The following is a 67,220-nucleotide window of genomic DNA, read 5'->3' on the forward strand; positions in this document are numbered from 1 at the left end:
GGGGATTCTCCAGGCAAGAATAGTAGAGTGGGTTGTCATGCCCTCCTCCAGGGGATCTTCCCAAGCCAGGGATTGATCCCAGGTCTCCCACATTGCAGGCGGATTCTTTACCATCTGAGCCACCATGTGGTATTTATCTTTCTCTAACTTACCTCACTAACCTTAACCCTTGCATGATAACCCTCTAGATTCATCCGTATTGCTGCAAGTAGCATCATTTTGTTCTTTTTTTGATGGCTGAGTAATATTTTATACTACATCTTCTTTGTCCATTCATCTGTCGATGGACACTTGGGTTGCTTCCATGCCCTGGCTATTGTAAACAGTGCTGCTATGTACATAGGGGTGCATGCATCTTTGCAAATTGGAGTTTTCTCCAGATAGATGCCTAGGAGTGGGATTGCAGAATCATATAACTCTATTTTTGCTGTTCTCCATAGTGGCTGGCTGCTGTAATTATTAACATATTTATTGTATTTGCCAAAATATTTTAAAATGATTTCAAGTTTCCATGACAGTTTACCCCTAAATACTTTAGGAAGTTTTCTTAGCACAATATGATAATCACCCCTTACAAAATTAATAATAATTCCATGTATCATCTAATACCCAGCCATATTCAGTTTTCCCTAATTGTCCCCCCAAAATGCTTTTTGGTTTGTTCCAACTAGGATCTGAAAAAGGTCTACATAACCAAATGCATGTTGCATTTGGTTATGTCTCTTCCATCTCATTTAAATCTAGAATAATCTTTTTCCCCCTTATGCCATTGAGTTGTTGAATTGCTAAAGCATGTCAGGTAAATTACAGACATCACGTCCCACCGTCTAGACTTCTCTGATTGCTTCCTTGAGGTGGTGTTTACCCTGTATGTCCTGTAAACTGGAAATTAGACTTACAGGCTCCATTAGATTCAGGTTGACTATATGGGCCATGAGCACTACGTCGCAGTGTCCTCGGTGCCTGAGCTCTGCTCCTAGTGACAGAATGCTGCTGATGGGTAGGACTCACTGGGGACAGCCCATCTCTCTGGGAGAAGTTGCATTTTCTTCCTTTAAAGCCAGCAAGTAATCTGTGGGACAACACTTTAGAATGATTGTGCTTTTAATAAATGAAGTAGATCAGCGTGGCTGAACAGATCTGAAGTAGATCTGGTTCTGAACAGGAACCAGAATTCAAAGGGCTTAAGGCCTTGATAAGAAATTTGGACCTTATCCTGTAGGATGGGGAATTGCGGACCACTTTCAAGCAAAGGAAATCACAGATCAGCAGGAGGGATGGGGAGGCATGAAGGGAACAGGGAACTAGTATTTCCTGAATGCTCAGCTTGAACTGCCCCTATGCTAGGTGCATACTTGATCTAAGTGAAAACTTTCATGTGTGCTGAGTCATTTAGTCATGTCTGACTCTTTGTGACCCTATGGACTATAGCCCGCCAGGCTCCTCTGTGCATGGGATTCTCCAGGCAAGAATACTGGAGTGGATTGCCATGCCCTCCTCCAGGGGGATCTTCCCGAGGCAGGGATGGAACCTGTATCTCCAGCACTGTAGTCAGATTCTTTACCATCTGAGCCACTAGGGAAGCCCCTAAGTGAAACCTGCCCTGTGTTTAAAAGAAAAAGTCTATTTTACAGATGGAACAAAATGGAGGACTCATTTAGTCACTCACCCAAGGTCACAGTAAGTGCTAGTAAAGACCAATAGGAAGGCAGTAACCATGAGCATGGATAGGTATTGAAAGAGAATCAGCAGCACTGGTAACCAGTTGGCTGTAGGGAAGAGACTGGGAGCCCCAGCTCTAAGCTGGAATGCAGGAGGGGATGGAGCAGGTTGGAGGGGGAAGATGAGGAGCCCAGGCTCCAGCTGCCCAGATGTCTCCAAGCCGCTCTCTTGAGAACTGGTGTTTATAATGTGACAATGTCTGTAATTTGGCTTCTGGCACGACTTGATAATTAGCTTAACTTATGCCTCACTGGTGTTTCATTCAAAGCAAGGACACTCTTCCATTCCTTCTGCCAAGGCCTGTTTTCCCTGAGTGTTACAGGGTGAGTGTGAACACAGAGCTGGGCTGTCTCTTTTGCTCAGCCCAAATGGGCCAGAGACTGATGTCAAGGGTGTGTGGACTGTCTGCTCTCTCTCGGCTAGAGTCTATCTGTCTCTCTCGGCTAGAGTCTATCTGTCTCCAGAGCCTTGGGGTGTGGACTCCTCCTCGGATGGATAGCTGCCTGAGGGTGGGGTCCTGGAACCTGCAGGGCAGGACCGTGGTCCCCAGGCGGCTTCCAGGAACCATGGGGAGGGTACAGTGACGAGTAAGATGGTCTGAGAGGCAGGTGGGGAGGCAGCTGCTAAGGTTGGCTACAGGAAGGTGCTGATCTGAAAAAGGGCTGTGTTGAGGGGAAACAGGGAAACTTTTCAATTTAAGAGGTGTAGACAAGGTAGATTTTATGGGACTTGGGACTGACTCAGAGAAAAAGGAAGAGAAACATTTGAAAAGGACCTTCGGGGTTTTGTCTCAGGAGAGAAGGTCGAGGCTGTTGACTAAGAGGGGACCTACAAGAAGAAGGGTGAGTGAAGGGATGGGGAGAGGTCAAATTCAGTTTGGGTCTGAACCAGGAGCCAAATCTAAGTGGGTATGGTCTAAAGAGACCTGGAAAAGGCCAGGGGGTGCTGGAGGGCTGTCAGAACTGTCACAGGCCCACAGGCCAAGGGAGAAACTCCTGGCAGGAGTGAGCATTTCCAGGGGAGAGTCCTGTGGATCCAGAAGAGGACCCCCCACCCCACCTCAGGACGGGAAAGGGAAAGAACCCCTGCAAAGGTGGCTGAGAAACTCAAAAGAGTGAGACATGCAGGGCAGTCATGGGGAGCAACTGTCATGGAGAGGTTTCACAGGACAGTAAGGGAAGAGCTACTGGCCTTTGTGACTCTGAGATGACTCAATCAGGGGTCTGGGAAACTGACTTCAGCTTCTTAGCAAAAACAGAGAAGTGGAAGGGGTCACCTGGAGGTGGAGCCTGAGAAGCAAAAAGCAGAGCTGTCACTCCGTGGGAATGGACACAGGACATGTCACCCACTGGGCACCAGGAGCAAAGCCATCAAGCCAGGAGCAAGCCACCTCCTGCCCCCCAGCAGCCTTTGTCCTGGTCACTCGCTCCTCAGAGTGGAGCATGAAGGCCCCAGACTGGCAGGGCTGGATAACGTGCTTGCATCTCAGTGTCCAAGACAGAGGCTCAGCATCCCTTCCTTCAGTTCCTGCAGTAAACATTGTGCCAGACACAGCTCTAGGCCCCTGGAAACAGCAACGAAATCCACAAAGATCCTTGTCTTCATGGCATGGAGCTCAGAGAAGAAAGACTGACAACAAACAACGGATATAAATATGTGAGTAACATAGGAGATTAAGGACAAAAAAAAAGGGGTAAGGAAGATTGGGAGAGGTGGGGAAGGGTACAGATGGCAGTTTAAATAAGGTGGGCATGGAGAGTCAAATTGAGGAGGCAGGATGTATCTGGTGTGCACAGGACACAACAAGGAAGTGGTGTGGCCACAGCACGAGCACGCAGGGAAGAGTGGAGGTGAGGCCAGAGGTGAGGCCAGAGGTAAGGCCAGAGATGGGGCCAGAGCGACGGGGCAGCAGACCGTTTAGAACGCTGTCAGCCCTGTGAGGACTTGGCCCTCTGAGCACAGTGGGAACTCCTGGAGAACCTGGAGCCCAGGAGTGACCCAGTGCACAGTTTAAAGGGATCACTCTGGCCACTGTGTAGGGACTAGATGGTGGGGGCAAGGATGGAGGCAGGGAGACTGGTTAGGAAGCTACCAGGATAGTCCCGGGGAAATAATAACAGTGAGCAGGGTGAGAAGTCATCGAATTCCGTGTATATTGTGAAGGCAGAGCAGCAAGATCTGCTGACAGAGTGGACGTGGGAGAGGAACCAGCACTGATCCCAGGCTGCGGGCTTGAACTACTGTAAAAGTCAAGTGGTCATCAATTGAGATGGAGAAGGCTGGCAGTAAAGCAGTTGGCCTGGGTGGGGTACACGGAGAGATCTAGGGTCGTCCCCTGAAATAGACAGAGGGACACTGGGCAGCCACAACCTCCAGAAAATATCCAAGACTGATGGTAACTGGTGACCTTTGGCAGAGCAACTTCGGCAGGGGAGAGGGGGAGCCAGAGAGTCACTGTAAGTTGTGTGCATGGAGATGAAGTTCTTGGTCGAGCTTTCTGATTTACAAAGCAGAGCGCGGATGGGAGACAGAAGGGACAGACAGACAAGGTGAAGGGGGTGGCCTTTTGGACGGAGGTGGCCTGAGCTCATTTGGAGGCTAAGGGGAAATAGGCAGGTGAAGGAGAGCTTGCAGGTAGGGATAAAGAATCTCCACAAGAGGGCAAGCAAAGGGATTTCCCTGGTGGTCCAGTGGCTAAGACTCCATTCTCCCAGTGCAGGGGGCTGGGGTTTGATCTCTGTTCATGGAAGTAGATCCCAGTGTGATCTACTTCATACCGTGAAGACCCAGCATGATGCAACTGAGACCCAGAGCAGTCAAATAAATACATGGATAACTTTTTTTAAAAAAAGAGGGCGAGCAGAGGTTCAACCTCAAGGGGCTAAGAGCCTGGACCAGAGTCAGGAAACGGGTCCATTGAAGAGGTGGTCGGCCAAGAGCTGGTGAGGCGATGACAGGCATGACTCTGGGATTTTGAATCCCAACTCCCACCATCCTATCTTGAGTCCAGGAGACAGGATTCATCTTCACCCCAGCCCAGTCCCCAGGCCTTACCCTACCCCTGCTATGACGAAGGTCTGCTGCTCCCCAGAATCCTAGTACCCTGAGCACAGCCTCATATCTGAACCCAAATCCACGTGGCTGCTTTCCCCGATTCTGCCACAACTAGGGGACACTGCCCACTTGCTGTCTCCCAACCCTTCCATCCCCCCACCCCAAGGGGCTCCTCTTCTGCTCTCTACCTGAGCCCCCAGCTCAGCAATGGCTTTGTTTCCTGCTTCAGAAAGAAAATGCAGAGTTGATTAAGAGAAGCTGAACACAGAAGAATCTAAGATTCCACTTTAATGAAGTTCTAGAGCCAGCAAGCGCTTCCTAGGTGTCTCAGTGGTAAAGAATCCGCCTACCCATGCAGAAGATGCAGAAGACACAGGTTCCATCCCTGGGTCGGGAAGATCCCCTGGAGTAGGAAATGGCAACCGACTCCAGTATTCTTGCCTGGAAAATTCCATGGACAGAGGAGCCTGGAGGGCTACAGTCCATGGGGTCTCAAAGAGTTGGCCACCACACTGAGCACGCTTGTACGAAGAGCCAGCAAAATGAATCTACCAAAATCTATTAGTGACAGAAATTGGATTCGTGTTGCCTGGAGCTGGGGGGATGACTGCTGTGGGATATGAAGGAACTTTCTGGGGAGATGGAAATGTTCTATATTTTTATGGGGGTGATGGTTACATGACTCTGTACATTTGCCAAAGGTCATCACTTATACACATAAAATGTGTGCATTTTACTATATGTAAATTATACCATAAAAGTTGATTAAAAATAGAAAACTAAAAAAAATTTTCAGGAAAAAATACATGCTGTCAAGCAGAAACAGCCTACACACACATAAGCACAGACACACACTCATCTGTCCCCATCCTTCATGTCCTCCCTTCCCTGGGAGAAGCAACATGTCCACTCTGGTCCACCTGAGCCCCTGTACTAGAGACTGTCCAGGAGACAGCAGGCCACACCTCCCTGACCTCGTGTCCTCCTCCCCGCTGTCCTCTCTTCCTATCTCTCCCATCCCAGCCCCTAGGAAGGATGTCTACACTCACACTCTCTCTCCCTTCGCACCCAATCTTCTGACACCTCTCCCCTGACGCTGGACCAGTTGCCCCCTCTCTGAGACCCCTGCCCTGTGGGCCACTCCCTCCCTCTTGTCTCCTCCCTGGTTTCCATGACACCACTCTTTCTGGAGGTCCCTCTCCATCTCTGGAGTTTCCTTCTCATGCTCCTTGAGGTTCCTTGCCCACCCTCACCCCCTTTTAAATGCCAGCATTCCCTGAGCTTCTGGCCTTGGCTTTCTGCTCTCTGCACCTGCACAGCTTTCCAGCTTGATCTTACCCTCGCCAGGACTTCAGTTACTATCCACTGCTGACAATGCTCAAAGATATCTCTGAATATTTTTCAGAGTATCAGGGATATGGCAGAAGAGGTAGGCAAAATATTACATATGCTTCAAAAGCATTTTATAATTTTTAAAGTGATACACAAATCCAATCCACTTTTGGGATGGTCCACTAAACCTCCAATGCAGCAATCCCAACCTGAATCCATCAACTCTCTCCCAGTTCTGCGCCTCCTCCCTTCTTCAGGAGTCCAGTTGTTTGAGACAGAAACCTGGGTGTCACCCTCCCACTCCATGACTGCCAACTGTCAACAATCAGCTTCTCTCAGTTTCACCCCCTACACATTCCCTCTCTCCATCCCCACCAACACTCCAGTCCAGGACCTCTTCCTCACTCCCAGAAACATTTAAGCACTCATCCATTTACCCATTCATTCATTCATCAAGTATTAACTGAGCACCCACTACGTGCCCAACACTGATCCAGGTGTTTCAGTTACATTAGTAAACACAGCAGGTAAAAATCATTGCCCTATAGAACGAAATAGACATTTCTCCAAAGAAGACACACAGATGTGCCAACAGGAATGTGACAGAGTGCTCAGCACTGCTAATTGTTAGAGAAATGCAAATCAAAACCACAATGAGGGGCTTCTCTGGTGGCTCAGGAGTAAAGAATTCACCTGCCAATGCAATAGACATGGGTTCAATACCTGATCTGAGAAGATCCCATATTCCATGGAGCAACTAAGCCTGTGCACCATACCTATTAAGCCCGTGCTCTGGAGCCCAGGAGCCAGAACTACTGAAGCCCATGCGCCTGGAGTTCGTGATCCAGAACAAGAGAAGCCACCTCGATGATAAGCTCCTGTACTGCAACAGAGTAGCCCCTGCTTGCTGCAACTAGAGAAAAGCCCATGCAGCAATAAAATAATAAATAAAAACAGCCAAAAATAAACAAATAAAGATAATTTTTTCATTATTAAAAAAATAAAGACCACAATGAGTTATCATCTCACACCTGTCAGAAAGATTATCATCGAAAAGTCTACAAATAATAAATGCTGGAGAGGGTGTGGATTCTGTCCACGGGATTCTCCAGGCAAGAATACTGGAGTGGGTTGCCATGCCCTCCTCCAGGGGAATCTTCCCAACCCAGGGATTGAACCCATGTCTCTTACATTTCCTGCACTGGCAGGTGGGTTCTTTACCACTAGCGCCACCTGGGAAGACAAATATTATGATATCACTTATAAGTGGAGTATAAAAATGACTCATAGGAACTTATTGACAAAACAGACACAGACTCACAAACACAGAAAACAAACTTATAATTACCAAATGGGAAAGGAGTGGGGAGGGGCAAATTAGGAGCATGGGATTAACAGATACAAACTACTATACATAAAATATGTAATCAACAGGGCTTTACTGTATAACACAGGTAACTATATTCATTATCTTGTAATAAGGGACAAAATAATATGAAAAAAAAACATTTATCACTTTGCTGTATACCTGAAAGTAACACAATGTTGGAAATCAATTTACTTCAACAGAAGAAAATCACTGCACTGTGGAACTTACATTCTAGAACTTGCAATAATTTCAGAAGTCACTCTGTTTTCCACCTTTACCCCTCTGACTACCAACTGTGTTGTGGCTACTGAACTTTGCAACATGTACATCTGCTCAGCATCTTCCATGGGACCTCATGTTCCTGGGGTCAAATCTGAACCACAGGTAAAGTGTCTTGACCCCTTCCCTCCCACCCCCCTTTCCTGAAACACTTGTACCCCTTGGACACAGCAGGATATGTACATTCGCTCATCCTTGGTCTGTGATGTTCTCCCTCCCCTGGCTATCCAGAAAACTTCTGGTCACCTTCAAGTCATAGCTCAGCCTGGCTCCTCCAAGGAGCCTTGCCTGACTTCCCCAGACAGAAACTGGAACTTCTTCTCCTGGGTTCCCTCTGTAAAAGGTCCATTCCCCATCATAACACATATCGCACTGCATGGTGATGTTTGCCTGCCTACCAGCCAGCCTTTCCCCTCCACCCCGGGCACCTGCAGAGCTGTAACCTGCCTTACCCTTTCTGCATCACCAGTGCCTGGTCCATTACCTGGTACATAGTGAAAGTGAAAAGAAAGTGAAGTCGCTCAGTCGTGTCCGACTCTTTGCGACCCCATGAACTGTAGCCTACCAGGCTCCTCTGTCCATGGGATTTTCCAGGCAATAGTACTGGAGTAGATTGCCATTAGGGGTCAACAAATGGTAGTGGATTAAAGAAATAATTTAGTAGGAGGTGACAGACAGGGAGAGGCTTGGGGAGAAGGGGCTAGCTAGTCCCCAGAGCAGCCCCCTTATTGATAATTTGAACCAAACTCATGGTTAAAGGCAGTGTTCAAATTCTGCTTCTGCACCTTCTGGCTGTGCACTCTGAGCTTGTTTCCTTCCGTATAAAATGAGAACAGGAATGAGATCTATCTCAGTGTCGTTGCAAGATTGTCAGATGCTTACCTTAGCACAGTGCCTGGCACATTGGCTCTCGTCAAAAGTGAGCTGCTGCTGTTATCATGGCTATTGTCGTCATCACCATCACTACCACCACAGCTGTCCACTCTTGCCTCCTGCCCCGTCCCTCCCCCTAGCACTGTTATCCACTATTTCCTCCTTCTCACCCCTCAATCTATGTTTGATCCACTGCGGTCAGCCTCCACCCCCGCTAGTGCCTGGAATTTTCCAGGCAGAAGTCATCAAGGAGGCACCCCCTCCTCTCCTCCCCAAAGAATCCTTTCCTCCCTTGACCTCTCAGTGGCATGTGACCTGGCATCACTTCCTCTTTCTTAAAGTTCCTCTCTGACTTCCATGACGTGAACTCCCTGCTTCTCAGGATAGCCTTCTGGCCCTCTCACTCTGGGTCTCTGCAACCCAGACTGCAGATTCAAACCCAAACAATAGACTGCCTGCTAAGCATCACCACCCTACGTATCACAGACACCTGATGTCAGCAGGCCCAGAACAGTTCCTTGTCAGCTCCACCACCCCAATGCCACTCCTGAATTCTACAGTGAGTGCAGAGAGCTCCAACCAGCAAGTCCTCTCCATCAGGCCTCTGGGAAGTCATCCTCCTGGTCTTGCCTTGCCAAACAGTTCCTGTCGCAGTCTTAACATTCCACTTCTTTACATCCTCATCTGCTGCCCTTTGCTCATCCCCTCTGCTTCTGCTGGAGTCAAATCCTCATCTCTCAACTGGATCTTTTGAAGTCTCCTACCAGTTGCTATTCAACTGTGCTCTCTGGAGTAGCACCACCTGGGAGTTTGCTAAAAATATTGGGTCTCAACCCCCACCTCAGACCTACTGAGTCATACTCTGCATTTTAACAAGACCCCCAGGGGAATCACGTGCACTCAAGGTTGAGAATTGCTGTCCTAATCCATCTAACCTCCCCACAACCCTAACCAATCCCAGACTTGACAATCAGTGTGCAAGTAAGGCTAAGCACCTTTTACTTAAAAGCCCTTACTGGCTCCCCACTGCTCTCAGGATTAAATCCAAACTCCTTAGCAAAATGACCTGGGTCCCCTTAATCTGGTTTTTGGCCATCCCGCTACCCCTCCCTCCTGTTCTCCTACACATACCACCATGGGGTGTCCACAATGTATAACTCCAATGTGCTGGTTCTCACCTTTGCTGCTTTCCACCTCTGAGCCTTTAAACATGCTGTTCCCCCTGCCTGGAAAGTTCTTCTGTCCCTTATCTGCCTGCAAACCCTCCCTCCCTCCCTCACTTGGTCCTAGCTCAGGCTTTCCCTAACCCCATAAATAGTTACTTCCTTCCTCCCAGTGTTAACATTGTTCTTAGCACTATCACAGCCATTATCATCTTGAACTGAAGTTGTTTGTCTATATCTGTCATTCCCACCATCCCAGGTACTATCTGTGTATCTCCTATGGGCTGCCCATGATGATTCAATGAAGAGTTTGCTGAAAGACAGAATAATACAACTTTTTCCACTTCTGTCCTGATGGCAACTATAACAGGAGGAATGATTAGATTTCAGGAGGAACTGGTGAAAAAGAACACAGGAGGGCAAATGTGCTATTAATTTGTCACCCCTCAGCCTGGAAATTTCCCCAAGAGCAAAATCATCAACCACAGAATGTTAATTCCAAGGGGATTTTCAAGATCCAGCCACCCAACCAAATGATAGAGAGGGCAACTGCTTTGCCCAAGGTCACCTAGCTGGTTAGGGGCAGGGCTGGACTAGATTCCAAGTACCTCTGGAAAGTTTGGGCAGATGGCTACCTTATTCCATGAACCTCTTCCCTTCCTACCCATTTTAACTCCCTAAAGCAAGTCCCCTGTGCCCTAACATGACCAAAGGAACTTCCTGGGCTCAAAGCTCTTAAAACACCTGTTGGGACCTTGGCTGGCTGGAGTTGTCAAAGCCCTGCAGTTTGGAGGAGGGGATCCAATTATCCCCATTTTCCAGATTGGCAAATAGAGGCAGTGACAATCTGTGTTACACTGCTAGCTAATGGCAGAGGTAGGATTTGACACTAAGCACTGTGCTCTTCCCGTAGAAAGAGCTGAAAAGCCAAAAATTCCACCAGGGTAGAGTCACTATTTATTACAATAATCATGACGACTGGCCGCCTAATGCTTGGCGGGGAATCCCCTCACTCCCACCAGTTCCTCTTTAAATCGAGCCTCTATTCCTCTCGCACAGGATGTCTGACTTAGGAAAGAACCTGTTCACCCACTCTCGCACCCCAATCAAGCTTACTGTAGAGACTGCGGCAGTCATAACCCTTGACGGGGAAATCACCCTTCCCTATGCCAGGCATTGACAGTGTCACTGCTCATACCAACACTGAACTTGGTACTGTGTCCCCATTCTGAGACGGGGAAATTGAGGGTCCCAGATAAGCCATTACTAATCTATGGTCAAAGTCAGTAAACGACTAACCTGGGTACCAAACCAAGGTCTTTCTGACTTTAGGGTCCCATCTTTCTATTTGGCCATGCCAGGCTCTCCCAGACCACAGGAAAACCACCTGAAGCCTCTTATTGTCTGGGTTATCTCGGAAAAGTAACCTAACCTCTCTGAACGTCCCCAAGGTCAGAAGCTTTGCTTTCGGGGGATAAAATGATAAGCAAACGGGACGCAAATAAAATGCAAACCCGCGGGCGCCAGCGCAATCCTTTCCCGGAGCCTGGGGCTTTCTAGTGCGGAGGGCGCGCCCCCGGGACCTGCGAAACCAAGCGCCCGGCCAGCTAGGAGAAGAGAAACCTCAACACTCTTCAGCCTCCCCCGCTAGGTTCCGGGAACGAGCGAACAAGGCTTCGTGGAAATGAGATCGGCGGCAGCCGCCTCAGATCCCAGGACCACCCCGACCACAACCCGCAGTCCCGGGCCGGGAGGTGCGGGGGCCGGCGCGGTCGGGCCCGAGCAGCAGCGCGATGCGCGCTTCCGCCCCGCTCCGCTCCGGCAGCGGCCGCGGCAGCCCCACAATCCCCTTCTGGCTCCGGGGACGGGCGGGGCGGGGCGGGGCGGGGCGGGCCGAGCGGGCGGAAATAATTTTCTGTTTGGTCCTCTCTGCCCCAGTCCCTCAGCCGCGGGACGCGCTAGGCGGGCGAGCGTGCCGGAGGCGGGAAGCCAGAGCGGGAACGCGCTGCCCTGGAACCCTTAGAGGGGTGGAGAGGGGAAGAGCAGGGATTGAGCGCCTACTGTGTGCCCTAGCGCTTTACAAAAGGATTTTCGTTAGATCTTCACTGCAGCCCTTGCCAGAGGGGGTTAACGCCCCTTTTAAGAGGGATAAGTTGAGCCTCTGAAAGGTGAAGTCACACGCCAAAAACTGCACAGCCAGGATCAGCCTGACATCCCAGATCAGTGCTCTGTGAAGCCAAGGAGAGCGCAATGAACTTGAACCACTTGTTGGCCGAGTACTGTTCTTGCTCGCTTTTTTCCCGTGAATCGGCACATAGTAGGTCGTCTGGAAGATGTTGGAAGATGGAGAAGGAGCTTGACAGCTCAGCCCTGGGATTACCCCCTGCGAATCCCGCCCAGCCCGCAGGGCACCGGGTTTCCCCAGACCTCAGACGGGAACAGTTATGATGGGCGGACATCCCAGTTCGACACTGGCATTCGGTGAACACATGGTGGTGGAGCCCCAGCTCTAGCGGAGAACAGACTAGGTTCAAATCCCCGCTCTGCCGCTGTCAGAAAACGTGACTTTGGGCAAGTCACTTCATTTTTTACGAACCTTAGTTACTCCATCAATAAAATGGAGGGTATTAACACCCCAAAGGGTTGTGGGTGACTTAAACGAAACCATGTTGCTAGTATTCTAAACCAAACGTACAACCCGTCCATCCCGCAAGCTTCGGGCGGTGCACCCGCAAGCGGTAAAGACCCGAACAAAGGTTCCTTGTCCCCAGTCCCCAAGTCGACCATCCCTAGACGCAGAGACCGACGGTTCTTCTAGTGACCCTCGTCCAGCGAAACCCGAAACTACGGTCGGCCACCTCGGCCAAAATCGGTTCCGAAAGCAATTACTCAAAATATTCCAAAAACTGGCGCATGGCTTGGGCTGATATTTTTGCATTTAATTTCCTTGATGTTTTACTCTTGTCAGAAAAGGCAATTCGTCAGAAACTCCTAAGTGAGACTTGTCGTCTGTGTCTTGTTTTAACTTTTCGTATGAGCGAAGTTTACAAGGCAGATGAAGATACCGGCGCATAGCAGTCCTCGCGGGGATCCCGACCCTCCGACCGGTCCCCAACAATACCCTGATTCTTGTCCCCCTCCCACAGACACGGAAGCGGCAGAGACAGGCCTCCCCCAACCCCTCTCCCCGCCCATTTAGACAGAGCCTCAACGTCCTGGCAGCCCTCCGGATTCCCGTGTCCCTGCTGGAGCAAGGGGAGGTGGAGACTGAAGCCTAGAACTCAGCTTCCCCGACCTCTCCAAACTCCAGCCTCGTCGGGATTAAGGGACTAAATCCCTGACGCCACAGACCAGGTCAAGGACAAGTTCTCCCCCGCCCTACTCCCCACTCCTGGGCGAGGATTCACCCCCCTTCCCGGATGAAAAGTACTAAATAGACGCGAAGGGAGGGGTGATGGCGGGCCCCGGCCCCTTGATGTTCCGGTTGAACAGGTGCTGGTGAAAAGGAGGCGGTCCCGGCGGAAGAGTCGGGCAGGGGGGCCTGCGCTGAAGCGGGGGCAGCCTCCTCCACCCTTAGTCCTTCTGCCGATTTCCCCCTCTCCTCTCCGTCTGCCCCTCCCCCGCAGGAAGCGTTCTCGGCCCCGACGTCTTTGAAGTGTCGCTGAAGCCACCAGGACTGCCTTCTCCCCTCCGCCACCCCATCTCACGCTGCGGGAGTGTGACCTTTGGTCCCTGCGGGCGTCCACCCCCTCCCTTTAGGAAGTAGGGGGGGGCAAGTTTCCTCCCCGTTGCCCACAGCGGTCTTGGGGATGAAGCCTTCGGACTGACTCCCCCTCACTTCTTTCCCAGACCCAATTTCTGGGACTTTAATCCTTTGGGGGCGTTGTGTGTGAATTTATGTTGTGTGTTTGGTACATGCATCGAGTTCAAGTGTAACTGGGTTGTTCGCGAGCACTTCCGCAGCAGTGGCTCCCTAACTCGCTTGGGTCTCTAAGCGCGCCTGAGGGGCTGGACCTGGGGTCTGTGCCCCTCTGGAAAGGTAGGGTAGTGTGATTGTATGAGGCTGAGTGAGTGCGTGAATTTGTGGGTGCCTCGCTGTGCTTCCGAGGGCTCTGAGTCCCTGTGCGAGCGTATATATCTGTGGGCTGAACCGGAAGCTCCCCGAGGGCAGGCATACCCATTTGTTCATTGCTCTATCCCCAACGACTGCACATAGTAGGTATTCAATAAATATTTGTAGAATGAAATGAACAAATGTCTGCGTGTGTCTGCTCTCCAGACAGGCTTCCGAGAAAACAGCCATTGAACGACCATCCCAAAAGCACCCCCACCCCGGACACCAAGGGGTGAGGAGCCCACGTCGCTCGCGCTCCTTCTAGCGCCCCTTCCCCGATCTCCATCTCCAAGTTTCATTGGGGTTGAACAGTCTTAGAGAGGAAGACCTGGGCAGAAGGAGACCCGGGGCCGAGACCGAAGGGCAGGCAGATGGAGGGCTCAGGAGCGCCTACCGAGAGCCAGAGGAAGAAGAAGAAAGAGGGAAAATGAGCGCGGAGCAAGCGAGCGAAAAGCTCCCTACCAAGCCAGGCTTTGTTCCCTGAACCTAAGACTTTACCCGGCGGCGGGCGGCGGGCGGGCCGGGAGCGAGCGAGCGGAGGCGCGCGGCCATGGCTGCCGCGGCCGGGCAGGGGGGCCGGGGGGGCGGCGCGTGAGCGGGCGGCGCGGGGCGGGCAAGCGCCCGCGATGTGCCACTCGGCGCCTCCCCCGCCGGGCCCGGGCTGCGCGGAGGCCGGGCGGCCCTGGTAGCTGGGCGCGCGGCGCGGAGGGGGCGAGCCCGGCGCGCGGGTCTCATTGTTGCGGGGGGGGGGGCCCGTCGGGGCATGAGGGCGAGAGCACGGCGGGGGGGGCGGCCAGACAGAGCGAGCGAGGAGGAGGAGGAGGAGGACGCCGAGGAGGAGGAAGGAGGAGGCAAAGAAAAGAAGCGGCGGCGGCGGAGGAGGAGGAGGAGGGAGCGAGGAGGCGCGCGGCCCCCCGCTCCCTCCCTCCCCCCCTGACCCCCGACCCCCGCCGGCCGGGCCCCCACCCCAGCCCCGGAGGGAGCTCATGGGAGTATGAAGGAGATGGTAGGAGGCTGCTGCGTATGTTCGGACGAGAGGGGCTGGGCCGAGAACCCGCTGGTCTACTGTGATGGGCACGCGTGCAGCGTGGCTGTCCACCAAGGTACGGGGGTGGCCGTGGGGGGCGGCGGGACCCTGGGGGCGGCGTGCGCAGGGCGGCCCCGGCCGCGCCCTCCCGAGACCTCCTGGAGCTCGGGCGCCCCTCCCCCACCCCACCTGAAGAGAAGGGAGGCGTCGGGGGCTCCCCCCGCCCGGTCCTGGAGGACCGGGTCAGGCATTGTTTTCTTGCCTATTGTTCCAGTCCCGCGCCCCCCACCCCAAGTTGAGGGAGTTTGGGGACAGTCTAGAGGGCAATGAGTGCACTCTCCGCGCCCCACACCGCCGGTGTCGGGGCTGCTAGGAGAATGTTTACCTGCGAGGTGTCCCCTCCCGCCCGGGTTATTTTGGTCCTGGCTCTGGGAGGGAGAGGTCAAGGGGGGGTCATCCTCCCCTCTTGCTTCCGGATACTGGGAGGAGCGGAATTGGGAAGGGAAGAGAAGGGTCCCAGGGGAGAGGGGACTCCTAAAATCCTCCCGGGAAGAGCTACGGATAGAGAGAGGTTGCGCAGGGGACCGGGAATCGAGAAGAGGGAGGTTTGGAGTTTCCCCCAGCAGCACATGGTTCGGGAGTTAACTCCTTGAGGAATCTTGCCGAGGGCGCAGGCTGGCATCTCCCGCCTGTCTGGCACAGCCAGCTGGCCCCCCCCCCCCTTCCTGGGACAGCCCTTAATCCTGTCGCTGTCGGCTCTTCCCGCCACTCTCCTATTGGTTACCTGCAGTGCACCTGCCCTCGGCCTTGACTTTTGACCTGTTCCTATTATAATTAGAAGCAGAAGATGAGGTCCCTTAGACCCTCGACTTACCCGCCTCTTTCATTACTGGCCCTTTAAGAAATGCCCCCCCACCCCATAACAACAAAACGTGTTTGACTATCCTAAATGTTGTTCCTCTAATATTCTCCGTTATTGATGATGAGGACTGGTCCTGGCAAGAGCTGGGAACCAGAAAGCTGGGTACAGAAAGGGCATTGGGGTGGGGTGGGATCTTCTAGAAGTTTAAAGTCAAGGTCTCAGACTTCCCACCTCTGCATGGACGGCTTGGTTATGTGGTTGAAAGCTGGGCGTGTGCTGTGGACATTCCTTGTGGTCCTGCTGTCTTATGAGTGACCCCCAGACAGGGAGCAGCCCCCTGGCTGGAACTGGCTCTGGTTTGTTAGAGTCACCCCCTGCCCTAGTTACTCTGGGAAAAGCCACTGGTGACAGATCTGCTTGGTGATTCTCCTCCCTCACCCGCAGCTTGCTATGGCATCGTCCAGGTGCCAACAGGACCCTGGTTCTGCCGGAAATGTGAATCTCAGGAGCGAGCAGCCAGGGTGGTGAGTTTGAAACTTCCCTCTCCTCTCATAAACACCTGAGCATCCCCTCCCTTGCCAGTGAGCTGGGGGGCTCTGAGGCTGAGGCTGGGGTGGGAGTGTCACACAGGACTTCCTGTTTCCTGCACACCTCTATCACCAACCCCATCTCTCCCTCTGCTTAGCCCTCACTCTGCCCCACCACAGGCGCCGGGTCTTCTGTTTTTGTTTTCTTGTTTGTTTGAGCTTTTTATCATGGAGAGTTTCCAACCTATACAGAAGTAGAGGGAATACTATAATTCTCCTGTTGATGAGGCTCCCCCATCTTTGACAACTATCACTCATGTTCAGCCTGTTTTCTCTGTATCCCCACCAGTTCCCCCTTAGACATCTAATCATTACATCCTGGGGCTCTCTGAATGTATTCAGGGAGGGCTCAGCTCAGTAGACCCCCCCCTTTTGGAAAAGCCCATCCCCCAAATCCCTGTGCCCCCTTGTATTGGCAGAGGTGTGAGCTGTGCCCACACAAAGACGGGGCATTGAAGAGGACCGACAATGGAGGTGAGGGGGTTGCTGAGCCCTATGGCTCATCTGTTGAGGTCAGATAGGCCCCCTGAGCAGGGTCTGGGAAGGCAGGAGCAGTCCGTGGGCAGGGGTGGAATGCAGAGGCTGGGTTTCCCGTCCCTTCCCTGGCTGGCAGTGGAGTCTCATGGGAAGGCCATGGAGGAGGGGATCGTCTGCAGTATGGGGTTGTGAGGGGTCAGGGTCTCTGGCTGGCCATCACAGCTGAGGCCGGCCCCACACTGCCCCAGGCTGGGCCCACGTGGTGTGTGCCCTCTACATCCCTGAGGTGCAGTTTGCTAACGTGCTTACCATGGAACCCATCGTGCTGCAGTACGTGCCTCATGATCGCTTCAACAAGGTCAGCGGCCCCTGCTCTGCCCCATGCCAGTCCCCTTCCTCCCCAACCACTCTTGGGTCCTTCTCCAGCCCTCTCTTCATCCAGTGTAATTTGATTCTCTCCAACCTACACTTTCAGGGAACTCAGGAGGTGGGTAGGCACCTTCCACTGACAGACTCATGCCCATGATCAAGTGAAATAGCAGGCTCCTTTGCAGTCCTGCTTGAGGGTAGATCTTAGGGAGCAGTTCACTTATTCATTCACTGAGCACATTTTACTGAGGGTCTACTATGTGCAAAAACTGGGGCAAGATGCTGGACACACAGTGTCTAGTATTGATCAAGGCAGATGTGTTCCCTGCCCCGACTCCTGTGTGGGACGACTATAGATATCAGTAAACAGGCAAAGTAAACGCAATGTGTGGTAAGTGTGGTGAAGAAAACAAGATACTAAAATAAAGAGTACCTGGCACAGGGGGTTGGGGGGGAGTTTATTTTAGATAAAGCAGTCAAGGAAAGACATTTTGGTTGAGGCCTGGGGGATGAGAAGGAGCCAGCCTTAAGAAGTGGGGAGAGTGCCAGGTTCTAGGTGGAAGGAACAGTATGTGCAAAGGCCCAGAGGTGGGGCCGAGCTCGCTGGGGAGGAAGGCAGACACAGCCCCTGTCCTCACAGGACTCACCATCCAAGGGCTGCACTATCCAGGGTAGCAGCTACTTGCCACATATGGCTATGTAAGTTAGTTAAATACAATTTACAATTCAGTTCCTTAGTCACACTAGCCACTTTTCCAGGGCTCAATAACCCATGTAGTTTATGGGTCCTGTATCGGACCAATTTACAATTCAGTTCCTTAGTCACACTAGCCACTTTTCCAGGGCTCAATAACCCATGTAGTTTATGGGTCCTGTATCGGACCATGCAGTCTAGAACATTTCCATCATCACAGAAAGTGCTATTGGATAGTCTGACGTAGGATTGTGGGGAGAGGATGGAATTGAGCAGGGAGGCCAAAGGATCCCTCAAGTAGAAGAGAGGAGGGGACGATTGCCCTATGTCCTGCAGACATGTTACATCTGTGAGGAGCAGGGCCGGGAGAGCAAGGCGGCTTCAGGAGCCTGTATGACCTGTAACCGCCATGGATGTCGACAAGCTTTCCATGTTACCTGGTGAGACCCCTGCCTTCCCTGCGTCCACTCCTTAGGGTTCTCTGGGATCCCTGGCCAGCTATCCCAACCTTCTCCTGAGATTTGCCATGGATGGCTGCCAAATGGGTTCATCCCAACTGCTGTCTCTTTGGAGATGATGGCAGTACTTCCCTTGGGTGGTCTTGGCTTTGCCCCAGTAGGGGTCTTGGAGGGTGCAGGGGAGGTGGCTGGTCTGGTTTGGGACCACATCCTTCTCAGGCTGACCTCTCTTGATTAGTGCCCAAATGGCAGGCCTGCTGTGTGAGGAAGAAGTACTGGAGGTTGACAATGTCAAGTACTGTGGCTATTGCAAATACCACTTCAGCAAGATGGTGAGTTTCATCTGGGCGTGAGTGGGTTGGTCAGCCATGGTTTAGAGGGTGTGGACTCTAGGATGCCTGGATCTGGGAGGACAGACAGGGGAGGAAGGAACTATGTCCCTGCTCTTGAGGAACTCACCATTGGATGAGGAATAAATTTTAAGTACAGCCTGAGGGGTGAATCAGAGTTGAGCCAAGCAGTCCATCCCAGAAGACAGAGCTCAGACCCTGCCTATCAGAGTCTAGGAGGCTTCAAGAAAGAGGCAGCATTTAAGCTGAGCCAACAATTAGAGCCAACATTTGTGAGGCTTACCGTGCCCCAGCCTCTGTACTAATCTCTTTACGTGTGTGTGTTTGTATGTGTGTGTGTGCACGTGGATGTGCGTGCTCTTGCAGTCCTCCCTAAGAACTGGGTGTACTGCATTTACCCATTTTACGGATGAGTAAGCTAAGACCCACTAAGGTTACGTGACTTATCTCACAGTTGGTATGTGGGATTTAGAAAAAAACAGTCTGAAGGTCCTCAGGAGCCTGCCAAGAAAGACAGGAATCCCAGGCAGAGGGATTGGCATGGATAAAGTCCCAAGATAAGAAAGACCATTCATAAGCAACAGAACAGGATGTTTGGTAGGGACAAGGCAAGAGATGAGGTGAAAAAGCTCAGGCAGGGCCAGAGCTGGACTTGCTTCTGCCTCAGGTTCAGGGGCCCACGGAGAAGTGGGAGAAGGGGTGCTAACCCATGTTGGTGGAGAGACCTGCATGTTTCAGAAGCGGTGGGGTGTCCTGGCTAGGTATGCTGTGGCCTGACTGGGAAAGCAGCTTGGACCTCACCCCCAGGCCACAGGCTTGTGAGGCTGCTTGTAAGCAAGAGGGTAACATGATCAGATTTGTTTTTTAGGAAGATTACCCTGGCAGCCACTGTGAAGCCAGATCCAAAGGGCTGAGGCTGGTGACTGGGAGACAGCTGCAAGAGAGGGGGGGATGGAGGGATGAGGCTGGATTCTAGAATTATTTCTAGATAGACTTGCCTACATGTGGGGGTGGCTGAGGAGGAGGAGTTGAGGGTGGCACATAGGATCCTGGCTCTTGATGCTGGATAGATGGGGCTTGAGCTCCTCAGGCAGTGGAGTGGACTTCTAGCATATGTCCTGGTCTGCCGCGGAGAGTCCCAGTTTGTGCCTGTTGCCTTGGTGTAATTATTAATAGCTCCTCCTTTCATTTTCAAAAGTGTCCTGGTTTGGATAAGTCATAAGGTCACCTTGGTTCAGGGTTAGATACCAACTTGGGGGCTTCCCTCATGGCTCAGGTGGTAAAGAATCCAGTTGCAATGCAGGAAATCCAGGTTTAGTCCCTGGGTCAAGAAGACCCCCTGGAGAAGGGAATGGCAACCCACTCCAGTACTCTTGCCTGGAGAATTCCATGGACAGAGAAGCCTGGCGGGCTACAGTCCATGGGGTTGCAAAGAGTCGGACACGACTGGATGACTAACATGACACTAAGACAAGGTAGGGAGCTTGGTTTGGAATATAGCAGGTGTCAAGTGGAGCTGTTTAGATTTGGTGGCTGTGTTCAGATTTCAGGCCCCCATAGGTGTGGCAGCCCCAGGTGTATAAGGCTAGGGGTTGGGGGCTCAGGTATGAAGAGAACCATGAAATGGGGAGTTTAGAGCTTAGCAGAGTAGGAGTGATGCCCACTGCTGGGGAGCCACTGGGTCAGATGAGGCCTGAAACTAGTCTTTGAATTTGACAGTTGGGAGTTTGTGGGTGATCTTAGAAAGAACAGCTCTAAGTCTAGGACTGGTGAAGCCATCAGACCAGGCATTGGGGAGTCCACGGCCCTGGCTGGGAGGAATGGTAGCACAGGGGTTGTTTAAGTGTTCCTTATGGATATTTCCTTGCCTTGTTCTTAAGGGCAGCAGATCCTTTGGGACAAAAGGAAGCACTGTTTGGTGGAGGGCCAGGAAAAGAAGAGAAGGGGTGATGGCTGGAGCATAGTGTCTGGAGGGAAGGATGGGGTATGGGGAGCAGGGGCTCCCATGAGGGCCACCCAGGGAGGGAAGTTGAGGTGGGCTGAGGTCGAGTGCCTGAGAGGGGCCAAGAGGGCACCATGGAAAGAGGTGGTGGAGAGAGAGACATGGGCCGAGGCCCACCTCCATCCATGCCTGGTATCTGGCTGGGGCCGAGATTCCCCACCTCTTCCGGGCCTCAGTTGCTAAATCTGTGCCCTGGATAAGCCAGCTGGGCAGACTGTAGGATTTCGGGGCAGGGAATGCACTCTGTTGAGCAGAGTATCATTAAGGACACAGGGTCCTCTTGTGACAGGCAGGGTGGGGGTGGGGGTTGCTGACCCCCAGGATCACCTGATCTTCAAGAACCTTTCAGTAACCTACGGAGAGGAGGGTGTGGCAGTTCCTCTCAATTCTCTCTGCAGAAGACATCCCGGCACTCCAGTGGGGGCGGGGGCGGCAGCGGAGGAACAGGAGGAGGAGGGGGTAGCACAGGGGGAGGCAGCAGCAGCTTTATTGCTGGCCGGAGGAGCAGGTCGGCCTCCCCATCCGCCCAGCAGGAGAAGCACCCTTCCCACCATGAGAGGGGCCAGAAGAAGGTAAGAGTCTTCTCCCCCTGCCCCTCCTGCCCATAGTCACAAACACCTGCTTCTTGCACCAAGCCACCACAGGTATCCCAGAGGCGATAGTGCCTGCCCCCTTCTTTCCTCTGAGGCCACTGAGGACCAAGGGGGTGCTGAGGAAGTGACCTGTGAGGGTCACAGAGGGTGAGCTGAAGGCCTGGCTTCCCTGGGGCTGTTTTATCTGTGTGGTTCCTCTGTGTCGTTCATATGACATGACAGTCTCCCCAGAGACCCCAACACACGGCCCTGTACATTTGCGCATGTCTAGCCGTGTCTGTGGTGCACATGCCTGCGTCCCCAGCGGCTACACGTCACAGTGTACCTGGCTCCTGTCCCCCTGCACAGCTCTGTGTCCCAAGTGGACACCCTTACAGGTGTGTGCCTCCATACGAGGCGTCCTGTGTCACTGGCATGATAATGGGATAGGTTATTTTTAGCAGGCAGTGAGGATGGGCTTCCCTCGTGGCTCAGACGGTAAAGAATCCACCTGCAATGCGAGAGACCTGGGTTCAATCGCTGGGTTGGGAAGATCCCCTGGAGGAGGGCATGGCAACCCACTCCAGTATTCTGGCCTGGAGAATCCCCATAGATAGAGGAGCCTGGCAGGCTACAGTCCATGGAGTCGCAAAGAGTCAGACACTACTCGAGCTTAGCACAGCACAACATATGGGAGGATGGGGGGAGGGGCTGTCAGCTCTCAGAGGAACCTGCCGGGGCCACTTCTGTCCAGCCAAAGTCCCCTAGTCCCTCCACAGGGGGCGATGGCACCCACAGAGCCTTGTGCCTGAGAGGACCCCACTCCCCACATGCATGAGTCATGTTTATCCTCACCAGGACCGTTTCCCAGCATCAGTGTCTGGTCCCTTCTTCCTCCCCAGAGCCGAAAGGACAAAGAACGCCTTAAACAGAAGCACAAGAAGCGGCCTGAGTCACCCAGCATCCTCACCCCACCTGTGGTCCCCACTGCTGACAAGGTACCACTGCTTACACCCAGGAGGGGCAGCCGCGGCTGCGGGAGGGAGGCACAGTGTGAAGGGTTGGGGCGTGCAGCCCTGGGAACCCTTGCAATTTCACGTTCATATGACTCTGCTCCACACTCCACACTACTCCTGTTCTAGACCAGGAGGGGCCTCTGCTCCTCAGCCCCACTAGTCACTGACCAACCAGGAGGGGTGGGGGTGGAGGGGCACCACCCTTCCTGCAGGCTGCCAGATGTTCACATCTGCCTCTGCCCAGACAGAGGGCCTCAGCACCAGGTTCCTGTCTGCAGATACAGTACTCATGGTGGTTCTTTGAGTCTCTGGGGCCCATTTCTCCAGAGAGAGGCAGAGGACACCCCCTCACTCTCCACCCTGCCACACACATATCAGGAAGCTGCTCAGAGCCTGGTCGCCTAACCAAAAGCCCACTCCATGCAGGTTGGAGGGACTGAAAGTGTGGCCCATGGTGGCTTGCAGGGCAGACCCATGGACCATACCCTGAGACCCCTAGTCATCCCACTTTCCCAGTAGGGGCATGGCATGTCAGGCCTGACTCCAGAAACGGGCACCATCTGGATAAACAACTGGCAGGCCCTACCCAAGGCCAGGGAGTTGCTAATCCAAGCCAGAGCAGCCCTCCCTGCCCCTCCTTCCAGTCAGTTCTCCCCTCACCCCCAGAAGGAGAACGAGGGCCTGGAGACACGGCTTCCTCCTGTCGCCATTATTGCCCGTTCACCTCCACCAGCCTCAGGAGGTTGCCAGGGCTCTGGGCATCTTAGCAGGAGACTCAGGTATCAGGTTTCCAGGGTGATGTTGCTGTGGCAACTGTCCCAGTAACCCTCTCCCTTCCCTGCTGCCCAGGGCTCACCTGGAAAAGCTTGTCGTTGCCCTCTGATCTCTCCCTGGGGTCTGCAGGCAGGGGGAAGGAGTGGGCCAGAGATCTAGGAGTGACCCCAGTGGTTGGACTTCTCTTTGGACATGCTGGAGCCTTCTGCCCATCCCCCTCCACCCACCCTAGCATTTCAGCCACCCCTCCCCCTGGGCCCTCTCCTCCTTTGCTCTCAGAACCACATCTGGCTCCCTTCAGAACTCCAGCTGTTGAAAAGAACAAAGAAAAAGACAGAGCCAAGGGCTCCGCCCAGGAAGGGGCAGCACAGGGTGGCTCATCCTCCTCTCCGACCTCTCTCGGCATTTGTTCATGTACTGGATACCTGGTCTCCACCAGGAGGAGAAACCATCCCTGACTGTTACTACAAAGCCCTGACTCACTCACCACATGCCAGGCTCCCTTCTGGAACAGGGGGATGGCGGGCATGTGTGGGGATGTGCTCATTTAATCCTCAAAATAATCCAATGAAGTAGGCATTTTATTAACCCCATTTAATAAATGAAGACACTGAGGCACAGAGAAGTTAAATACTTTGCCTAAAAGCACACTGTTAGGGAATGGTGGAGTCAAGATTCACACCCAGGCAGTCTGGCTTGAAGGCCTGTTCTCAGCCACCGCAGGACACGCTGCAGTGTATTGCTAGCAGCCGCGCCATCAGAACCATCATCGTCAACCCCATACTATCTGCCATTATGTTCCTCATAACTCTCCAAATAGGGATAATTAGCCCCAGAAGGACACCGAAGCTCGGTGAGGTGGAGACCACACAACATACACGGTGGTAGACCCCAGGTTCACAGACCCCAGAGCCCCTACTCTTCCAGCCACTGCTGCCACCCTCAGACATGGGGGACAATCTCTCAATACAGTGTGGCAACTATTGACATGGCTGATGTGGGTGGGTACAGGGCACCCAGGAAATAGAGGACAGAATGATTTGTTCCACCACAGGTAGCTATCGGGTGACTTCACGGAAGAGGGGGCTTTTGAGCTGGATTTTGAAGGAGAAGATGTTTCCCAGAAAGAGGGAGGCTAGGCTGTCTGGGCAGAGGGCTTGGCATGGAGGCTCAGGTTGTTTGGAAAGGGCGTGGAGTAGCCAGGGAGTGGAGTGTCAGCCAGGTGGCTGCAGCTGGGGGGTGAGCAGGGAGGGAGTGGCAGGGACTGGAGGGCCCAAGAATGGGGCCAGGGTGGCCCATTCTCCCTGGAGTCCCTCTTCCCTGCACTCACCACTTCCCAGTACAAGTCCAGCCCTGTAGGCCTAAGTGTTTCTAAACTGAATGACTGAGCAGATGCATACTTTTGAACAGACTCTGGGACCGTTTTCATTTCTCCCTTGCATGAGGCAAAGGACAGACAGCTTCTTGGGCTTAGAGCTCCCAACTCTTCACCCCTAGAAGTAACAGAGCTGCCTCTCCATCTCCCTGGTCTAGGAGCTCCCACCACCATCTCCTTGCCCCATAGTCCTTCCTGAAGCTAACTGAGCTCTCCCAGTAGAGCCCTAGGTCCTGTGTCCTCAGGGCTCCACCCCCAAGTCAGGGTGAGCCCAGACCCCCAGAGCTGGCTCCAGCCTTCCTCTCTCCTCCCTCCCTCAGGTCTCCTCCTCGGCTTCCTCCTCCTCCCACCACGAGGCCAGCACTCCAGAGACTTCTGAAGGCAGCAGGGACTCCAAGGGGAAAAAGTCTTCCAGCCATAGCCTGAGTCACAAGGGGAAGAAGCTGAGCAGTGGGAAAGGTGTGAGCTGCTTCACCTCTGCCTCCTCCTCTTCTTCCTCTTCCTCTTCCTCCTCATCTGGGGGACCCTTCCAGCCTACAGGTGAGTATGGGCACCCCAGGATGCAGGAGCTGGGGAGGAGGTGGGATGGGACAGTCTGGCCGTGAGCTTTTCTAGCAAGGCCCTTTGCATATTGGTTTGCATCTCATTTGCTTCTTAAATTGCCTGGTGGGGTGGGAATCCCCAGCCAGTGACTCCTCAACACTCCCTCCTCTCTCAGGGTGGAACTCCCCTCCCATCTCCCTCAGGGCCCACCTCTCCAACCCCCATAAAGTATTCATTATTCCCTGCGCTGATGCTGTCAAGTACCATTTTTAAAGCACTGACACTAGTCTCCTGTAATCTCTGCAGTCATCCAGTGAGGTCAGTAGGGTGGGAGCTATTCTACTTTGTCACAGGTGGGAAAAGCTGGAGGGTGGGGATACACTGGTCCCAGGACACAGAGACAGTGGAAGAGCTGGGATAGGAAACCAAGCTTCCGCACCCCCGACCAGAGCTCTCTCCATTAGTACCCACTGGGAGCAGGAGGGAGGCAGGGGCTCTGGGGTCCAGCTGTAATTCCGTGTCCCTCTCTGCAGTTTCGTCCCTGCAGAGCTCCCCTGACTTCTCCGCATTCCCCAAGCTGGAGCAGCCAGAAGAAGACAAGTACTCCAAGCCCACTGCACCCCCCCCTTCAGCCCCTCCCTCTCCCTCAGCCCCGGAGCCCCCCAAGGCTGACCTCTTTGAACAGAAGGTGGTCTTCTCTGGCTTCGGGCCCATCATGCGCTTCTCCACCACCACTTCGAGCTCAGGCCGGGCCCGGGCCCCATCCCCTGGGGACTATAAGTCTCCCCATGTCTCGGGGTCCGGGGCCTCTGGAGGCACCCACAAGCGGATGCCCACACTGAGTGCCACCCCTGTGCCCGCTGAGGAGACCCCTGAGACAGGCCTGAAGGAGAAGAAGCACAAAGCCAGCAAGAAGAGCCGACACGGGCCAGGCCGTCCCAAGGGCAGCCGCAACAAGGAGGGCCCTGGGGGCCCAGCCCTTCCCTCCCTGCCCGGTGCCCAGCTGGCTGGCTTCACCGCCACTGCTGCCTCACCCTTCTCTGGAGGTTCCCTCGTCAGCTCTGGTCTGGGTGGTCTGGCTTCCCGTACCTTTGGGCCTTCTGGGAGCCTGCCCAGCCTGAGCCTGGAGTCTCCCCTGCTGGGGGCAGGTTAGTGACCCTTGGGGACCAAGGGTGTCTTAGGGCCCAGCTAGTCTAGTGAGGGGACAGAGACATAATTATGCAGTTAGAAGGAAATGTGACAGAAACTGCTCCAGAAGACAAAGGATGGAGGTGACAGTCACCTTTGAGACACTCCCCCATACCCATCTCCTGCATGGTTGTGATGGGAGAGATTGCCAACAGGACTTAACCAAGTGTGGGTTGGGGAATTAGAAAAACTGGGAATTCTTCAGGCTTGAGCAGGGCAGTAGAATAAGCAGGCTTGGCAAGTAGGTGTCACTAAGGCGAGAAGTGACATCTTTGCAGCAGGAGGGTGAGACTGGTGTGTGGCAAGATCCAGGGGAGTGTTGGCCTTGGGGAGTGGCTGCTCCAGCCACCTGACTGAGGAGGGGGCAGAGGAGAGGTGACTCTAAGCTTCCCTCTGTGTCCTTCTTGTGCCTGTAGGCATCTACACCAGTAATAAGGACCCCATCTCTCACGGTGGTGGAATGCTGCGGGCTGTCTGCAGCACCCCCCTCTCCTCCAGCCTCCTGGGGCCCCCAGGGACCTCGGCCCTGCCCCGCCTCAGCCGCTCCCCATTCACCAGCACCCTCCCTTCCTCCTCTGCTTCTATCTCCACCACTCAGGTGAGGCCTTGCTCCTGGGCTCCTCCATCCCTGGGCAGGTGGGGGACAGCCTGCCGAGGACCCCAGCTTTCCGTGGGAATTTGAGAGATTGGGCTTGATCACCACCAGAACGTCTCCCTCTTTCTGGTCCTTTCTCCTCCCCAGCACACCTGGTCCCCTCCACCCCGGTGCCCACAGTTGTGCTCTAGATCCAGGAATAACCACCAGGCTGGACTCTACCTCCTTTCCCTCAGGTGTTTTCTCTGGCTGGCTCTACCTTTAGCCTCCCTTCTACCCACATCTTTGGAACCCCCATGGGTGCCGTTAACCCCCTCCTCACCCAAGCCGAGAGCAGCCACACAGGTATGTGAGTCCCTGACCCTGTTCCCCTTTCTTCACAAAGGGGCACCCCGTCACCTGCTTGTCACCCCGGAAAGGACTGGAGGGCTTTCTGGCTATCCCCCACCCTCTGGCCATTGCTGACCCTGCAAAAAAACATTCCACATATAACACACCAGGGTACATCACTTTCACATCAAAACCCCTTGAGGCGGTGGGGCATGACCGGGAAGAATTACTACTACTCCATCTCACAAAAGCAAAAGGCAAGAGAAGATGAATGATTTGCCCAAGGCTGTTGAAGTAGGCAAAGGTAGAGCAGCAGCTGAAATTCTGGCTCCTCGGCTCCAAGACTACTTCTCCTACCACTGTAGCAAAGCTCCCTGCTGGCCTCTTAGTGAGTTCTTGATTGGCGATTATAGAGATCCCACTGGTTGGGCAACCGGCTCTCTGGGTATTCAGGAGTTAAGAGGGCGGATCGCAAGCACCTTCCTCCTAGTAGAGTGAACACAGCCCTAGAGAGCTGATTGGTGCAGAGGTACCACCTGGCTGGTTGAGGGGCGGGGCTTGCCATTTCAGGTAAGCCTTAAAGGGGCGAATCTGACAAAACTAAGAACCCTGCAGAGTAGATGACTGTATTTTCCAAAACCCAAATTGTAATTTTGTGGCTCAACATAGGGTTTTGCGGTCTAATTGTGAGTTTATTAATATAAAAGTCATATAAAATTATAATAACTACAGTAATTAAGGGTTTGCTACATGGCAGCTAAACTGTTCAGGTTAACACTTCACATTTATTACCTTATTCATAACAATCACTTCAGAGAGGTTGGTTTTAAGCCCCGCGGTCACATAGCAAGTATCCAAGTTCAACTCGGGACTGTCTAGGCCCCAAGTTCCTATGACTATGAAGTTATAAATTTTCCAGGAAAAAAAAAGTTGGGAGGAGAAGCTGAAAGCAGCAAGGATGCAGGAGCCTCTCTGCCTAGAGGAGGAGAAAGAGAGTTCATGATTTTGCCTCCCCAGGGGCTGGGATTTCAAACCAGGGCTCCCGAGAACTAGACCTGCCTGTCTGGGGGTTGGGAGATCCTGGGGAAAGAGGTCGGCGGTAAGGTCCCCGATCCTATACCCACTTCCCAGGCGGGGACTTTGGGGCCGACTGCACCTCTTCCTCACTGATCCCTGCCTCCCTTCTCCTTCCAAGAGCCAGACCTGGAGGACTGCAGCTTCCGATGTCGGGGGACCTCACCCCAGGAGAGTCTGTCTTCCATGTGAGGGAGAGGGAGTCGGCTTGGGGGGCAGAGGGGGAGCTTGGTGGAGGGATTGTTGAAGGCGGGGGTGGGGGGTGGGGGAGGCGTGCGGAAAGGCAGGCGCGCGGAGAGGGTTGGAATCCAGAGCGGATAACTGAAACCCGCGAGGCAGGGAGGCTGGAGTTGGGGAGTGAGGTGAATCTGAGCCGGTTTTCCCTTGTGACCCCAGGTCCCCCATCAGCAGCCTCCCGGCACTCTTCGACCAGACGGCGTCCGCACCCTGCGGGGGCGGTCAGTTAGACCCAGCGGCCCCCGGAACGACTAACATGGAGCAGCTGCTGGAGAAGCAGGGAGACGGCGAGGCCGGCGTCAACAGTGAGAAGGGGTGACATCGGGCTGGGTGGCTGTCCTAGGACCCCAGACTCGGTCACCTTTCTCTCCGAGGTCCCCAAAGGTCTTTTAAGGTTCCTCCTGTGGCCCCGCCCCTGCCTTAACGGTGGCCCACCCCAAGCCTAGCCTTTAACCCTCGCTGGGACCTGCTCCAGGCCCCGCCCCCTCTACGCCCGGCTTTTGGCCTTTACGACCTCGTGGCCCTGATCTAACTAAGCCCTAACTTCCCACCGCCCCTTCCCTCCAAGCACTGGGCTTCCACCCCGAGCCTTAGGGCCCCACCTGTGGTCCTCACACCTCTGGCTCCCCAAGACTCACCCGAGCCCCTGGCTAACCGGAGCCTTCTCTGCTAGGTCTCAGTCCGGTTTCCTTTGCCAGGCCCCGCCCCTGGTCACCTGGCCCCGCCCCAGCCTTCGCCCCGCCTTCCCAGGCCCGCGGGGCTCAGGCGCTCTCGCCCTCTGTCTGCAGTTGTGGAGATGCTGAAGGCGCTGCACGCGCTGCAGAAGGAAAACCAGCGGCTTCAGGAGCAGATCCTGAGCCTTACGGCCAAGAAGGAGCGACTGCAGATTCTCAACGTGCAACTGTCTGTGCCCTTCGCCGCCCTGCCTGCTGCTCTGCCTGCCACCAACGGCCCTGTCCCTGGGCCCTATGGCCTGCCTCCCCAAGGTAAGGGGGCCCCACCCAGGCCGGTAATGGGGGCCTCCGCTCTGCAGTCGGAACTGGCCCAGACTCCAGCCGCTGAGCTCCTTCCCTGATCCCCCTTCCTCAGCCGGCAGCAGCGATTCCTTGAGCACCAGCAAAAGCCCTCCGGGGAAGAACAGTCTGGGCCTGGACAACTCGCTGTCCACGTCTTCCGAGGTGGGCACCATGGGGAGGGGCACGGGGCGGGGGAGGGCTGGAGCGGGGAGGTTCAAGGGCCTCCTAGTCGCATTTCCACCTTGCTGGGCTGTTGGAGGCTGGGCAGTGAAGTGATTGGCTGAGTAATTTGGTCGACTGACCCGTTCATTCCTTTACTAAGTAAGTGATAATTAGGAGGTGCCTACTTAAGTCCAGTCATTGGCTAAGCAAGCAGTGAGCAAATGGGACACTCTTGGAGACAGGCTCAATTCAAGAAAATCAATAATTAAAAGTAGAGAAAAGTGCTAAGATGGAAATCATTTGAGGGGTATGAGAAAGAATGGAGGGTGGGTGGATGTACATCCACCTTTCTCTGGATGGTAGTTAGGGAAGGCAACTCTGAAAAGTATGAAGAGTTTATTACAATTTATTTTAGCCACACAGAAAACAATCCCTGTGTAATTGGTGGTGGTTGGGGTAGCAGTTGCTATTATTATGCTGTGGTTATTATTGAAATTAAACAAAGTGGGTTCTTGTTCTCCCTACCACTTACTGTGTGACTTGGGCAATAATCATAATAACAGCAAACATTAATTGCATCCTTGCCCTTTGTCATGTCCTGGCCTGAGACTTTTCAAGCGTTGGTGTGTTTAGTCCTCACAAGAAGTTTATGGACTAGGTTCTCCTGTTACCCCCGTGTTATGAATGAGGAAACTGAAACAGAAGAGCCGCCAGAGCCATTAAATTGTGGGCATGGGATTTGAGCCCGTCTTTCAGTTCAACTGGCTGCAGAGTTACTGAGCCTAAGACCCAGTGGTTTCACCCATAAACAGCAGTAGCAAGTTAGTACAGGTCAAGCACTGAACCTCGGGTCTGATTCTCGAGGTGGTCACTATACCACCTTCACTCTTCAGTGTTAAACAAGCATCATGGTGGGTGCTGGGGCCCCAGGAAGTGCTTTGTGAAGACTGTTTGGATTCTTAGCCTTTATCCCTGGGCATTGCTTCTTCCTCCTGGGTGGCTTTGCTTGGGAGTAAAGTGGGGGTGACCATGTGAGAATGCTGGCGGGTGCTGGGCCGGGGGCCAGAAAGGTCACACTGGCCCCCTGCCCTTCTGACCCCTCCCTTCCCCCTCCCTCCCCAGGACCCACACTCAGGCTGCCCGAGCCGCAGCAGCTCGTCGCTGTCCTTCCACAGCACGCCCCCACCGCTGCCCCTGCTCCAGCAGAGCCCTGCTACTCTGCCCCTGGCCCTGCCTGGGGGCCCTGCCCCGCTCCCGCCTCAGCCACAGAATGGGCTGGGCCGGGCACCCGGGGCAGCGGGGCTGGGGGCTATGCCCATGGCTGAGGGGCTGTTGGGGGGGCTGGCGGGCAGCGGGGCCCTGCCCCTCAATGGGCTTCTGGGGGGGTTGAATGGGGCTGCCGCCCCCAACCCTGCAGGCTTGAGCCAGGCTGGCGGGGCCCCCACGCTGCAGCTGCCAGGTTGTCTCAACAGGTGAGGGAGAGCTCAGCCTGGGGAAGGGGATGGGGAGGCTGGCTCTGGGAGGGACTCCCCCTACAAACACCCACATCCCTCAGAAGGGAAGCTCTCCTCCTGTCTTACGGGGTCTAGAAAATCCAGTCACCTCTTGGCCCCAGCTTCTCCTTAGATGTAGACGTGAGAGCCCTCTGGATGGTAGCTCTTCAGGGACAAAAGTCGTTTGTTTATTCCTTGTGCCCTAGCTGAGGTTTTCCCTCTGGGGAAGTTTTCCCATCTCATGTGTCTCCTCCCACCGTCCTCTCTGAGCTCAGTCTGTTTCTCTCTCCACCTGGGCCTGAGGGAGAGTGGGAACTTAGGGGGGCAGGGAGGAGTGTTTCCCTGTCTCTTCCCATGGTCTGTGTTTTGTCCCCCTGCCTCAGCCTCACCGAGCAGCAGCGACACCTCCTGCAGCAGCAGGAACAGCAGCTGCAGCAGCTCCAGCAGCTCCTGGCCTCCCCACAGCTGACCCCGGTAATGCCCCTCCCCCTAGCTCTGCCAGAAAGGTCTCAGAGGGTCTGGGCCGGTCCAGGGAGGGCCGCCCCAGGCTGGGAAGGTGAGACTGTCCCTGTGGGAGTGGGGCCAGGCCCCTATGGATCATATGAGGACAAAGGGCATAAGTGTTCCTCTTGGGGGCCCCTGGGTGCTGGGGAAGGAATGCTATAGTGGCCCTAGATCACATCCCAGCAAGAGGATCTGGAGGGAAGTGAGCCCTCAGTTACTGAGCATTTCCAGTCCCAGCCCCAAGGCTCTCCAGTGGGGAACTTCAAGGTCTGCATAGAGGTGGCTGAGCAGGTGACAGACACGTCCTCAACCAGAGCAGCCCCTTTTAGGTCTTTCTTGTGTGTTGAGTTCTACTAAGAGTTCCTGGGAGAAAAGGAATTCTTCCTTCTAGAAAGGAGAGAGTTGCTGGGACTTCGCTGGTGGTCCAGTGGTTAAGACTCTTTGCTGCCCATGCAGAAGGCGCAGGTTCAATTCCTGGTCAGGGAACTAAGATCCCACATGCCGTGCGATGCAGCCAAAAGACAAAAACATAAAAGTAAAAAGGAGAGAGTTGAAAGAAATAGAAAAGCACTCATTTTTATGTAAAGAAACATGAGAAAGATATACAATAAACTAGCTCAACTGGTTACCTACAGAGACCAGATGGTAGCAGGAATAAGATAGCAAAATTTCTTAAGCCTTGAAAAATTGTTTTGGGTTTTGGAACGCTTGAGAATGCTTTCTCTATTCAAAGCAAAAATAAATGAATCTTAAGGGGAAAAAAAATAGAGAAGTTGAAAACTGTTAACCTCATTCAGTGTTCCTCAACTTGGGGTCATGCCACCCCTGGGGACTTCTGTGTTTGTCATAATGACTGAGGAATTGATTTAGTGGGGGTGGGGGAGGGATGTTAAACCTCCTGCACTTGACTGGTAGTACCTCATGTGACAAACACTGATGGTGTGCAACCACTTTCTTGTCCAGATGGGGAGACTGAGGCCCAGAGTGGGGAGTTAGAGATGGAATCTTGACTGTCTCCCAGGTCTCTTGCCTCATGGTACTAGTGAGATAGGATGGGGCCCAGGCCAATCAGGGTAAGATGACCCTGGGGACCACTGGCCAGTAAGCCATCTGGCCCCCTTGCAGGAACACCAGACTGTTGTCTACCAGATGATCCAGCAGATCCAGCAGAAGCGGGAGCTGCAGCGGCTGCAGATGGCCGGGGGCTCCCAGCTGCCCATGGCCAGCCTGCTGGCCGGAAGCTCCACCCCACTGTTGTCCGCGGGCACCCCTGGCCTGCTGCCCACAGCATCTGCCCCACCTCTGCTGCCCGCCGGAGCCCTGGTGGCGCCCTCGCTCGGCAACAACACGAGTCTCATGGCTGCAGCAGCTGCGGCCGCAGCAGTAGCAGCAGCAGGCGGGCCTCCAGTCCTCACTGCCCAGACTAACCCTTTCCTCAGCCTGTCAGGGGCGGACGGCAGTGCCAGTGGCCCCAAAGGAGGGGTGAGTAAGGGGTCTGGTTTAGGGGAGGAGCTGGGAATGGGGCAGAGGGACCGTCCTGTCTCCCTTCTCCTGGAGAGGCCCATTAGAAAAGGCTGTTTCCTCTTTGATTGGACCATTTAGAAAAAGATGATGCTCTGGGTGAGCCATTTCAAGAAAGGCATCCCTCCTTCTGAGGGCAAAGAGCCAGAGCCCGGGAGGCCCTTGGCTGGCACATGCCTACTTAACTGGGCGCCCTATGCAGGGCAACTCTCCCAACAGACACACAGATACACGGAAGTTGACCCTGTTGTGCAGCCGTCAAAGCCCAGCCCTTTATTGCACCCAACATCAGCTTTCTTGACCCAGGAAGCTATTCTCAACCGGGTGATTGGACCAGATACCTCCCCAATCCCCAGTCTCCCTTCCTCTTTTTCCAGACTGCTGACAAAGGAGCCTCAGCCAACCAGGAAAAAGGCTAAATCCACCCACGCTCCTTTAGACCCCACAAAGAGGGGCAGATCCTGGTCTGAGGGGTCCCAGCCTGCAGCGGGCACCTGCACCCCAACACTGGAGAGCCCCGGAGTATGTGCTGAGGCCTGGGGAGTGGGGGGTGCTCCCGGTGCCACGGACTGAGACCCAGAGGGGAGCCCTTTCCATCTGCCCCCTGCCCCCGCCTCTGCACTGGCCCCTTTGTGAGGGGCTCAGAAGGAGGACAGGCTCCAAGCCCGCCTAGGAGCCCCCACTCTCAGTGAATGTTTCAGGGTTCCCTAGAGAGCAAAGTGGGCCATGGCATAAGTGGGGGGTTGCTTAAACCCCCCACATAAAATGGATCAGCACTTGAGTGGGAGAAGTGGGGACTAGGCCCTGGGCCTGCCCCTGCGTGGAAGTCTTCTATGGAAGAAAGGGTGACCCTACTTGACCATTTTTTACCCAACTTGGGCAGATGGTAAGAGGGCTCCCTTGGACTGTTTCTTGCTGGGCTCCTTCCCCTGCCCCCCACAAGGGTCACAAGCTGTGCTTGTAAAAGCCCACAGACTAGGGGGCCGACGAAGGGGCAGGATGGCATTGAATTTGGCCCAGGCCTCCCTACCTCCCGGGGGGTGGGTCCCAGTGATGGGCTGGGGGAGGGCAGGGGGTGGGCGGCCCAGCCCCCTCGGTACCCTGCCCCTTGTTTGCACTATTGGATTTAGGAGTGCCGAGGGTGGGGAGATAGAGCTGCCTGACTCAGAGAGTGTGTGCGGGTATGCCTGTGCGCTGTGTGTGTGTGTGTGTGTGTGTGTGTGTGTTTGTCTGTCTGTCTGTCTCCCCCTGGTCCCCAGGTAGCCGAGGGCAGGGACAGGGGCAGTGCTCTGATGAGGCAGTACCAGAGGGGCACTCCTAGCTCTTGTTTGCACCCTCTCACCTCACCAACTTTGGTCCCTTTCTGGGGCCCAAATGGTTAACAAAAACCAGAACTGTACTCCAGTATTGGAGAGTAACTGGGGGCTGGGGGCTTCAAATCAGGGTGATATCCTGCCTTTCCTCCCCCAGACTCCACATGGTCTCAGTGCCCCCGCAGTGCTCCCCTTCCACCACTGATAGTTGGTCCTGCTTCCCTGGCACAAGGGGTGCCCCAGGGATCAGGGGAGAAGGCAAGGGGGGTAAAGTACCACTTCTTTTAGTGAAAACTGTCTCCCAGAATCAGCCAGCCTGCCCCCCTGCACCCTACCCCTCCCCACCCCCACCAGCCAGGGGAGACTTAAGCTTCAATTGACCTAACAACTGTTCCTTCACCCACCAGCTATTTCCCCAGGGTGCAGTGGGCAAGTCTCACCTTAGAGTCCGCACCTGCCCAGAGCCTTTGGTGGCCAAGGCTGAGGGCTGCTGGGGCAGCCAGGAGAGGGCAAGGTTGAAGCGTGTGTCTGTGGGTGCACTGGGGTCGGAGCCAGGCGGAGCGTGGCCAGCTTCCTGATGCCCACATTTAGTCAGTCTCTTTGCATGTGTGGATTCGTGTGTGTGTGTGTTTCTGTTGTTGTTGGTTTTGTTTCATTTTGTTTTTTTTTTTAATAAAGAAAAGATGTGTATATTTTTGGCAATGACAGAAACGTAGTGCAGATATATTTTTGCCTGTGCTGCTCAACTGGTTTTTTTCTGATACTGAAAATAATATTAATATTCCTGTTGATAAGACTTTGTAAGATGTTAGGGAGCTGATAATGGAGGGGGTGGGTGGGAATCCTTCGGAGGCAATTTCTTAGGCACTTGGAAGGGCTTGGGGGGGGGGGGAGGCAGTTGTGATGACCTCAGAAATACTCTTTATTAATGCTAAATATCAGTTAGAAAGGAATGATAGAAGTCAGCATTTTATTCATCTTCATCTATGAAGCTCTCTAACTCCCTGCCCCCAAACCACTGAAAAGAAAAATAACCTTCAGAGATTCTTAGAAGAGTTGCTCATTCACACCCACGCTCTTGCCCAAGGCCGACCCACTTAGAACCAAAGTCAGCTTCTGTTCTGGACAGTGAAGGAAGTCGATTTACCCCAAGGCTGCCATGGCAGAGAGTGAGAGGTCCTGGAACAAGACCTCCCCTTCCCTCCAGCACCCTAAAGTCTGGGGTTCTCATCTCCAAGAGTCTGTTTTCTGATTTTACCCAGGCTGGGGTGCAGTGGCGGGTAGGCAAGTTAGATTTGAAGGGCCCCAGGCTGCGTATGGATTGGTGCTGTCCCTCAGTTTGGGGCAGGGGGACATGAGAGAGGTGGTGCGTTTCATCTTTTGGGGTGGGGGCCAGGCTTTATAATAAGAAAGGTCTGGAGGGCTTCTGGACAGAGCAGGGTCCCAGTGCAAAGGGCATGGCTCTTGAGCCCCCACCATCTGCTCCCAGCCTCAGTCCCTTTTTCTAGGATGAATTTGGATGGGGACTAGGAAAGGATGCAGATTTATAGGTGGCTCTGTCTAGGGGAAGGGAAGGATGTGGTTTGCAGGGCGGAAGTGGAGTTTGAAACTGCAGAGTGGAGCTCAGTACGTCATCCCCTTCAGTGTGGAGGTGTGAGCATGGTGTGCGTGCAGAGCCGCTGTCTGGCCTCACAACGAGTGCATGAATGTCAGAGCTGGAAGGGACCTGTCTTTAGGATCCTGTGAGCCAGCTCCTTGCCCCACAGGTGATAGCTCCAAGCCTGGGGGGTGGGGGGTGGGCAGGGGCTCAGGGGCAGAGCTGCGACCAGTCCTCAGGACCCTGGCCTCCTGGTCCTGGCTCTCCTGCCCCACTGCACTGCCTCCATGTGGTTGTGTGTCTGTCCCTGTGTGTGTGGTGTGTGGTGTGAGTGCAGGGCTGTGCCCAGGGTGGGGGGTATCTGTGAAGCACTGACTGTCTTAGCTCAGAGCTGATGGATCCTCTCCAGAGACAATGACACTTTAAAGGTTGCCTTTTCTTGTCTAAGTCTTTCCGATGTGTGTGTGTTTTCCCTTCAGATTCCTAGGTCTATTGCTGCCTCCAGGTGCCCTCACCTTGAGGCTGATGAGAGCACTCCTGTCCTGAGTTCTAGGGAAGTACTCCTAGTAAAGGCTTCGACAGTGAGGGGAGCCAGAGTCTGGGAAAGAGAGAGAGCCAGCTCTGAGAAAGGGTGACCTCCACGCTGCGTTTTCCCAAACTGGAAATCCAGACACGGGCTCTGCCTGCCAGCATCTTCCTTGGTGTGTGGTTGGCAGAGTTAAGGGTAGGCAGCTTGCTCCCAGTTCTCCTTTATCCCAGTTTCCTGGGGAGAGGTGCCTGGAGAGCTTTCGGTCACTTCAGTTGGGAATCTGTAGGAAAACGGGGTGCAGTACCCTGGCTTCCTCCAGTCACATCAGTCCAGATTAAAAGTGTGTCTGGCTCCCAGTCCCTTTGACTTGATCTACTGAAAAGCTGGTGACTGAGGGGTGCCTTCATCGCCCTTTGTTCACGTCCTTCAGCCCAACTTGGGACTTAGGTGGCGGGACTGGAGACCCAAACCCTGGCTCCCAGCCTGTCCCCCTCTTTGCACCCCAGCCTTTCTCAATGTAGCAGACCCTTCCTAGGGGAGCAGGGAGGGGAAGCCACAGTTTGCAAACCCAGGAGCTCCTTTTACATTCTTTGTAAAGCCTCCTTTATATCCTCAACCCAAAAGGCAATGCCCCTCCCCTGCCACCTCCAAGCCTGGAATTGTGCATAACCCGGATCTTGTATCTTTGTATAACGGATGTTATTTGTACGAAGGGCAGTTCGTAAACAGCACTTGTTCTTTTAATAAAAGAATGTTTTACAAAAAAAAAAAAAAAAACCAAAGAGACCTTGGTTTGTCTGGCTTTACTGAAGGGAGAAGTGGAGGGCCAACTGTGGCAGCCTTGGGAGGGGATGGAGGTGGGGGTGGGCAGATGGTCTACTAACATTTCTTTAAGTACTTCACAGACCAAAATGCACAAAATACCCAGGTTGCGTACTGAAAATCAGATACCTTTGCTCCACTCATAAGAACGTAATGTGTATCTCTGGGCCAGGCGGAATCTGATTAAAAAAAAAAAAAAACAACTCCATAAGTGATGAGATATATGCACACCGCACTTCTAGAAGCACTGTCTTAAGGCTCGGCAAGAGAAAACGGTCTCGGTCCCCGGGCAGGGACCCTGCCCACAAGGCGGGAGGGGTCGCCGGGAGGCGCAGGCAACCAAACGAGCGGCGATGCTCCGCGCAGGTCCTTCGCAGACACGCGGGTACCAAAGGGGGCGCCGGAGAGCCCGCCACACCCTGGGGGCTCCGAGGGGGCTGCTGGGCCGGCTCCTCGGCCCGACTTCCGGCAGCTGGGGCTGGACGACCCGTGCAGGCCCGCGGCCCGCACCGCGCGAACCCCGCGGCGTCTTCCGGGCCGAGGCGGGGCTGGGCTGGAGGGAGGCGGGGAAGCGGGAAGGTGACCGGGGCGCGAGGCGGAGCCGGCGCGGCGCGGCGGTGGCAGCGGGCCTGCCATGGGCTCCGTGCGCGGCGTGGGGACTCTCGTGCGGCCGGCGGCCTGGGTGAGCACCCGCGCGGCCGGGCCCCCTCCCCTGTCCTGCGCTCCACCGTCCTCCGCTCATCGCCCCGCCTCTCCGAGCCGGCCCCTAGGCTGAGCTTCCCCCAAACCCCTGCGTCGCCTGGTGCTTCGCAGCCGTCCCTGAGCGCCCGTTGGGTGCCGGCTCCTCCCCCAGCAACTCCCGTTCCTCTCTCGGGGGCCCTTATTACCTTCGTACTACTAACGCGCGCCTAAGCCCTGCGGTCTCTTCCCTCCCTCTGGAAGTCTTCGGCTTTCCATTGACTTTATTTTCCTGTTTCCAAATCACCGCCCCGCGGATGCCTACTTGCCTTGCAGACGCTGAACCAGAGACGGGACATCACCTCCTGGCTGGTAAGCCCTACGCCCCCAACTCCGCCCTGTTTCCCCTTCCCTCCACCGGAGTCCCCCAGGCCCAGAGAGACCACCGAGGTAGAGACCAGAGGAGGAAACCAGAACAGGTCAGCCCTGCTTTGTAAACTCCAGCCTGAGACTCCCTTGTCTATCTATGGTCACCTCGCCCTGGCTCAGAGGAGATGGGGTGACCCGAGGGCAGAGGATGGGGAGCAGGCTTCTGCATGAGGGACCCTGGTGCCTGATAAACCGAATCCCAGGTGCCATTGGCTCGCCAAGGCTGGCAGGATCCTGGCCCTCCACCCCTGGCACCAGGGTGAGAGCCAGGGCTTGAAGGGAAAGCCTGGACCCTGAAACATATGTGGTTTCGTAGCCTTGAAATCTCTTCCCTATCCTGAGCTTGGGGGGCCTCACGGTGGTTGGGGGTGGGGCATGGTCCTTGCAGGGTGGAGTCAGATCAGCCTCATGCAGAGAAAGCCTGTCACCAGCCAGGGCCCTGGGAAAGCTGGACATGGCCACAGGCAAGAAAAGTGCTTCCAGGGCATGTGCTGACCTTTCATCTTCCCTGCCACAGGCCCGATGGTTCCCCAAAACCCCAGCCAAGTCCGTGGTGGCCCTAAAAACACCTATCAAGGTGGAGCTGGTGGCTGGGAAAACCTACAGGTGGTGTGTGTGTGGCCGCAGCAAAAAGCAGGTGAGAGACCTGTATCCCCCTCCCCGTTGACATATCACATCTGTGGTTTGGGGACACCATGTGTGGCCCAGGAACTCCCCTTCAAGACATTCCTTTTTCCCACATATACCTGAGGGATCACAAGGGTGTGGGTGGGGATATTCTTGGGCCAGCCCTGAGCTCCCAGTTCTCTGCATCCAGCCTTCAAGATGGAGACAGAGAGAGAGAAACTGAGTCCTGGGGCAGGTGGGTGGGGCCAGAGTTCTGTCCTCTTCAGAAGCTCCCGGCTCTGCCCAGAAAGGCTTGCCTGCCTCTCTCTCTCCCCTCTTTCCTTCTTCCTGGGAAGCATCTGGGTTCCCAGGCCTCAGACCTCAACATCAGGAAGACTCTGAGCAGCCTCTCTGTCCCCGAGTATGCCCCTTCCTGGCGTCTGCTCCTGAAAACTCTCCCTTTTTCAGTTTCTGTGACTTCCCTGGTTTCTTGTTGTCCTGTCATTCTGGCTGCCTGCTCCCCTTTCCTGTCCCAGGAGCCTTCCATCCCTTAGGAACCTGCCCCACATTCTTAGCCTCTGGGCCCCTTTCCTTCCTGAGCTGGCTCAGAACTGGCTCAGAACTCCAAACCGCATGATGTGGTGTCTGTCAGCAGCCCAGGGCCCGAAGTCCTGCTTTGCTACCGATTTGCTCATGAGCATGGCGCTCTGCTGCCTGCCAGTGAGTCCTGGCACTGGCGGGCCCTTTGTGTCTCTCTGCCTCTTGCCCTCTGGGGCCAGTTTGCTGACTTTTATCTGCACACTTCCCCCATCCACCCTCCTACCCCACCCTCACTCAAGGGCAAGAGGCTTGGCTCCAGCTCTGCCACTCAGTAGCAAACCACCTGTCTGGGCCTGTTTCCATTACCCAGGCTGTGTAGGAACACCTTCTGGGGTGAAAGGGCATAGATGCTCACAGCAGGCAGCCAGTTTGCTGTCGGACCTCACCTTCTCCCCTTCCTTCCACCCCCCTCCCGGCAACATCCACTCCCCATGAACATGCCCAGTTGTTTGTTGGAGCCAAACAAAATTGATGTCCAGTCTTAAAGGCCACTCAGAGAAGTTCGTACCTTAAGAACATGGGAAAGGAAATGAATGTCATGAACCAACGAAGACTCGGAGCCATTAAAAAAACCCAAAAAACCATTATCAGTATAAAAGTTGCTGATACATAAGGTATCATTTCGAAATACCATTTTGCTTTGATAATTCTCTTTTTGGGTCCCCCAGAAACTATTCCTGTAAGGACATATGTACTGAACACTTTCTACTGGCAGAGTGCATGATAAACCTTTATGCATTTTATTTTCTTGAAATTACTCTGATTACTGTCACATTACAGATGACAAAAGTTGGTCAGTGTCACTCAGCTGTGTCCCTACCAGCACTGCCCTGCCCCAGCAGGTAGGGTTGGGTCTCTCTGACTTTTCTTTTCCTTACTAGCCCTTCTGTGATGGCTCCCACTTCTTCAAACGCACTGGCCTATCCCCACTGAAGTTCAAGGCCCAGGAGACCCGCACAGTGGCGCTCTGTACCTGCAAGGCAACCCAGAAGCCCCCATACTGTGATGGTACCCACAGGAGTGAACAGGTGCAGAAGGCAGAACTGGGCTCCTCACTCTGAGGGGTGGCTCACCCCAGGGATCCCAGCCCCCACAGCTGGTTTGTGAAGGGCTTGCTCCGATAAGCCAAGGTCTCCAATCTGGCGCAGCTGGGAATAGGCCCTGGCTTTGATGCCTGCCGGTGAAGATGCCATTAAAGAGACCTGCTAGCCCAGAGTGGTGTTCTTGTGGTCACAGGTATGAGGGACAAGACCTATCCCCCTCCGGGATCTTAACCTGGGCTGGGGACACCAGACTGGCTGCAGGGAGGGAACAATTAAGGTCCCTTCCATATGGGGTCCCCCAAAGCAAGATGACCCACTCTAGTACTCTTGCCTGGAAAATCCCATGGACAGAGGAGCCTGGTAGGCTGCAGTCCATGGGGTCGCAAAGAGTCGGATGTGACTGAGCGACTTCACTTTCACTTTTCACTTTCATGCATTGGAGAAGGAAATGGCAACCCACTCCAGTGTTCTTGCCTGGAGAGTCCCAGGGACGGGGGAGCCTGGTGGACTGCTGTCTATGGGGTTGCACAGAGTCGGACACGACTGAAGCGACTTAGCAGCAACAGCAAAGCAGGATGAGCCCAGAGACTAGAGTAGGCCAGAGGACCCCGCCCACCCTTCCTGTCCTTTCTGTCCCAAAGAACTACAGGCTCCAGAGAGTATGCAGCATTTATTACAAAGCCAGGAGATACAAACACCCCAGGGCAGAAGGGTACAGCCACAGCACCTCAGACACAGGACAAGGTGCGAACACAGACAAACCCACAGGGGATGCCCGGCCCCAGACATGTAGCTGTGTTGGAGTGCTGCCTCTTCCCCTCCCCGATCCGATCTATGTACATTGGAGGAAAGACAGGTGGGCAGGGGATCTACCCCTCGGGGGTGGACCATTTGACTCCAGGATGGAGCGGAGCTCAGACCTTACTGGCCTGTCTTGTGCTTTTAGATGTCTCTGTCGCTCTTTCCTGACTTGGCCGCAGCTGCGGGTGGGGAGGGAACTGGAGGACTGCTTGCCTTTGGCCACATGTGGGGTCTGTGCTTATCTGAGGTCACCCCGCCTCCACCTGTCCACTCCAGCCCCCAAAGAGACTGTCCCAGCAGCCTTGCTAGTGCAGGCTTCTGGGTGGCAGAGGGGGAGAAGGAGTGAGGCGGTTTACAATGTTAACCCCACAGGGGAAGTTCAAGGGCTGAGGCCTCCTGTGGCCTGAATCTTCTTTTCCACAAGATAAATGATGCAAAGGCCACACACATGGCATTGGGGGTGAGGGGCGTGGGGAGGCAAAACTATCTATTCTTTATACAAAGTTTCCACTGCTGGAGGAGGAGGTAAGGGAGATGCCCTCTCCACTGCCCACTTGCTCCTCAAAACCAGGGGATAGGCTGCATTTGTAAAAGGCACTGTCTTTGCAATTCTATGAACATTCAACAATGGTGGGAGGAGGGCACTGGTCAGGGTAAGGGTAGGACAGCAGCCAAGAGGGGGAAAGAAACAGAGTGGACCCCATACACAGCCAATTAGAGTTGTGCCTAAAGCTTTGGGGGTTGGTGGGGGCCCCTCAGCACCCCATGTGTCTTGGGACAGGAGGAGGATGGGGCAGAGTGATACTGGGCCTCAAGTGGCCCCTCCAATTCCACCTCTAGGCACCCCCAAAAAGAACAGAGAGAATTCCACAAGACCCCTTAAAAATGAACACCCCACCCCCCACACATACACACACACATAAAGTTTGTTTCCTGTGGCATTTAAATTAATCTGGTTGGTCCATAAAAAATAAGTATGTATATTTGGTTTTTCCTATGTACATATATATATAGATTTATTTATAAAACCCATCCCCCACCCCTAAGGTGGGAGGAGCTGGGGAAAATAGAAGAGGTGGAAAAGGGGGCCCAGAAAAAGTGGAGGGGTGGAGAGGCATGGCTGGAAAAAGAGGGAGAGGGTCCCTTTCCTCAAGTTAAGGGGGGCACAGGAGCTCCGTTGACAGTCATCTTGCGCCCCCTGCTGGTGGAGGATGGTGTCTGCAGGCAGTTTGAGGTACCCCCGTTGGCAGCTGCAGTGGCCCCACCGGCTGTCACAGGGGGAGCTGGGGAGGTGGGGTGGGGGGCCGAGGGGCCATGAGAGCTGGGAGAGCCATGGGAGGGGGTGGCTGGGCTGGGTAGGGAAGAGGAGGTGGCCGGCAGGGTGGCAGGGCTGGGAGCCTTGTCACTGACTGACTCACACTCGGATGCCCCGCTGGTGTTGGTGCCCTCGGAGGGGGTGGGTGCTGTGGGCAAGGTGAGTCGCTTGCAGGCTGGCTGGACACGATACTTGAGGGGGAGAGGGCCATTCTGCAGGGAGAAGGGGAGGGGAGGGTGTCAGGAGAAAAAGGCTAATGGAGCAGCCACCCACCTTCACCATATAGCACCCAAACAGGGAGAAAGGGAGGACGAGACACACAGGTGGGACTGACAAGCAAGGCGGGAGAGGAAGAGAGCACGTGTAAGACCAGAGACAGAGAAAAAAGGCAAGAGGGAGGCCAGAGAGCAGAAGGCAAAGTTTACTCCTCCACGGCCACCCAAATTTGCACATGTGGTCTGCCCAAGGATCCTTTTTTCCTCCTGAGTATGGAAGGTCATCAGCGAGAGATGGTCTGGAAGGCCACCCTGGACATGCCCAGCCCATGAGACGAGGGATGAACTGTCTCTGATTAGAGCAGGGTGGCCCACGTAATGGCCCAGGCTCGTACCACCCCACCCACTCACCCGCCGCCAGGGGTAGATGTAGGCGATGTCCATGAGGGTGTAGTATTCCTTCAGCGGCTCGTCCTCATAGAGAACCTCAACCTGGAGGAGGAAAGGGCAGACGGCTCATGGCTCCAGCCTTTTGGCAAAGAGGCTCTGAGCAGGTGATCCCTCATCCCTCAGGTTGCCCAGTGCATCTGACTTCCTCTCAGAGTTGTCTCAACATAACTCCTGACCAGCAGGTAGGAAGGGATGCAGAGCAGATGCCCACATCATCAAGCCACCCCTGGCCATCCACACAGTGCTCTGGGTCCCTTTCTATCTCTGGCATGTTCTCCAGAGGAGCGAACAGGCACAGAAAGGGCCCCAGGGAGAAGGCACACGGTGGAATCACAACATGCCTGGATCCCGCTCCAGAGATTGTTTTAACTGCTAAGATGTGAATCGAGTTTTAATCTTGAGAAGTTACTCCTCATGTGATTCTGACATGTGGCAAAGTTTGGGATCTACTGTCCTAGAGCCTCAATAGTCCATGAACCAGCAGCACCAGAAGCACCTGGGAGCTTTCTACAAACACAATGTCTACTCAGTCAGAATTACATTTTAACAAGACCTCTAGGGGACCATACGTATGTTCAGATTTGAGAAGCTATATCCTAAAGCTCCTTGGAAATTTCAGACTAGCCAGCTGGCCCTAGATATGGCCCCAAGTTTTTACATACACAGCTCTGCCGTAGTTCTAAGCGTGCAGGCATGCACACACTGTCTTGGTCCCATGTACCTCTGCACACTGGCTTCAGGAGAAGTAGACTGCCGCACCTGAATGTCGTTTTCAGTTACTGTTCTACACAGGCTGTTACACAACACGCAAGCCCTTGGTGACACCAAACCAGCCATGAACCATGACTAGGATGCACAGATTGTCAGACACATCCACAAACAAGACACATGTTTCAAAAGGGGCCAGGGACTTACCTTGTACTTGCTGGGCACGTCCATCTTGTTGCGGAGAAACTTGGCAAGATGCATGACAGTCATGGCTGCTGGGCATCGCAGGAAGCGCACACCTGTCTGCTGGGGAAGAGGCACCCAAGGGCTGGGGTCCACCCCAGCACTCTCTCCCAGCCCATACTCCACTCTGGGCAGGCCTGAGCACTCACCTTCTCCTTGTCACCATCCCCATTCTCCAAGGGGCCCTTCTTCTCTTCCCGGTCTCTGCAGAAGGAGAAGGAATGAAGCAAGGGAAAACCTGGAGCAGGCAGGACCTAACTGCACACAAACATCTGGAAGGCCCTCCCGGAAGTGCCCTTTCCTCCCAGGGAAGGGGGACGGCAGAGGGGAGGGACCTGCCTAGGACCCTGAAAGGGCCAGGTGTGGGCCAGACTTGCCTGACACCTTCGTAGAACTCGATGGAGAGGCTGACGATCTCGTCATCGCTCAGAGCCCCTTTCTCCTGCTCCAGAACCTCACCACGGTCCTCGTTGGAGCCGTTGGGGACTGCAGAAGGAGCGAGCTGGGAAGGCTTAGCTTAGGAGCAGGGACAGGCACCCCACCATCAACCCAGGGATCTCAGAGCTCAGTGCAGTGAGCCCAGCCCTCCCCCCAACCCCGGGATGGGAGATAGTGCAGTGGTGCCCACTGGCCTTCCATGCCTCTGGCCCTAGTGCCAGGGGGAGGGCCACGTGTGCACACACATGTGAACACACTCACCTTCTGTCAGGGGGTAGGCTGCATAGAAATCCCGCCGTCGTTTCATCTCATCTGGAAGAGAGGGAGCAGGTTCAGGGGAAGCAATAGGCTGGGCAGTGAGAGCTGGTAGCAGGGGGACAAAGGGTGCAGGTACCTTTAAAAAGCCCAGGGACCAATTTGTAGACAATGTCTTGAAGGGTTTTGTCAGATCTGAAAAGAAGCACATAGGAGCCAGTCAGCAACCATCTCACCCTGACTCTCCAGCCTAGGCCGCCTCTTCCCACCTCTCTCTCAGAACCAGGGCCCAGGCATGAGGGTCCTTGTAGGCCCTGTCTCTGCCTCTCTAGAATTTCTCAGCTGGATACATCATCCCCAAGGGACAGTCCATGCCCAATGCTCCTCCCCCACCTGCCCCCCGGGCTTCAGGAAGCAAGGATCGAGAGGGGACAGAGGGCAGCTGCTCCAGAGGATGGGTGGGAGCAGCAGGAAGTGCTGGGCCCACCTGATGCTCAGCAGTGGCCGGGTTTTATGGACCTGCACATCGCACATGGGGCAGTACTTGTTGGTCTCCAGGTAGCGCACGATGCAGGTTTTGCAGACTTGGGGGGTGTGGAGAGAGGAGGAAGAGTCAGAGTCCCCTTTGTAACCCAGGATCAGCCCCCACACTCCCTGCCCGGGTTCAGGTATCCCCTCCTCTCCACCATGTTCCCACAGCTCATGCCCTTTCAAAGACCCAATACAGCCCTGTTCTGCAGATGGCAACTGCCCTTTATCCATCCTTGGGGGAGGACAGATGTGTGTGTGTGCGTGAAGCCAGTGTCGAGTACCATGCGGAAGGTGAGTCCCAAGTTCCAAACCCCTTGTAGAACAAATCAACAGCCAAGCTACTAGATACCTCCCAATTCCCTGACTCCTAGTCACCAGCCCGTGGTGCACACCAGGGCACTCTGTATTCATGGGGTGCAGCGTCATCCACAGAGACTCAAGGAGGGAGTGGAGATTTCAGGTAAAAGTCCCCCAAATGAACTGCTGCGTTGAACCCTGCAGTCTCCTCCCAGGCAGTCTCCCTTTGACCTGGGACCCTCACCAGACACATGGACACGTTTGCTCCTCAAGGCAGAGGCCACCTATCCCAGGAGCAGCCCTCGACCCCAACTCACAGGAATGTAAGCACTCCACGATGGTAGTGGCATCTATGAAGTACCCCCCGCAGAGGGCGCACATGAGGTGAGGGTTCAGCTCGGTAATTTTGATCCGTGTGGTCCGATGCATGGTGCTGGGGTGGGGGGCGTCACCCTGGGGAATAGAACATGGAATCAGGAACCCCGGGATCCAAGAGCCCCTCCCACACTGTACTCTGCCTGCCCCACAGGCAACATCTCTCCCTGGGCCCATGGCCCCCTCCTCTCCCTCCAAAGCCAGACTGGGGTGGTTCTTTCTGACCCCCTCTGAGTGTTCACTGAGGGCTCTGGAGATTCCTGTGACCTTGAGCAACAAGCTCAGGTTCTATCTCAGGAGCAGCAGAAGGACTGAAGTTAGACCACAGGAAGCACCACTCAACTCTCCAGAGGATGTGGGGAGGCGGGAAAATGGAAGAGAACAGAGTTTTTAAAAATCTCCCCGATCCCAATCCATATACATACAAGTGAACTCCCTGGGAGCTATGAGGAAACAGCCTCCTGACTGGGTCTTTCTACTCCATCCTACCTTCCTTCCTCCCATCACTGCTCCAGGAAGCCTCCTTCCGTGGGAACACGGGGGGAATGAACACCCTAAGTCTGAAGGGGGCATCCCACCAACTATCCCTGGGCTCCGGCCTGGCCCTGGAGCAGCTCCTTGGAAACACACCACATGCCGACCACACAGGTTCTAGGCCTGGAGCTCCAGCAGGAAATACCTAGGATGGCCCTTAGGCCCCCAAAGTTGGGAACACACAGCTCCAGCCCGACCCCCAGCCCAGCCCCAGACTCTGCAGGTAACTGCAAAGGGTCTGGTTAAAACGCCTGTCACTGCTGCTTCCACAGGGAGGCCACCGCGCGCCCTGATGGGTGGCCTGCTGCACGGCGCCCCTCCCAGGCACACTCGGGAATCTCCGCCTGTGGGCACCGCCACCTGCCCATCTTCTCCCATCCGCGGCCTGGCCACAAGCTGCCCAGTGACAGGCTATAGGCCGTCAGGGAGGCCTGCCGAAGCCAGGCAGAAAGTTCTGTCCACAGCCCACCAAGCACCCAGCCAGGCCCTGGCTGGGTCCAGGGAGGACAGGCAAAGCCCAGGTCTGGACTAGCTGATGTGCTTACTTCTTAGTTCAGAAATCCAACCTGTAGCCAGCAGCCACGGTACCTCTGTCCTCTTTCCCAGAGGAAAAGCCCATGGGGCGGGGCCTGAGAGGGCAGCCAAACCCCCAGAGCTCTTTTACAACATACATCCTTCTCTCCTTTCCAGAAAGATTTCTAAAGCCAACACATTGGGTTTTCTAGGACCCGAAATTCACAGCTGGGAATCAGCAGTTACTATAGAGACCCCAGGATGAGTTTGGCCAGGACCCAAACAGCCAAAAGAGGCTGTCCAGAGACCAAAAGAGAGAGAGAGACACAAAGACCACATGTGGGAGAGACACCAAGCTGCAGGGCAGACAGAGGGGAACACGCAAGTCCAGAGCCAGCATGCATGCAGCGGCCCAGACCTGCCTGAGGAAGGAAAGGGGTCTCCGCCCCCTCAGCCAGCCCTCCCTGCATGGGTCCCCTCTTCATAATTATGTAGAAACCTTGCTGGCTACTATACAGTTTGGTTATTCCCACAGTAACCCCTGGCAAGATGCCCAAATATTATTACAACCATCCAGAGGAGGGAACAGACTCCAAGTGGCTAACTCGCTGAGTGTGTATAATATCCATGCTGTGTGTACATGCTGCTGGGCCTCCAAAGGTACTTCGTGTGACTACCTGTCGTGTGTGTGTCTCTGTGTGTGTGTGTGTGTATGTATGTGTGTGTGTACACAGCCAAGAAGAAAACTTTGGGGATCTGCTAATGCTGAGGGTCCAGATCAGACTGTGTGTACTTAGTCGCTCAGTTGTGTCTGACTCTTTGTGACCCCATGGACTGTAGCCCACCAGGCTCCTCTGTCCATGGGGATTCTCCAAGCAAGAGTACTAGAGTAGATTGCCATGCCCTCCTCCAGGGGATCTTCCCAACCCAGGAATTAAACCCAAGTCTTCCGCACTGCAGGCGGATTCTTTACCATCTGAGCCACGGGGAAGCCCAAGGGTCTAGACTGCAACTGGAAAATCTCATGCCCTCTTCTCTCTCCCTCTCTCCCACACACACATGTGGCGCTTCACACTGCCTTAGCCACCTCATTCACATATTCACTGTGTTTCCAAAACAGACACTTGGCTCTTAAGAACTCCCTTCCAGGGACTTCCCTGGTGGTCCAGTGGTTAAGACTGCACTTCTACCACAGGGGGCGTGAGCTCCATCTCTGATCGGGGAACTATTCGCATGCTGCAAGGCGCAGCCAAAACAGAAAGAGTTCCCATCCTCCCATTCATCCAGGTCCTGCCAGGCCAACTGTGGCCTCAACATGCAGGAGCTCAGTGATGCTCACCCTCTAATTTCTGCAAGCACTTGTGAGAATTCAGACCGAGACTACCGCTCGAGCTCAGTTCTGGATGCACGGGTGAAGGCAAGAGTTGTGGTCCTTACTGAGTGAAATGTTCCTCCCTCTCGCTTTAAGAAATGAGCCCCCTTGCCACACTCCCTGCTCCCCTCTCCCATCTCCAGGGGCCTCAGACTGTTACCTCTGGAGCTGGGGGTGGGGAGAAGCACTGATTGGCTCCTCACCTGGTTGCCATGGTTACCTGCAGGGCCCTGCCAGCAGGTGCCAAGAACAACTGTAAACAGGAGCTCAGTTCCCTCATCCGCCTTGTCTTTCTCCCCCCAAGAGGCCTCAGGACCCCACACCTGACACCTAGCTCCTCCCCAGCTACAACTGGCTGGACCTCCAGCTCCCATCACCTTAGGGCAGAGCCTAAGAGAGGAAGGAAGAGACAAGTCCCAAGAAGCAGAAAAGGGAGACCGCGCCATTTGCAAGTGCCCTGCAGCGCTTTGGGGGCCAGTTCCAACCACATCCCCACAGTGAACCTGAGCACCATCTCCCACCCTCAACTGGGGGCCAAGTCCTTCAGTACCGTCTGGCCCCATGATGATGGAATAGTCTTTGCTCCTGGCCCCCAGGTTTCAGGTACAGTGGCAGGAAAGGAGCTTGATCAGCACCCAGGACTCAACCCCAACTCCTCCGTGTCATCCAAATCTGGCATGAATCTTTACCCTTTCTCAAAGCCTCCTACTCACTAAACCAACCCCCTATATCTCCATTCTAACCAGGCTTTTTCTGGAAGCTCCCCTCTAATTCAGACTTCTTTGTCAGTTTATTTTTTTTTTTCTTTTTCCCCTGAGAAATAGCCAATCTTTGATAACCCGGAGATCGCCTTCTTCTCCTTCAGATTCTCAGCTTTAGGATTCTTTGCTCTGCTTTCCCCCCACATGAAATTCACCCAACTCCCTTACTAGAAAATCTCCAAGTCTTGGGAAAAGTCACTCGGGGTCACATCCAGACATCTAAAATCACAGAAGTGGAAGGGATCTTAGAAAGCATCTTGTCCAGTCCTTTCACTTTACAGATGAAGAAGCTCAGAAAGAGTCACGTCTCAGGTCAAGCGGTCACCCAGTGGCAGTCCTAGGACTAGACACAGCCTGACTCCTATTCCAGTGCTCTTCCCATGCTAGGCTTCCCACTCATTTAAGGAATCAATAAGCCTGGTCTGACTCCATCCAGGCAGGCAGAAGGACTCCAGGTTCCATCAGAAGACCATTCAGTGAGCCGTCAGGGTCAAAACATAACCATGAGGACAGTCTCTCTCTGAAGTAGGAAGAGCGGGCAGAGGCTAATGGCCTCACCCAACTTCCCTAATACAGGTAGGGAAGCAGGCTCTATGGAAGCTCAGGGAGCCAGAATGTACTGGATCCCAGAAGACCATCCCTCTCCCAGCCTTGTGGGTTCAGCTGTGGAAGCCTGCGGATTTGTGTGTGTGCAAAGAGAGCCGGGGGTGGAGGTATGCCTGGGACATTCAAACTCTGTGTTCCCTGACCCCTGAGTGCTCCTCCTGCCAGAAGCATCGAAAGAGTCCTCTAGTCTCCTGAAGCCGGGCTCACTCTACCCTCCCTCCCCTCCCACCTCTCAGTGTCCTAAGATCAAACAAAGACAAATATCCAAAATATACACAGTTACACACTGCCAGATACACACACACACATATGCACACACAGCCAGACACACCCCCTCCATTTTTCTCTCCCACTCTCAACACACACGGCCAGACACTTGGCCAGACACACACACAGACACACCCCATCACACATAGAGCCAGACCAGAGCCAGGCCCACGCTTGCCAGATGTACAAACCACTCCCACCCACCCCAAGAAGCACACAGTCTGACATCCCTGCCTGAAACCAGAGCTACAAACACACACTAACCTTTTGTGCATCCCCGGTCTACCCAGGGTAAATTATAACATAACTCTTCCGGCAACAAAGGCAGTACGGCTCGCAACCTCCACTCTGGGGGCCAGAGGCTGGAGGAGTGAGGTGGGCATCCAACCTGCACAAAGATGTCACCTCTTCGTGTTCAGGCTCTCTCCATTCCCATGGCAACAGCTCCATCAACCAAGATCTTCCAGGGAAGACCAGGAGCAGCAGAGAGCACCCCCCGCAAAAGACTTCAACTTGAACCCCACCCAGCTACACTCTCTCTGGATCCCAAGTCCTGAGTCTTACCTCGGGCCTGTTTCCTGCATTATTCCAAAGACAGCTCTAAGACCTCAACCCCCAACTCCAAACCAAGAAACCCCTGGGAAAACCTCCCCACCAGAAAGCTATAACAGAGCTTTCTTTATGCTCCTTCTCCAAGTACTAACACCTTGGAACAGAGTGGAGAGGGGGGAGGAAGAAGAGAAATGAGAGTTTCAGGAACAAACTGCAAGAGGCCCAGAGAAGGAGGCGTAAGAACGGAGTGAAACACCACCAGGAGACCACCTCCCCACCCCACCCCAGCCTCAGGGAGCCCTGGAGACTAAGGCAGCGCGGCGGGAGAAGCGGGGGGTCTCTGAGAGACAAAGACCAGGGGGAAGCGCGGGGCAACGCCTCCACAATATTTACAGAAAAATTCGCCATCCCCGGGCCTCCTCCCCTACCTCAAGCCATCCCGAGCAATTCTGGGCAGATGGGGGCAGTGGGGGAGGGAGAGAGGCACGCTGGGCCCCCCGTGGAGATAGGGGGGCAGGGCTGTCTGCTAGTTGAGGGGTCCCACCCCCTTAGAACTAGAAGCAAGAGGATCTAGGGAGGGGGGGCAGTCGGGCTACCCAGTGCAAGTGGGGCCAGCCGGCCAAACCCCTCCCGCCTCTGCGGGCGATAGGAAATATCGCGATAAATCTTCCCCATCTTCCTTCTACCCCCTCCACCCCGGCTTCCCCAGGAGCCTGGGTCTGACGATCAGAGGCCCCAGTTACCGGGTGGCCGCTCCTACCTTCCCTAGAGCCAAACTTTCGGCGGGGCCCCAAGGAGGGGTGTTCCGGAGAAAGAGGCTCCGCTGAGGTGGTTCGGGGAGGGGGCGGGGCGCCCAGTCCCGGGATTGGGGGGAAAAGGGAGCGACTGGGGGAGGTGCCCGAGAGGACGGCGCCCGGCAGGGAAGAGCGCCCTCCTCCGACCCCGCAGCGATCGAAAAGCTCGTCCCCTTCCTCCCGGCTTCGAAGTCCTCGCGCGTCCACGACGCCTCAGTGCCCACGGAAGAAACCGAGAGCGACCCCTCCCCAGACCGAAAGGAGTACTGGGGGAGAGCCAGGGGCTGCTCTAACTCGTGGGGAGGGCTAGGGGGGCAGAGATCCGCCCCAGCGCGGAGCCCCAAAGCCCCGCGGTTGCCTCGGACCCTCCCCCTCGCTACCTAGGGAGCAGGGTCTAGGGGGGCTGCAGCACAAAGAGGTGGTGGTCGAGGAGACGCCAAATCGTTAGAAGGGGGAACCCACTTCGGCCATCTTGGAAGGGAGGAAAAGGAAAAGGGGAGAGAAAAAAGGAGAAAGAAAGGCGGACGGGGCGAGCTAGGAGAGGGGCCGGCGGGGGTGGGGCGGAGACGCGAGACCAGGCCGGGCTCAGAGCCTCCCCGGGCAGGGGTTTGTAAAGAAGGATGTGCCGGCCCGCGTCCCAGTCCCCAGATGGTTACAGGGTCGGAGAAAGAGAGGAGAGGGGAGACTGCGTCCGCTTACCTGGGTTCGGGGTCCGGTGGGTCTCGGGGAGGGGGGGATGGGAGGGAGGGAGGGAAGGGAGGGGAGGGGGGCCGCAGCCGTGTCGCTCGCTCGGGCGGCGGGAGGGGAGAAACCTATGGTAAGAAAGGAGTTTGTGAAAGCGCTTTGGGGTGGGAGGGAGAAAGGGGAGGGGAGGGGACGGAGGGGGGAGGGGAGGGACCGGGACTCGGAGGGGGGGGGGACAAAATGGCTTTTTTCCTCCAGACAAGAGTAGGTCCCGCCCACTACTCACCCACGTGACCTCATTCCTTCAGGGTGTTTGCGGAGAGGGAAGAGGAGATGGGGGAGAGGCTAACGCGGCTGCCCCCCCCGCAACGCGGTGCCGGGCCCCCCAAAACTAGACTACGACCTCACTCTTTTCAACAGCCCCTGACCCTGGAGGATGAATTCTCTTCTCTGTCACCCTCCTCAACTAACCTCTGTCCCCAAAATATGTGTGCGCACCCCTTTCCCCCAGACCCTGCGGTCCTCGCCCCTAGCTGGGGCGCCTGGAAACTGGTGAGATGAGGACTCGACTGAAATGTGACTCGCTCTGCAGTCCTCCACGTCTCGGCCTCGACCAAAGGGCGCTGTGCTCGGGCGGGGGACGCGACGCTTCTGGCCACGCGTCCGGGTTATTTTCATTCACTCTAAGTGACACTCCCTTGAAATTAATAACTGCATGAGTGAGAACGAGCGACTCCTTCCCAGCCCCTGACCCCCTCGGCCGCCCGATCACCAGCTCTAAAACGCTGCGTCCGGGACCCAACCCGGCCGCTTCGGGGGCGCCAACTGCCGGGAGGACGGAGGCAGAGGCCTGGGGGGCCGTCTCGCGGCCGGGGCTCGTTTGCTGTGGTGGAGGCTGGCGCCTAGGTGTGCTTGGGCGAAGAACGGGACGCAACCTGGGCCGGGAGGCAAGCTGAGGCAGCAGCTTAGGCTCCGGGCCCGGGACAAAATAATCTGGCCGAAGGCGAGAGACCCGAATGTATTCGAAAACGGGGCGCTGGGGCTCGGAAGTGGGCCCGCGCTTTTTCTCTGCGGGGCACTGATTCCCGCATTTTTCGCCCGCACGCCGATTGCGCTCTGAGCTCTGCACTGTTGGTGCGCCTCGCTCGCCCTGGCGAGCGCAAAGGCCGCTGGTGCCCGCCAACTCCGACCGTCGTTCCGGGCTTCGGTCTCCAGTGGCTCCTGCCGGGAGGAGAGAACTAGCAGGGAGCTTGGAAGAGCTAGGAGCAGCAGCTGAGGCCGGAGCTGGGGAAGCCGATCGATATTACTTTATGGAGACTACGGTGGGCCCACCTCATTAGGACGGTCGATTTGCGTATTCGTTATTCAGGATTTATTAGGGATGGTCATTATGTCAGTCGCTCCAAAGAGCTCGATTACTCGGCCAGAAGCGCCATTAAGCGCACTGACGGTGGGTGGCTCAAGTTAGGAAATTAGGAAACGAAATCTTCAGCACGGATCGGACCCGCCTGCCTCTTCCTCCTTCCCTCCTCTTTGGCAGTCCAGGCAGATCGGAAGCTGAGGCCCCCGGACTGAATGCTTTCACCCTTTGGCTAGTGACCAGGAGACCTGTGGACACTAGCCTCCAAGTGACCCCAGCTTTAGCCTTTGGCCCACACTCACTGAGTGGGGACGGGGGTGGGGGTGAAGAGGAAGGGCTGGAGAGATTTCCGCCCGGGGAGGGGGGTGGTGGTCTGACTACCCTTGGGAGTAGGGTCAGGGGAAGATTCGATCACCTGCTGTCCTCTCCCTCCTCGTGCTGGGAGACCCAGAGTTCCCGCCCTTCACTGAAAGGGGGCTCTTGGCGTGGACACGCCCACTGTCCCTAGAGCAGGTGTGTTGCGGGCATCGTGGACTCTGCCCGGGAAGATTCGGGAATCCTCTTCAGTCCCCCAGTCCCCCTGCCGGAGGGGAGAGCAGCTGGGACTCTTGATCTGCGACTCCTTTCAAGCTAGAAGATCCCGGGCGAGAGAAACCTGTAGGGGCTTCGCGAAGGTCTCCGTCTCACCCATGATCCACAGGGGGCACTCAGGGGCTGCCTGGATGAGGGTGGGAGGCTATCAGCTAAGGGGAAGTAGGGTGATGTCCCTTTGAGTCCCCACTGCGGTCCTTTAATCCTGGAGTGCTGCCGGAGGGTGCCACCGTGCTCATTGGGAATCGGTTCACTGGTTCCTCAGATAGTTATTAAGCATCAGTCACAAACAAACCACAAGACAGAAGAAGCATGCTGAAGCCCCCACTACTACTGCAACTTCATCTTAGTCACTTCAGTCACTTTCCAGTCCCCACATCCCTGGCCTCTCTGGCTTATCGGGGGAACCTTCTGACCAAACCCTTCTCAATTCTGAAGTTCTCTGGTTTCCCAGCCAAGAAGCACCTGTCATGTGCCGCTGTCAAATATTGCACTAAGCACAGGGGATGTAAAGCTGATGAGCCCGGCTTATGCCCACAGGGCACTCACAGAGCAGTGGGGGCAAGCTGGAGGGTTACATAGCCTGTCCTGTTAGCTTCTGTGGGCACTGTGTATCCCTCGGGTTTGCTGCTACCACCTACCACTCCCATTCCTTCCCTCCCCCTGTAAGGGTGGATGAGCAGTGAAGAAGGCTTTCAAAAGAGGCCTCCTCTGAGCCCAACCTTGAGGAGAGATCAAATGTGGAAGGGAACGGCTTGAGAGAGCGCCTCCTAAAAGCAAGCCGAGTCTGCCACTCCCAGCCCAGGGATGCATCTCTGGCAGACATGAGGTGCCAAAGCTTCCCCTCGATTGTGTTAGTTGTAGTATATCAGGAGGTCACCTAGCTGACAGACTCTTCACCAGAAGAGTCACTGTCTGTCATAGACCAAAAGCTTCCGGAGGGCAGAAACTCGGGAATCTAGGTAATTATTTCCAGCACATATACTAAGAGATACTGTGGTGGTAAGATCTGGAAGAGGATGACAATGTTAGGAGAGTGCAGCTCCTCTAGACATTTTATGACTATCTTTACCTCTGTGCTCTTTAACTCCTCTCTCCCCAAAACAATGTCCTTAGATTCTGCTTCTATTTCCCCATCTTCTTCCCCACATCTCTGTATTTCTAGAAAAAGAACCTGTTTTGTTGTTGTCCAACTCCTTTTTCTCGTGCTTCTCATATTGAGCCTCTTTTCCCTTTCTCCATTTTCCCCAGGTCTTCCTTCCACTACGCCTATTTGTCATGTCTCTTCTTTCTCTCTGCGTATACCACAGCTGTGTTCTCCCTTTCTCACCTTTCTCTTCATCCCTCAATTTGTCACTGCCTTTGTCTCTCGCGCTATTTTCTTCCTTTCCAAATGTAACATTTCGAGATTGCAACATCAATAGAGGCAGACAGTGGAAAATTGACCCATCTCCACTGCAAATTCATTCTTACTCTTAACGAAAAATGCAACCTGAAACGTGTTGCACGGTGAGACAAAAACCTGTCTTGGCTTTTCCGGCAATCCAATTTGGGGGCGGGGTTGGAGGTAGGTGGCGGAGGGAAGTGCGGTAGAAATACTGTCATTCACTGAACAACAACGAATTTTCAATCACAATGACCCCCTGATTACCTATAGAAAAAGCTTTGTCTCTGCTATTTCAATACAAAATTTGGCTTTACAGCGGTTGACTGAATAATGCCTTTAGATTTTCCTTTTTTATGGTGGGAAAAAGGAGACGTCCCTGGGTGGGCTCGAACCACCAACCTTTCGGTTAACAGCCGAACGCGCTAACCGATTGCGCCACAGAGACTGTGATAACTACTGCAGTGGCGGTGAGCCGAGTCAATGGGCGTGAGCCTGCGACAGCGGAAGACAGAACAAATCCCATTACGGGACGAAAGAAGTCAGACCCAAGGGAGAAAGGGAAGGGTCTCGATCTAGGGGTGGGATCAGGCGGGACGTGCAGCCTGCCCTGCATTGGCTCGGGGGTGGCTGGGGCTGGCGAAATTGTCGCCTGCTTCCTCTGGATCTTAGACTTGGGGAAGTCCGGAACGTTCTTCTTCAGGGTGATCTGATAATGAGGCTTCGTGAAGTCGACCTGCAGCTTCCAAATGCCCCCTTTGCAGCCCAACCCCTGCAGCCGCAGAATATCTGCGACGCCCTCCCAGCGCCCCTCTCCAACAGTAAATAGGCACTTTACGGGCGCCTCCCAAATACCGGACACTGTTCTAGTCCGGTGCATGTCCAGAGCCTAGCATGGTGCCTGGCATACAACAGATGTAAGGATTTCTGGAGTGAATAAATGAAACAAGCTTCAAGAGTAGTATCACCGACCGCACAGCGTGCCCTTAACCAACCCGGTTGCCCTTTACTGGAGCCAAAGCCCTTTATTTCGGGTTTCACCAGCCCACGTGGACGGAGGTTCCGGCCGGCGTCTTTGGCTTCCAGAGACTGGGTCCACCACTATCCCAGATTGCACCGCGACGCCGAGCTCTTCCGCACTCACAGTGACTTTTCACTTTGCGCTTTCCTTACCTAGGTTTTGGCTTCTCAACCAAACTCCTGTACTGGTGACTGACAAAGATACACAGCCAATAGAAAATCAAGATGTTCCGGAAGGGTCGGCCTCTCAGCCAATAGAGAGAAAGCAGCGAGGGTGGTTGCGTAGAGAGGCCCTTAGCAGGTTTGCTGGAATTGTGGCGATTGGAGGTCCTAACACACCGCAATCATGGTGAGACAGGGAGCAAAGAAGAGGGACTTGGGGTAGGGATAGAGGAATGGGGAGGGGAGGTCATGGGAAGTTTGGGAGGTCGAGAGGCCTGGTGGTCGATTGAAGGAAGCCACTTCAGTTTGAAGGGGGAGCGAACCTTGGTGAGGACAGCGGCGGGAAATGGGGCTCCTCGAAGCCTCACAGCGCTAATCTCAGAGCTGGAGTTCAGGGTATCCAGGCGCCTCCAGAGTGGAGGACGGTGCGTAGAGGAGCCTGCGAATCAGGGGCCGCGCCGGGTGCTATGGCCTTGTTTGCCCCTCGAGCTGAGCCCCTCCGCTCTGTTTGCTTCAGTCTATTATGTCCTATAACGGAGGGGCCGTCATGGCCATGAAGGGGAAGAACTGTGTGGCCATCGCTGCTGACAGGCGCTTCGGGATCCAGGCCCAGATGGTGACCACGGACTTCCAGAAGATCTTTCCCATGGGCGACCGACTGTACATCGGCCTGGCGGGTCTTGCCACCGACGTCCAGACAGTGTAAGTGTCGGGGGTTCCCACCCACACCCACGCTTCTTGGACTAGCCTTGCCTAGCGGGATGAGTGGCCTGGGTGTCAGTCTTCTACTGAACACTACCACTGAATCTGAGACTTTGTCGAACACTGTTAACGATAGAGTGGATCCTAACCAGGTTAGCATTTACTCGGAGCCAGATACTGTGGAAAGCACCTTATCTTCATGGACCTTAATCTTCTTAAGGACATACATCACCATGTTGCTCTCCCATTTTGCAGATGAGGAAACAAGGTATCAGAGAGTCTTACTGCTCAAGTTGTAAGCTAATGACTGACTCCCAGGATCCCAATTTCTGAGGCCAAAGCTCATGCTCAGTCCCTAAAGAACTACAAGTGGTCTAGTTGGGAGACAAGGCAGGCATATCGAAAGATAATTAATCCATAATGAGCTGGTGCATATTAACTGCTAGAGTAGCTATTTAGTTGACAGTGATTTTGTGAGAGAAGGGAGAATTGGGGAGATGAAATAAGGATTCTGTGAGGTGTGAGGGCTGTGGTCATAACGGGGTGGTGTAGTGGGAAAGGAAAAGAAGGCATTTCTGAGAGTTGTTGCTGACTTACCTAAGTGGCTACTTGGATATTGTGAGGCCAAAGAGTTGTGCATTGAGGTTGGGATTCCTGTCTTTTTTATCTGTTAAGTGTCTAGTTTAGTACTTGACATGTAGGCAATCCAGAAATGTTTCAAAGATGATTTTCGTTTTGAGCATGTTGACTGAAATTGAGAAGACTAGTTTTAGGGGAAAGGTGATGACTTTGATTTTGATACCAATTTTGAAGTGACAAGCCAAGTAGAAACATTCTGTGAGCAGTTGAGGTCTTGAGATTATATCTCAGGGCTGGATAGGCTTTGGTGATCTGTTAAATCTATGAGAACAGATTACAGAGAGACAAAATGTATAGAGAGAAAAAATAAGTGACAACTCAAGAGCTGAACTGTATATTCAGTAGTGGGGTAAGAAGAGAGACAAGAGGAAAAGAGTCAGGGTCAAAGTTTCAAGAGGGAAGATGGGGTTACAGGTGGCCTAAGAAGCAGCACTTCTTGGACATAGTTCTTAGAAGATTGATAATTCCTGATGTGATATTTTTGAATTGTGGTGCTAGAGAAGACTCTTTAGAGTCCCCTGGACTCCAAGGACATCAAACCAGTTGATCCTAAAGGAGATCAACCCTGAATATTCATTAGAAGGACTGATACTAAAGCTGAAGCTCCAATACTTTGGTCACCTGATGCAAAGGACTGACTCATTAGAAAAGACCCTGATGCTGGGAAAGATTGAAGGCAAAAGGAGAAGAGGGCAGCAGAGGATGAGATGGTTAGTTAGCGTCACTGACTCTATGGACATGAATTTGAGCAAACTCCAGGGGATAGTGAAGGACAGGGAAGCCTGGCGTGCTGCAGTCCATGGGGTCACAAAGAGTTGGATACAACTTAGCGACTGAACAACAACAGATGTGGATGGGAGCTTGTCAGGAATTTTTTTCTCTCATTTCCTTTAAACCTTCCTAAAGTCTCAATAATATATATAACTTGGATATTCTTCCTGAGATCTGAACCAACCAGTCCTTTTATCCCAGTGCTGGTGGAATCAGAGAATGATGGCTTAGTGTTCCTGTCACTGTGAGGCCCCCATTAGTCTTCCTGTCTCCAATCACAGCTGTTCCCCTCACACTATTTTCTTTTCTTCAGGAGGCTTCTCTCACCAAGTTTGCATGTTTGTGGGCAGTCATTGCTAATTTTGCTGGGCCTCATTTTCCTCGATGACGCTTAGGCTTGTGTCTTTCTTCTGGGGTCCTGTGACTCAGTGCTCCGCTTCCAGCAGTCTTGTCACTGGTCTGCTCCCTACAGGGCCTATCCCTGAGCTCTGCCATGGCACTGGAGGAGGCGTGGCCTCTTTTCTTAGGTGTCTTTCGGTCCAATAGTGCAGCTGCTGCTGTTTATTAACACTCATACGTTATCTCACTGCCAGATGACTTACTTTGTCCCCATCTTAGGAATGGAAAAATTAAGTGGGAAGAGGAAGACTTAGCCCAAGTCAGCTCTCTCAGTTTACTGCTCTTTCTACTGTAAGCTGCCATCACTATGTCTGCATTCAGGCTCCTGTCCAGAGTGTGCTGTATAAACTATTCCTCAAAAACGTGTGTGTGGGGGGGTGGGGGTGGGGGGGTTGGGAATCCGCTTCTTTACTCCCCTTTTCTCACCTCAAAAAAAGAATGAGGAAAAAGGTTAGCAGAGTGGCATGTTTACAGGTAGAAGTGTTGGACAAAACCTCAAAGTGGGCATGAGGCTGGACTTCGGGTAAGAAAATCACTGGGAGACGGGGAGGAGTCTCTTGGCAGGTTTGGGATTGTGTGTCTCCTTAGGCACCTCCTGACCTCCATGAGGTGGACACAGGGGACATTCAGCAATTACTTGCTAACACATTGTCTCCTTCTACCACAGTGCCCAGCGCCTCAAGTTCCGGCTGAACCTGTATGAGCTGAAGGAAGGCCGGCAGATCAAACCTTACACCCTCATGAGCATGGTAGCCAACCTTTTGTATGAGAAACGGTGAGTAGAAGGGTAGCCTGGGACTTGGGGAACATACCTAGGAAGGAAATTCCCCTGGCTGACTCATGTCTTATTTGTAGGACAGTATCCTTATTTTGGGGGGTATGTTTTCTCTGGGCCTAACAATCAAATAAGAAAGAAAAAGGGCTACTTCAGAAGAAGGCAGGGAAAGCAAATAACCTTGATCCCAGGCAACAAAATTAATGCTACCAAAGTGTGCCCAGGAGTCTCCCAGCCAGGAGCCACCCTTACCCCAGAGTTCATTCTGTTGTGATCATTAGATTCTCTGGAATACATGGAATCTAGGAATTGCGTATGTTAATTTTTGACATTTGGTAACTTTATGGTGAGACAAGAAGGGGCCCCTAATTGTAGAATTCAGTCCAGAAGTTGTGATGAAATTGAAGGGAGAGCCTGTAGATACTTTCCCCATCCATCTCTGGGCAAAACTGGGTGGTAAGAAGACGAGTTGAGCTCTTTTTTTCTTTATTTTTTTTAAACTTTTTATTTTGAAATAATTTTTGACTTTATAGAAAAGTTACAAAAGTACTCTTTAGCTTTAAAACTAAAATTTTGCCATTTCCATATGTGGAGCAATATTGTTGCCTTTTTACTACTGAAAAATAAGAGTTATTGTTTTTTGGTTGATGTTAATATTCTTAGCTATGAATTGTCTGACATATGTGTAATAACCATGTTTCTAAAAATCCCAAATTGAGAAAAGCTTAACAAAAGATTTTGAAAAACTATTTTATGGGGGTAGGCAGGGAGAGGTGTTTCTTTTGTTTTGTTTTATAAATTTAATTGAGGTGTAATTGATTTATAATATTGTATTAGTTTCAGATATGGGGGGAAATCTTACAGAGTTGTACAGATTACCTCACACTTAGGTTCCATATATTTAATGGTTCATGTTTACTCATAATAAAAATGCGAGACATTGAGGCTGACCTGGAAAATTCTAGATTCTTAGCTACTGTAACCAGGCTTTCTGTACAAGTCCAACTGAAGTCATTGATTTTTCAGCAGGATAGGCAAATGCAATGATTTGCAAAATTGAGCCATGTACAGACCCTTTTTAAAGTAAAAAACTTCTTATGGATCCCAGAGAATCCATTCAGGCACCTCTGTGAAACACTGCCAATAAAAAGTAAACACTAACCTTCAGGTGGTACCTTGGCATCAACATGACTGGAAGTATAAACACAGGCCCTGAGTTGTGTTGTTGTATTTAGTTTTAAGGTTGTTACCCAGGTAATTCAGGACATTCTTATTTAACTTTATTTTCAGTTTATTGAGAGGAAAATACAAAATTAATTTCTTAGAGAAATTTGATATCTCGGGATCTGTTTGAGAAATACCAGATCAAAGTGCACTACTTCCACCTCTTCCTCTACCTAACAATTATTATTTTTTATTTAGAATTATTATTTTTTACAAAGTTGTACCTTAAGATCATGCCCATGGGTATTACTGAGAACTGATATAAGACATGAATAATGTCTGTTTACTTACTGTTTCTGTTGAGGATACTGGCCATTACTTTTTGAGTATTTCCTATATAAAGATCCCTATGATGACCCAGGACCCTATGACATCCCTGTTCAGCCTAAAGAAGTTGGAGCAGTCATCACCCCTTTCCCCGGTGACCTGAGTCCCCATGGCCTGAGATGGGGCTAGATAGTCACTCAGTCACAAGCAGGGTGTTAAGGGGCCAAAGATTTGACCCATAAATAAAAAGAGTGGGGATTGTGGAGCCCTATACCAAGGTCACAGATGTGGGGCCCTGTACCAGGGTCATCTCTGGAACTGACTAAGCCCCATAACAGCTGTTGCCTTGAGACCCCCTGACCTAAACCAGCCAACTCCCTATTAGGTAAAATACCCACACTATAGCACCCTAACCAATCACCTAATGCCACCCTTCCGGCAGGAAGTTTCTTTGTCTTTGAGACTATAAAAATTGGCTACTAGCCCACAAAAGGGGTCAGTTCTCCCTTGAGCTGGTCCGGTGTTCTAACAATGTCTCCTGCCTAATCAACTGTATTTTCCTCTCAAAATAATAAATGAAGATCTCTTAAGATAGATTCTTCTCAGATCTCAAGGTCTAGAGCAAGTTTCTGATGAGCTGTTATTTCCTGATGGCAGACAATGACAATAATCCACCTCACTGAGTATTTTTTTTGCTTTGCCTGCTGGGAGACTCAGAACAAAACTTTGTGTTTAGTTTGAGTGTCTTGCATTCTGTTTGGAGGGGTTTTTTGTTGGTGGTGGTGCATAGGAAGACCTTTTTTTAATGAACTGATTTACACTGTTTTGTTAGTTTCTAGTAGCACAAAGTGATTTAGTTTTATATATATATGCATATTCTTTTCCATGATGGTTTTTTTTACAAGGGCCTCCCTGATAGCTCAGTTGGTAAAGAATCCGTCTGCAATGCAGGAGACCCCATTTTGATTCCTGGGTTGGAAAGATCCTCTGGAGGAGGGATAGGCTACCCTCTCCAGTATTCTTGGGCTTCCTTTGTGGCTCTGCTGGTAAAGAATCTGCCTGCAATGCAGGAGACCTGGGTTCGATCCCTGGGCTGGGAAAATCCCCTGGAGAAGGGAAAGGCTACCCACTTCAGTATTCTGGCCTGGAGAATTCCATGGACTGTGCAGTCCATGGAGTTGCAAAGAGTCAGACATGACTGAGCAACTTTCACTTCACGTGGTTTTTTTTTTTTTTTTACAGGATATTAAATGACCATTATATTTACAAGATATTGAACATAATGCTGTAGAGCAGGACCGTGTTTAACTATTTCATATATAGTATCTGCTAACCCCAAACTCGTAATTTATCCCTCCCCACTCCCTTTCCCCTGTGGTAACTGTAAGTTTGTTTTCTGTGTCTATGAGTCTGTTTCTGTTTCACAAAGAAGTTTGTGTCATATTTTAGGTTCCACATAAGTGATACCATATAGTATTTCTTACTTCACTTAGTATGATAATCTCTAGGTCCATCCATATTACTGCAAACGGCTTATGTTTTTGTGGCTCAGTTTTATTTTCAGTGTTTTTCTACAAACTGCTTGAAATCTTTTTTTGAAAGGAGTAAAGGTATAGGTGTATAAATAGAAGACTGAATGGTGATAGGACCTGGATGAGGATAGGGAAGAACAGGTTAAAAAAAAAAAGAAAATTCCCGAAGAAAGAAAGAGGAAGAGAGGGTCAGTGGTGAGGGAATATGAAGGTAAGAGTCAGAGAAAAGAAGAAAAAGTCTTAGAGCATTTATAGATGGCAAGAGAGGAGGGGAAGGGGGATTTGGATCTGGGCCAGGGCCTTGTCTGGATAGACTAAACAGGAAAGGAAATGCTCTTGAGTGCCATTTTCTCTCTCTGCTCCTGGTCCCACAGGTTTGGGCCCTACTACACGGAGCCGGTCATTGCCGGATTGGACCCGAAGACCTTTAAGCCTTTCATTTGCTCTCTAGACCTTATTGGCTGCCCCATGGTGACCGATGACTTTGTAGTCAGTGGTACCTGCACTGAACAAATGTACGGGATGTGCGAGTCCCTCTGGGAGCCCAACATGGTGAGTTGTTGGCGTGGAGTGGGGCTGAGTTCTGAGATGCCCACTCCTTGACCATCAGGGGAAAATGTGTTTACCTGACTGGTAATGAGGAGAATCCCTGAAGGAAATGGTAACCCACCCCAGTATTCTTGCCTTTGAAATCCCGTGGACAGATCAGCCTGACGGGCTACAGTCCATGGGGTCGCAAAATAACAACAACAATGGGGAGAATGGTGCGGGCAGGAGAGAAAGTCACAGCTGTTGAGCCTTGGAAGGGTGTCTAGAAACTTCATCTGCCAGAGCCTTGGCTCCCAGAGAGAGCGCCTTCTGTGAGGAGACCTCAGTCAGATATTTGCTACAGCGACAAATAATTCCTCATTGGAGTTTATGGGGTTCTCACATCCATTCATTGAATAAACATTTAACAGGGTGTAGGATTATTTAGAGGCAGCTCAGCAGAACGGGCTGTGGAGCCAGGTTGTCTAGGTTGGGAACTCAGATCCACCTACCATCTAAATTGGTTATGTTCTTGGGTAAGTCACTTTACTTCTCTATGCCTCCACTTCCTCAGCTGTTAAGCAGGGATAATAGTAGAACCTGTCTTACGAGTGGTGGTGTGAGGAAATGGCCTGGAAAGATGGGAGCAGTGCCTGACAGGGAGGGTTAACTGGTGTGCCAGTTCTGCCAGGCTCCAGGGAAACCAGGAAGTCCATCCTCAAGGGCCCATTGCAGCCAGTGAAGCCAGACAGACACCCAGTTATCTGTTAAAATGAAGTTGACGGGGAAGAGGAGGAAATAAAGGACCTGGTTGGCAGAAGGAATAGCCTGTGCAAAGGTTAGAGGTTCAGGAGGGGCCTGGGGAGTGGAGTGACTGGAGAGAGCTTGCTGTGGTTGCTGGAGTGTGGGCAGAATGTGGAGGAAGGCGGAGCCTGAGGTCAGAATGAGCCTTGCAAATGCTTTGGATGGCATGCCAAGGAATTGGCACTTTTTTCTTTTGACATGGTGTCTAAGGTAGTAAGAGACCCTAGGAGCCAGAGGCCTGCAGGTTGGTGCGGTGGGCTGTTGGCACCTGCAGGAGGTGCTGAGGTCCTGAGCAAAGAAAGTGGCATTGGGGGAGCAGGGCAGCCAGAGTCTAGAGGATTTAGTCCCTTAAAACAGAAGTGAGAATGGTGGAGATGCTGAGGATACTTGAGTTTTCTAGCTAAGCAAACCAAGATAGAGGATGTAGAGGACGGAAGAGGTTTGGCAGGAAATGGTTCCATGGTTGGACAGGCTAGGTTCTGCGGCACTTTGGAGCCATGTGGGAGGAGAGATGATCAGACAGCTGGTGAGGCACAGAGGAGCGGTGGGGACTGTTCTCCCCATTTTACAGAAGAGGGATTGAGGTTTTGTGGAGGGACACTGACTTGCTCAAGGTCACACTGCTGGTTAACAGAGGAGGTTCAGGGCCTCAACTTTATCTTAGTAACCCTGCTTCCTTCTGAGAAGGGGCTGAGGGGGTTTCTCGCACCCAGGGTACTATCCCTCCAGACACAGGAGGTGCCTGGGCTGGGCACCTTGAGCCTAGAGAAAAGAGAATTAAGGAGCCAGACCAAGTGAAGGTCTGAGGTTCTGGGGATTGAAAGGCTGCTACTCTGTTGGCAGGATCCAGAACACCTGTTTGAAACCATCTCACAAGCCATGCTGAATGCTGTGGACAGGGATGCGGTGTCAGGCATGGGAGTCATTGTCCACATCATGTGAGTATGCGTCAGAAGTCTGGGAGCTTTGCAGACACGTGCCTCTCCCCTCCTGCACAAATAGCCCATCTTCCCAGCCCCCGAGTCAGGTGTGAAATAAGAAAGGTTCTTGCAGCAGGCACCAGATAGCAGATATCCGTGCTTCTTAAGGGTGGCAGCTGGGAGCCTACCTGGATTCCCTTCCCCCAACCTCTGTCCAGTGAGGCTCCCTGGCCCTGAGTCGCCTCCTCTTGCTCACAGTAGACATTTCTTGCCTTCCTGAACAATGTTCCCAAAATCTCAGGGACCTGTGCAGAGCTCCTGCAGATTGATCAGAATACATCCTGGGTCCCTCCTCTCCTCTCCCCCAGCATGGAAGCCACACCTGTATGGTGTACCGAGCTCAGTGACCACCTTCCAACCCCCTAGCCAGAGTCCTGCCACCCTTTCCTTCTTGTTTAGGGCTGTCACCAGGAATCTGACTGGCTAAAGTCAAAGGTACCCTCCCGACAGCTTTCCTTGGAAAGTGTCCCAGAATAAGGGTCCCATTTGGACCCTTTTGTTACGGGATGACCTGCTTAATTCCTGTGAAAAACAGATTAGGGCTGATATTGAGAATTTATAGTCACTGAAGTGAAACCCTCATACCCGCTTCCTCAGTTCCTTGTTCTCCAGGCTGGGGGAGCCCTCGCCCTGCTCTGGAGTGCTTCACACTCCAGCCTTGAGTCATCCCAGCTCTTGATGGCTTCACCTGCAGAAATTTCTCCATTTCCCCCTTCCTCACCACAGGCCAGGGGAACAAGCTGATGTTAGTGTAGCATGGGCAAAACAGCTAACCCGAGTTAGGACAGCTCTTGCTGTAGTTTGTTCTGTAGTCTCGTGGATTTAGATGTTCTGTGACTTTCTCCCCCTGCAGTGAGAAGGACAAAATCACCACGAGGACACTGAAGGCCCGCATGGACTAACTGTTTTCAGAGCCTTTTTTTTTTTTTTTTTTTAATAAAAGATTTTCTTTCACTCCTGCTTCTTTGAGTGTTTACCACAGATCTCTGTCCCCAGCTGGGCAGTTACAAATAGTACTTGGGGTACAGCTTAGCCCTCAGGTTTTCTTGACTTGCAGCGTGCTCTGCTGGCCCACCAGTGGGGGTGGCATCTGCAGATCACTTGCAGGTACGTGCTGTGCTGGAACCGCACAAGGTGCTTAATGTTCTAGAATTCAATCACCATATCGATTCAAGGCAATATACGTTTTTTCCTTGTTTAATGACCGTTAAGTAACTTGTCCAAGGCCACTTTGTGGCAGAGCAAAGGTGTAAGCCCATGTTCCATTTGACTCCAAAGCCTAGAAACCTTTATACTCAACTCTTGGAAAACCCTTCAATAGTCTTTGTTTCAGGTAGAAATTTGGCCACGTATCCATAAGTAATATCCTTACACAGTAGAGTTTCTTAATCTTGGCTACATGTTAGTCACCTAGGGTGCTTCCAAAACACAGGTATTTTGATCCCTGATTTATTTGGCCTTTTAAAGGGGCCTGGACACCTGTTTTTCCCAAAAGTTCCCCAAATGATTCCAGCTTGCAACCTGTTGCAGATCCCCTAATAAGCAAGTAGTTCCTAAACTCTAGCCTCCATTATAATCATCAGGAGGGCTTGATAAAGCAGTTTCTCGTCCCAAGCTGCAGA

The 67,220-nt window shown here is 53.4% G+C and overlaps 4 protein-coding genes, 1 long non-coding RNA gene and 1 other non-coding gene across 21 annotated transcripts; 3 read left to right on the forward strand and 3 right to left on the reverse strand.

Moving 5' to 3' along the window:
* Window positions 1-14,900: 14,900 nt before the first annotated feature.
* MLLT6 (MLLT6, PHD finger containing) lies at window positions 14,901-37,345 on the forward strand. 5 transcript variants are annotated; one of them, XM_061391574.1, is made up of 20 exons: window positions 14,901-15,009; window positions 16,240-16,319; window positions 16,802-16,856; window positions 17,108-17,217; window positions 18,259-18,362; window positions 18,619-18,712; window positions 21,131-21,304; window positions 22,207-22,302; window positions 24,790-25,009; window positions 25,546-26,160; window positions 26,617-26,798; window positions 27,032-27,140; window positions 28,321-28,387; window positions 28,596-28,741; window positions 29,225-29,422; window positions 29,526-29,614; window positions 30,737-31,086; window positions 31,491-31,581; window positions 32,737-33,093; window positions 33,335-37,345. In XM_061391574.1, the coding sequence occupies exons 1-20, from the start codon at window positions 14,901-14,903 to the stop codon at window positions 33,431-33,433; spliced, it is 3,345 nt and encodes a 1,114-aa protein (XP_061247558.1). In that variant the 3' UTR covers window positions 33,434-37,345. The 5 variants fall into 5 exon arrangements, 3 of the variants coding, with proteins under 3 accessions (XP_061247558.1, XP_061247559.1, XP_061247561.1); XM_061391575.1 differs by having other exon boundaries at window positions 33,510-37,345; XR_009731366.1 differs by lacking the exon at window positions 30,737-31,086 and having other exon boundaries at window positions 33,510-37,345.
* Window positions 27,891-28,598, reverse strand: LOC133232324 (uncharacterized). Its single transcript, XR_009731368.1, has 2 exons — window positions 28,329-28,598; window positions 27,891-28,101 (listed from the first exon to the last, which is right to left on the reverse strand). It is a non-coding gene; the product is annotated as an uncharacterized LOC133232324 (long non-coding RNA).
* On the reverse strand, window positions 35,075-53,277 carry PCGF2 (polycomb group ring finger 2). Of its 12 annotated transcripts, none has more exons than XM_061391584.1 (11): window positions 52,932-53,277; window positions 46,320-46,455; window positions 45,662-45,758; window positions 45,314-45,369; window positions 45,181-45,231; window positions 44,859-44,967; window positions 44,631-44,685; window positions 44,446-44,544; window positions 43,492-43,572; window positions 42,969-43,077; window positions 35,075-37,572 (listed from the first exon to the last, which is right to left on the reverse strand). In XM_061391584.1, the coding sequence occupies exons 1-11, from the start codon at window positions 53,136-53,138 to the stop codon at window positions 37,451-37,453; spliced, it is 1,122 nt and encodes a 373-aa protein (XP_061247568.1). In that variant the 5' UTR covers window positions 53,139-53,277; the 3' UTR covers window positions 35,075-37,450. The 12 variants fall into 12 exon arrangements, with proteins under 12 accessions (XP_061247568.1, XP_061247575.1, XP_061247574.1 ...); XM_061391582.1 differs by lacking the exon at window positions 35,075-37,572 and adding an exon at window positions 41,401-42,833 and having other exon boundaries at window positions 52,932-53,275; XM_061391583.1 differs by lacking the exon at window positions 35,075-37,572 and adding an exon at window positions 41,401-42,833 and having other exon boundaries at window positions 44,446-44,541; window positions 52,932-53,272.
* CISD3 (CDGSH iron sulfur domain 3) lies at window positions 37,869-40,921 on the forward strand. The gene is made up of 4 exons (XM_061391596.1): window positions 37,869-38,075; window positions 38,408-38,443; window positions 39,018-39,137; window positions 40,588-40,921. Exons 1-4 carry the CDS (start codon window positions 38,028-38,030, stop codon window positions 40,765-40,767), a joined length of 384 nt encoding a protein of 127 aa, XP_061247580.1. The 5' UTR covers window positions 37,869-38,027; the 3' UTR covers window positions 40,768-40,921.
* Window positions 53,278-56,169: 2,892 nt separating the features above from the next.
* On the reverse strand, window positions 56,170-56,243 carry TRNAN-GUU (transfer RNA asparagine (anticodon GUU)). Its single transcript has one exon. It is a non-coding gene; the product is annotated as a tRNA-Asn (tRNA).
* Window positions 56,244-57,062: 819 nt separating this feature from the next.
* Window positions 57,063-66,552, forward strand: PSMB3 (proteasome 20S subunit beta 3). The gene is made up of 6 exons (XM_061391594.1): window positions 57,063-57,164; window positions 57,495-57,679; window positions 60,156-60,263; window positions 63,661-63,838; window positions 65,462-65,556; window positions 66,452-66,552. Exons 1-6 carry the CDS (start codon window positions 57,162-57,164, stop codon window positions 66,498-66,500), a joined length of 618 nt encoding a protein of 205 aa, XP_061247578.1. The 5' UTR covers window positions 57,063-57,161; the 3' UTR covers window positions 66,501-66,552.
* The last annotated feature ends 668 nt before the right edge of the window (window positions 66,553-67,220 follow it).

This window comes from Bos javanicus, chromosome 19 (assembly GCF_032452875.1).
Source record: "Bos javanicus breed banteng chromosome 19, ARS-OSU_banteng_1.0, whole genome shotgun sequence".
In the NCBI taxonomy this organism is placed as follows: domain Eukaryota; kingdom Metazoa; phylum Chordata; class Mammalia; order Artiodactyla; family Bovidae; genus Bos; species Bos javanicus.

Bases quoted from the DNA above. Each gene is read 5' to 3' on its own strand.
- MLLT6 (XM_061391574.1), top strand. From the start codon at position 14,901: ATGAAGGAGATGGTAGGAGGCTGCTGCGTATGTTCGGACGAGAGGGGC. The intron at 17,218-18,258 runs GTCAGCGGCCCC...TATGTCCTGCAG, and splicing joins CTCATGATCGCTTCAACAAG to ACATGTTACATCTGTGAGGA. The intron at 31,582-32,736 runs GTAATGCCCCTC...GCCCCCTTGCAG, and splicing joins CCTCCCCACAGCTGACCCCG to GAACACCAGACTGTTGTCTA.
- PCGF2 (XM_061391579.1), bottom strand. From the start codon at position 53,138: ATGAAAATAACCCGGACGCGTGGCCAGAAGCGTCGCGTCCCCCGCCCG. The intron at 45,370-45,661 runs GTGGGCCCAGCA...GCTTCTTTTCAG, and splicing joins CGGCCACTGCTGAGCATCAG to ATCTGACAAAACCCTTCAAG. The intron at 45,232-45,313 runs GTACCTGCACCC...CCTCTCTTCCAG, and splicing joins GGTCCCTGGGCTTTTTAAAG to ATGAGATGAAACGACGGCGG.
- CISD3 (XM_061391596.1), top strand. From the start codon at position 38,028: ATGGGCTCCGTGCGCGGCGTGGGGACTCTCGTGCGGCCGGCGGCCTGG. The intron at 38,076-38,407 runs GTGAGCACCCGC...CTTGCCTTGCAG, and splicing joins TCGTGCGGCCGGCGGCCTGG to ACGCTGAACCAGAGACGGGA. The intron at 39,138-40,587 runs GTGAGAGACCTG...TTTCCTTACTAG, and splicing joins GTGGCCGCAGCAAAAAGCAG to CCCTTCTGTGATGGCTCCCA.
- PSMB3 (XM_061391594.1), top strand. The intron at 63,839-65,461 runs GTGAGTTGTTGG...CTCTGTTGGCAG, and splicing joins CCCTCTGGGAGCCCAACATG to GATCCAGAACACCTGTTTGA. The intron at 65,557-66,451 runs GTGAGTATGCGT...CTCCCCCTGCAG, and splicing joins GGAGTCATTGTCCACATCAT to TGAGAAGGACAAAATCACCA.